General features: G+C 44.7%; 1 protein-coding gene across 1 annotated transcript; it reads left to right on the forward strand.

Annotated features, from left to right (window-relative positions):
* Positions 1 to 7,354: 7,354 nt before the first annotated feature.
* On the forward strand, positions 7,355 to 49,766 carry LOC147724650 (uncharacterized). The gene is made up of 2 exons (XM_086918076.1): positions 7,355 to 8,690; positions 49,624 to 49,766. Exons 1-2 carry the CDS (start codon positions 7,355 to 7,357, stop codon positions 49,764 to 49,766), a joined length of 1,479 nt encoding a protein of 492 aa, XP_086774202.1.
* Positions 49,767 to 72,089: the final 22,323 nt, after the last annotated feature.

Consider the following 72,089-nt stretch of genomic DNA (forward strand, 5'->3'; position numbering starts at 1 on the left):
TATAGAATTACCGCTGGGTTTGGTACAACTGGGCAACATGGAACAACTATTTGATTAACTTTTCTCAGGTCTTGAACAATCCTGAAAGTTCCGTTTGGCTTTTTGATTCCCATAATCGGTGAATTACATGGACTGCTTTCAATTTCTTTTAAAACACCTTGTTTTATAAATTTTTCAATTACAGGTATGACACCTTGAATAACTTCTGCTTTCATTTTATACTGAGGAATGTTTGGATAATCTGTTCCTTGTTTTGCTGTTATTTTTACTGGGTCTACATGTTTCATCAAACCCATTTCATCTCCAGATAAAGCCCACATTTTAGCATTGACTATTTCTTTTAATTCTTCAGGTAAATCATTTTTGTCAAAAGCTGGAAATTATTTACTTTCTTCTGATTGAACCATTAACATTGTTAATTTATAAAGACCATCTTCTTCTTGAGTTTGGAGCTCAATACCATCCTGTGAGCAATATATTTTACAGTTCATCTTGAAAAGAATGTCCCTTCCTAACAAGCTTACAAGACTGCTATTACAGACTGCAAATCTATGTCTGTCTTTAAATTTACCAATTTCAACTTTAACTGGTTCGGTTAAATCTGTTTTAATCTGTTGATTAGCTAAGCCAACTACTTGGATTGTATCCCCAGAGAGAGGTAGGTTTTCTATTTCCACTGATCTAACAGTAGAACGGGTAGCACCTGTGTCCACAAGAAAAGTGATTTCTACATCATTCACTTTACCATTTACAAACGGACCAGACTGATCTACCTCAAGAGTGGCTCCAAGCACACACTCTTCCTCCTCTCTTAGGCACCGTCATAAGTAATCCTCTGAATCACTCCCTTCATTTTCTTTCAACCAATATTGTTGAGAAACATTCGACACATTCACTCTTGGCTATCTGTTTACCTGTTCACCTCCGCAGAATCCTGTTTCTGTATTGTATCTCTACACATTTACACAATTTGGAAGTGGCGGTTGTGGAATCTGACTTTGCTGATTCACTACCTGTCGCTGTAGCTGTTGCTGCTGATTTATCTCATTTAACTGTCGCTGTAGCTGTTGCTGCTGATTTATCTCATTCTGCATCTGTGGATTTAATGATGCATTTTTTAAATTTCTTGGCCGATTCTTACATTCACGCTTCCAGTGTCCAATTTCACCGCAATTAAAACATGGGAGTTTCTGCTTTAATTCTTCATTGTTACCCATCAATTTTGGCTTATTATAATTACCTTTAAATTTCCCTTGTTTCTGGTGAACATTTTTGTTTTCCAAAGTTGCAATTTGTTGTTCAGCCACTTTTACCTGTGCCCATATAGCTTTTTCTTTTAGCTTCTTTTGCTTAGCATCTGCCTCACCACTGCAGTATTTTGCTTTTCTCAAAATGTCATCAACTGAGAGTGATTGCCAACCAACTATTCCTGATCTAATCATCTCACCAATTTCAGGTCTTAAGCCATAAACAAATCTGTATATGAAATGGCTCATATCCTTTTCACTCAATTTCTCGTAACCACTGTATTGTTTAAATACCAGCAGTAATCTTTCATAGAATGAATGTACTGATTCTTTTGGCTCCTGATTTGTTCTGTCTATTTTAACCCAATCTACTTCTTTTGGGGGAATCTTGTTTTTCAGCCACACAATCACCTTATCATACAGATTTATAACATCAGGTGAAGGTGCACCTGTTACTTTATCTCGAGCAGATTCTTCTTTGGGCCAATCTATAGAAACGTTACATTCTGTCCAAAGATCCGATGTAACAACAATGTCAAAGAATCCATCAAGATCAATCCACAGAACTTTTGAAACCTTAACAAATCTGTCTACCTGGCGATACCATTCTACAGGTTTTTCTCTTAAACGAGGAAAATCATTTGTAAACAGTAAAATATCCTGTCTTGTCCATGGAACATGTACATACCCTCCACCAGCTATTTCTCTCATAGGAAACTCATTTGCTATTTCCCCTCTTTCTATTGTGTCTTCCTCTCTTTTCTTTTTCCATTTCATTCTCCATTTACTTAATTCACCTAATCTTTTTAGAAACACTATTAATTCTTTTATAGGAATTATTCTTCCTGTGGTGTTCATATTTACAATATCTTTTTCAGAGAAATCCACTCTGTAATGTTTCTGCAAATTTTTCTGTCTACTCAAATCTATTTCTAATTCAGCAGCCATTTCCTCTAATTGATTATACTTAGTTTTCGTTTTCCATTGTATACTTTTACAAATAAACAATAATTAATCATCTTGATATAGCTTTAATCTGACAGGTCCAATTGTGCCAATAATCAGTTCCTCCAAATCCGCCTTCAATTTTGCGACATCAAGTAATTTAAATTCTGGGGTCTGTGGAGTCTGCATGAAATCTATTTTATTTATACTCTTTTCTGGAGTTCCAGAATCAGATCCTGCAACAGATGGAGTTTGATCATTTGACAAACTTTGATTAAAAGTTATATCAGGCATCATTTTCTTTCGGTGAATTTCTGTTAAATCTGAATAACATTTTTCAGCCACTTTCTGAATTCCTGCATTCAAGGAAACAGTCAGAGCTGAATGTCTAATTTCCCTTTGATCAAAGACTGGAAGAACAGGTCCAATTGGTACTGGTACTGTTACTGCTTCCATGCTTTTAGTTAACTGTTGTATTAATTCATCTTTTGATCGGAAATATTCTGAGGCATTTGGTATATCCCCACATCTTTCTGTTCCCATTACATTTCTTTGGATTCCATTTCTCTCAACAGGAGTTTCAACATAATTTCTATTTCTTCCAGATGTAATAGAATTAGTTCTTGTTTCTACTCTCTCAGGAAATTTAGCATTATTCTGATTTAATCTAGGTGGAGTCTCATCATTAATTTCCCTAGGAGGAGCACTTGGAGAAGTTCCTGGAGGAATTCTTGGGGAAGACCATGAAAAAACTGGTTGATAAGGTGGTGGTTTTGATTTTGTGATATAAATCTCTTCTAAAACCGAATCTTCTAATTCACTATCTTCACCAATATTATTTTTCTTTTCAGTATTCTTTTGACCAGTTACCTCACTAAATCCCACTGGGTACAAACCATCACACATATCTGCACGTCTCCAACGACGCATTCTGTCTTCATGAGTTTCTCTGTTAATGTCTAATCTAGTGCCTCTTGTTACACTTTTGTTTTCTCGTTCTAATTCAAACATCTCATCTTCCCATTCAGCTAAAGCCTCAAATTGTGTAGGTCTAGGTTTTGGTACAAGAGTCATCATTTTTTCTCTCAAGTTTTTCAACACCTTAATGTTAAATGACCCATCTTCCGGCCATGCCAATACACCATCATTTTTGGTATATTCCATCCAATTCTCCATCCAAAGACAAGTATGATAACCATATTCACCTAACATATATGTTGCAGGTGTTTTGTACTTATGAAGTAATCTTCCACCTCGCATTTCAATTTTGTTGTCATTTTTAAATATATTTTTCAATTTCGGAAACCATGAAAGCTTCTTTTCCTCTTATTTGTAATAATAATCCACGTTTTTAAATAATTCCGCTCACTTTGAAAAAGATCGTAAATATTTCCTTGTTGTTCCGCTACACTAGCCAATCCGTGAGCGAAACTCACCAACAAGCCAATCAGGTTAAGTTATGTCACTATTCTGCGCAGCCAATAGAATTACTGAATTTCAGGATGAACCAATCAGCTCCAAGCCTACCTAGTCACATGAGCCAATCAGTGCGCAAATACTGTGACGTATGTTAGCCAATCACAGCGCGACCCCAGTGACGTATTCTGCCACTGCAGCTTCACTGTCCTCGCTCTGCTCTAACACTGACACCTCCTTTACAAAATATTTTCACAGCGCCATATTTTACAAAACTTTCAATAGAAATCAGTTAGTAACTCCACAAAAAGAAAACCATTTGTCTGTTTCACTAAAATAAAGCGATAGCTTTCGCAATCGTTCAAGTGTTCTTTTGCATGAAATAGACAACGCTATTTTCACAACATTTTTAAATTCATTGATAAAGCAAGTAACCTTGCCCTACCCTTCTAATACACACAATCATACGAAAATAATCCCTAAGTATTCATACATGAAATTTCGGTAGGTCTTTAAACCACCAATAAAATCCTCGCTCGCCAGTAAGAATAGACGACGCTTCCTTACCCTTCACTCAAGCTTGGATAAATTCTATTACTCTTTTCACAGTGAGTTTTAAAACAGGACAGGTGTCCCTATACTCAAAAGCTACAATTTCATAGACAATCCTCACTATATATTCTACCTAACACACCTAAAATCCCTAAACTTGTGCTGTACATCCACAACACTTGTGATATGAGACAATACCACTATTTTGAAACAGAACAAATGCACTGTGTAACTTCACTTGTCACACTACTCTGCACTGGCCAATATAACTAGGAATTTTCTCACTTGTCACACTACTCTGCACTGGCCAATATAACTAGGAATTTTCACACTGCTGGAAAAAACCTTTCGACTACATGTAACAACTGAACAAACTTAACGTGTTTTAGACATGTATCTTATGTAATTACCATGTAACATGTCAGTTACCATAGTAACCGTAACTCTGCTACCAAGTAATTGATCCAGCGCTCCTAATGAAAAACTGTCTCACCAACGCTACTTATCTCCACAATACTCACTATTAATCATGAATTACTTACTACTAAGTAATACCCTTAAAGTGCTGCACTTTGCATATGGAGCACCACTATTCTTGGGCTGATATTTGTCGACTGGCACTCTTTTGAAAGGGAGGCAGCTCAAAGCCAGAGAGAGACATTGGTTCAATCAACAATCTTTGACACGTTGGCGCAGGGTTTGCACATTAACTGCTACAATAATATATATAACTACACGTCCAAAATAGTAATGTCTAGCAAGGTAAGAGTGGAAGTAAGACCTGTCTTTTGTCAGACTCTGTGGAACACTGAACTTTGCAAAAGTTATTTAGTCTAAGAAAATGTTATTTACGACCTAGGGCTCAGCCCTTCCTATCTAGTGCACTACCTATGGGATTTTTTGATCTGAGAGAATTTTAAAATAGTTATTGCTCCATGGCACCCTTAGTTAAAATAATAGGATTTGCATTCAAAACCACAGAGTGAGTGCTGAAATGCATTGAAGGATTACCACGTCTGCGCAGTTAGAGAAAACTGGAAGTAACACATCCACATGCAGAACTTCGAGCGCTTAGAAGATAATTTCAAGTGCTTAAAAATGTCAGAAAAACCCAGGTAAAGTACCACTTACAATCTGCACAAAGGTAATGTGTAGCAATGTATATCATGTATGCATACAGGCTGCCAACACCTGATATGAGTGCAGTATGTTTTGCCTTGGGTTTGTCTGCATTGGCTAGAATATAAAGTGGCAGAAGCTGTGCAGTATTGACATTTGATCCAGCACTCCTAATGAAAAACTGTCTCACCAACGCTACTTATCTCCACAATACACACCATTATTCATGAATTACTTACTAAGGCCCATAAACTAACGAGACAATTTTTGAGCGACTGAATCATGTGACCTAATTAATCAGATCTATTCACAAACTTTTTACAAATTTATATACAACTGCAGTTTATCATTTCTTACCATGGATTTAAACATATGTCATTTAATTAAGTCACTTAAGGCGACAGATTAACTAATGGTAACTAAACCATGAATAAACAAGACCAGCTTGTCATTTCAAATCTAATTTTTATTAACTTCATTATTCAAAGAAAGAGCATTTAATGAAGAATCTTTGTTTATTAGCAAAATGAAAGCAACATTTTATTAAGGATAAGATTCATTAGACTGACACTTCAAAGGCAAATCAATCAGCATGAATTAAAGCAAAATAAAGTTTCCATTCCCTAAATGTTAACACCCTGTCTAAACTTGCTTCACCTAGAAAGAATAATCTCTAAAGACTGTTGTCCTTACGTGTGCCAAAGAGTCCAATAGCACGTCACGCCCTTCAGGAATCGGGAAACAAGAAGAAGATCCCCTCTTGCCCATGGTGCCAAGTTTTATACCTTTCTAACTAGCTAATCTTCTCAAAATTGTACATGTTTCTTTGTCATCCAGAGTTCTCATTGGCTGTCTTATGTCAGACCATATTGTGTCATCACTATTTTCAAACCAAGAACAGGCTCTTCTTTAGCCCTATTGTTCTTTGCCTTCGTGTCATTTCGCTCCCTCGAAAATGTAACATTTCACTCGAGCTACAGTTCATGACGTCCTTGCCTTGGCAATCTTGCCGCTTCCTGTCTTTGAATCCTTCTCTCCAGGAGCACGTTTAGCACAACTTATTAAACTGTATTTTTCTGACAAAATTGTCGACATGGTAAAAGTTTCCAATTCTGTGCAAGGCTCCTTTCTGAACAGGATTCGAAACGCCATCTTTTTGCAGGCCTAAGGCCTCTCTCGGAAACTATTATTTAAACAAACACAAAACATTAATTAATTTAAGAATTGAGACCCATTCTGTCACCCACCCCTTTGCTAATTATTAACCCATTAATTTATGTTACTTAGCTGAGCACACAGAGCAGCATTTATATCTACCTTCTTCTTTTAGGCCACAAGGAATCTTCACAAGCTTTTGCCACAGAAAAGACATAACATAACATAAGCATACAAATAAGCACATGCCATTAATTTTATGGCAAGACCGGAGGCTCCTATTATGCTTTCTTATCTTGCTTTATTACACACAGCAGCCAAGATAAGTAAAAAACTACAGTTCCCAGAGGGCCAGGGGACAAACTGGGCCATGGGACTGAAAAAACGTGAGAATACATTAGCCAATCACAATGAACCTATCAGATAAAGACCCTAACTGACTGCGCAGCTTCCTCTTTTCTTGCTGCTCGCAGTCAGATAAGTGCCTTTATCTTTGCTCTCAGTACTTTTTATGCTTTGTATGCATTTACTGTGACCGCTTGTATTATATTTCATTTGTGCCTGTTTAGCGCGACCTCGCGCTACTTCTTTCGCGCTGTTCGCGCGTTTCTTCTCAAAGCTCCGGCGCTTCGTGCTCGCTCCCCCCTTCCCCCCCCCGTTTTCAGACGCTGTTGGTAGCGTCTCAGCGCGCGCGTCTTCGCGCGCCTTCTGACCTCTTTCTGGGCTTTCTTTCCCTCCGGTCACCGTTCTGTGGGTGCCTGCTGCTCCGCTTTGTTCTCCAGCCTCCGTGCTTTTGGAGCTCCGTGTGAAGACGTCGCTTCACGCTCTGCCCAGCCCACAGCTTGTACACGCCCCCGCCCTGTCCATTAACCCTCTCCTACCTCCTGGGTGTTATTTTTGGCTCTCTTGACAGCTGCATCATGGAACGTGATAGTTCCTCAGAGGAAATCCCTTCCCAGGAATCACATTCTTTTAAAAGGGATTTAAATAAATTTATTAATAATTCAGTGGAATCTGCTGTAGAAGTCTCTATGAAGAGAATGTCAAAAAACATGGAAAATTCGATGTTAAGCATCATGTCCAAAATGTTGGCCCAGTCTGCGGGGGAAAGCAGAAAGAAAAAAGTGGAATTCTCTGCTCAATCTCGTGCCCCTAAAAAAGCGTCTTTGATTAGCGAGTCTTCCTCGCATTTGACTGAGGACTCTGTTCCTCCCAGGCCTCCTTCTAAGGAGGGGTTTGTTGGCTCCGAGGGTAAACGCAAACAAAAAGAGAAACATGCAGAGTCTCCTAAGAGAAAATTGGTAATTTCCACTATATTGGACACTGATGACGATGATGATGATGCTAATTTCGATGACGCTGACCAATATTTTGACCTGTTTGATACTACTGACCCTTCCCCCCCCCCCCCTGCAAAATCCCCCAAATTGGATTCTTTTTCTTTTGAGCCTGTTTTTGATTCTGAGGGTTTACCCATGTTTGATCCCTCCACTATTCGTCATCCTAATTCCACCGAATGGTTCCCTTCTCACCATGTGGGAGAGTATATCTCTGCCAGGCTGCGTCTCCCTTTGGAAGCACCGGTAAGAGCCAGACTTAAATCCGAATGTCCCAAACCTTCTCTTCCAGACAAAATTACGATGGTCCCTTCCATCGACCAACCTCTCCTCACCTTCTTCTCCAAGTTCGGCAAGGACCCCCGCAGAGGGGTGGATAAAGCTTGGACCACTTGCCAGGACAAACTTTTGGATGTTGTGGGCCCTCTCGCCCGTATCTTTGATCTAGCGGAAGCTGCCCGCTTAGAAGGTTCTGAACTTTCTGCAGATGATGTTTCCATGTGGGCCCAACGCGCCTTCTGCCTTCTAGGAAATGCCAATTCCGCTATCACTCATGAGCGCCGTAAAGGTCTCTTAATCAAATTGGATCCTAAACTTTCCAATCTGGCTCCCATGGATCCTGGCCCCAAGGCGAATGGTCTCCTCTTTGGAGATTCTCTGGTTCGTGACCTTAGTAGATTTGTTTCTACGTTTGCTTCTTTGGACAAAGCCCAGCAAACAGTAAAGAAGGTCTTCGCCCCTCGAATTTTTGGACGGGCCGGCAGAGGCAGGGGTCGCTCTTCCGGCCGTCCCTACAACCAAGGCTCCAGAGGTTCGTCCAACAACAACCAGGACTACAAGCCTCAATTCTATCCCCAACGTGGCCGCGGATTCAAAGGCAGAGGCCAACGAAATTATCGTCAAAACTCCAACCAACAAGGTAAGCCTTTCTTCTTCCCCTCCTGTGGGGGGTCGCTTAAAACTGTTTCTTCAAAAATGGTGCACACTCAGTTCAGATCCGTGGGTCTTAAGCACGGTACAAGGCTACCTGATAGAGTTCCTTTCTCCTCCCGTCCAAACTTCTCTTCCCCCCCCTCTCGTTTTTTCAACTCTGATGGCATCTCAAATTTCAAACGAGATCGAGACTCTTCTCCTCAAAAGAGCAATTCAAGTTTTTCCCTTCGACTCCTCAGGCTTTCTAAGCTCCATTTTTCTTGTTCAGAAGAAAAACAAGAAGCTCCGCACGGTCATCAATCTGAAATGGTTCAATCAGTTTGTGGTTTACCGCCATTTCAAAATGGAGACCATTTTACATTTGAGGGACACTCTTCGTCCCAACGATTGGATGGTCCGTCTGGACCTTCAAGACGCATACCTCACGGTCCCCATCCATCACTCTCACTGGAAATTTCTTCAATTCCAGTGGTCAGGTATCAACTATTGTTTCACCTCTCTTCCCTTTGGACTATCATCCGCGCCATGGTGTTTCACAAAGCTTTTGAAACCAGTGGTCGCCTATCTTCGATCTCTTGGCATAAGGCTAATTATTTACCTGGACGATATCCTTCTCATGAATTCGGACAAACAATCTCTCCTTTCCGACCTTCTCTTAACTCAGTCCCTTCTCCTAGATCTGGGTTTTCTCATCAACAAAGACAAGTCGTCTTTGACTCCTTCTCAGAACATGGAGTTCTTGGGATTCCTGGTGGACTCTGCTGCAGCGTCCCTTCGCCTTCCCCTTTCCAAGGTTTCCAAGATCAAAGCGGAGATCTTATCTGTTCTTCAGTCCTCTCTTTTGTCCCTCCGATCTCTGGCACGGATTGTCGGCCTTCTCTCTTCTTCCATTCAGGCCATCTTTCCAGGACCTCTCCATTATCGTGCTCTTCAGCGCCTAAAAATCCGTCATCTTCGTCAAGGCCTTGCATATTCAGATCTCGTGGCTCTAGACCCCGAGTCCCGCACCGAGCTTCAATGGTGGATAGACCATTTAGATGCGTGGAACGGGCGCACTATCTTCGCCACGGCCCCAGATCTAGTCTTAGAATCAGATGCAAGCCTGTCGGGCTGGGGCGCCCGGTGTGGACCAATCTCGACTGGAGGTTCATGGTCCGCAGAGGAGTCAAAGTTGCACATCAACTGTTTAGAGATGCTTGCAGGTTCCTTTGCGATCAAAAGCCTTTCCAAAAACAGGATTCACTGTTCTATTCTCCTCCGCATGGACAATGTTTCTGCGGTCCGCTACATCAACCATCTTGGCGGAACACGGTCCAAACCCCTGGCGGACTTGGCAAAGAGTCTATGGGAATTTTGCCTCGCCCATCATCTCTCTCTGACCGCCGAGTATCTCCCTGGAGATCTCAACAGAGTGGCGGATTGGCACTCGAGATTTCTTCGAGATTCCAGCGATTGGAAGCTTTGTCCATCCGTTTTCCTCTCTCTTTCCCATCTTTGGGGCCCTTTCTCTATCGATCTTTTTGCTTCCCGTCTCAATTCCCAATTGCCCCGGTTTTACAGTTGGCGCCCGGATCCCCTGGCCTTGGCGACAGACGCTTTCCTGCAGGATTGGTCTCGTCATCTTCATTATGCCTTCCCTCCTTTTCTGATGATCAACAGGGTTCTTTCTCAGGTTCGCCGCCAGTCCTCGTCCCTGGTTCTAGTTGCCCCCTTCTGGCAAGCCCAGGTTTGGTTTCCAACTCTTCTCGAGATGGCAGTGGACTTCCCGGTCCTTCTTCCCTCTTTCGGAGACCTACTTCTCAATCCTCAGGGCGATCAACACAATCTCATTCTCGATTCCTCCCTGCAACTCTCGGCCTGGAAAGTTTCCGGCCTTCCCCTTCTGACGTCCTCATTTCACAAGAGGCTTCGTTCTTTATCAACCAAGCTTGGGCTCCGGGAACCTCCAAAGCATACAGATCCGCCTGGTCTCTTTGGACAAGCTGGTGTTTGGAAAGGGACCTCGATCCCATTTCAGCCTCTCTGTATTTCATAATTAATTTCCTTGGTTCACAGGCCAGTGCCGGTAAGGCTTACCGCACCATCAATCTCTATCGCTCTGCCATCTCCCTATACCATTCCCAAATTGATGGTAAACCAGTTGGTGCTCACCCTATGATTTGTCGTCTACTCAAGGGTGTCCGTTGTGCGAAACCTCCGTTGGCTAAGTATACCTCTTTATGGGATGTTACAGTGATATTTAAATTGTTTAATGATTGGCCAGACAATGCTGTTCTTTCACTAAAGATGCTATCTGCTAAACTCACTATGTTACTGTGTCTAGTTTCTATTAAAAGAGTTTCTGATGTCAAGGCTCTAGATGTTTCTGCTCGCCAATATTCTCCTTCAGGTGTACTGTTTCAGATACGCAGACGTACTAAGACTAATTTGGATTCAGTGTTTTATCCTTATTTTCCAGCTCATCCTAAACTGTGTGTGGGACAATGTTTAAAAGTGTACGAACACCGAACTGCTGATCTCAGAACGCCCTCTCATTCTCAACTCCTTATTTCTTTTATTAAACCCCATCTTCCTGTCTCTTCTCCCACTCTGGCCCGCTGGGTCCGTTGGGTCATGTCTCTTGCCGGAATTGACGTCTCCGTTTTCGGGGCTCATTCGGCCAGGGGAGCCATGGCTTCTACAGCCTTTTGGTCTGGCTCTCGCCTGGAAGACATTCTGAGATCAGCAGACTGGTCAAATGACAGCATATTTCGCATGTTCTATTGCAAACCTGTTCATACTGTGGCTTCTGATATTGTTAATATGCTTTAAACAAGCATAATAGGAGCCTCCGGTCTTGCCATAAAATGTAGATTTTTCTAGTATTCATGACGGAAAATCTTAATTTTATTAAAGACACGGAGGCGAGTATTATCCCGCCGCAACATTTCTTAACTTTTGTTCTCCCTCCCTTCAGCGAATCCAGCCTTGCCACCGGCTTCATCTTAGAAGATCTACTCTGCACCTTCTTCGATCTTCTCCTGCAAGTGCTCCGATTCCAATGCTCCCGGATCCTCCTCCTGGACGCCTGTTTGGTCTTCTCCCTTGGATTCCCCTGATGCAAGACTTATGTTCCTGGACTTTGGCTATATCCTTAATTTTATTCATTTTCCCTTTGTTTAATGACTATTCTTGATCTGCTCGCCAGCGAAAAGAGGAAGCTGCGCAGTCAGTTAGGGTCTTTATCTGATAGGTTCATTGTGATTGGCTAATGTATTCTCACGTTTTTTCAGTCCCATGGCCCAGTTTGTCCTCTGGCCCTCTGGGAACTGTAGTTTTTTACTTATCTTGGCTGCTGTGTGTAATAAAGCAAGATAAGAAAGCATAATACTCGCCTCCGTGTCTTTAATAAAATTAAGATTTTCCGTCATGAATACTAGAAAAATCTACATTAAACAGCCGCATTTAATACTGACAAAGACAATAGACAAGGTTAGTTCATTATTTTTCACACACTTGCAATTGCAACATAGAGCATATAAATTAGTCCCACATGTTTTCTTGAATGTATGCATTTTTAAAACCAAGTTGGTCAATGTTTTCAACACATGCTTATTAATACAGTTACTTTGGTTATAAAAGTTTAACTTTGTGAGTTTGAACAAAATTTTATTCATCACCTCGCTCCATCACACTCTTTTAACACACTTACTGGCACTGGCCAGGAGGTCATTGATAAATGATACGGCGAGCATGGACAACAATAGCCGTTTGTAGTACTACTTCCGGTTAATCCTCTGAACTCCAAATACGGGTGTATATTTATATATATATGTCCTGTAAGAGGATCCCTACATGTTCTGTAAAGTTTTTAGACTTACTCCTGCTGATCGAGGAAAAGACAAAATCTTTCACAAAGAAGTAGCAGTGTTCACCTAAGTGTGAGTGAAGACGTCAATAAATGAAACGAAGCCATAGCCATGGGTGCTTGTTTGAGGAAGTTGGTATACAGCTGAATAACTCTAGGAAAAGACTGTTTACTGTCCTCCAAACCCATTTCCTATCTGATTGTTGACCTGGGAGAGCTTGTTGATGTGTTAGTAATCAGAGGCCGTATTACCAGCGGTGGCCCATGCAGGCAAGAGTGTGGGTGGGGTGGGGAGGTCTCTACAGACGACAATGAGGGAAAAATAATTATTTATTTAATTTACCCTCCTCGTCGTCTGTTGAGATTTGCCCACCCAGTCCCACCATTCTTACCCGCACGGGCCACTCCTGCGTATTACACATGGTGAAGTATAGCATGCTTTTGTGCCAGATTTTTGTGCCCCTGGTCACTTTAGTATTACAGAAGGTGGCAACTTCACTTGTACGGTCTGTTCTGTCCTATGGATGGCATCAGTGATAAATGTTCATTGGTGCCATCCCAAGGGTGTGCGCCCTCATTTGCATGCAAGTGAGGAATCCTTTCCCTTTGTGGCTGTGCCATATTACTGATGCACACATAGAGGCAAGATATTGTCCTCGGGTTCATAGTCAGTGTGCCTCCAAGAGCGCCGTTTTGGAAGTGAGGCACACGGAGAGAGGTGCAGTCGTTCACTGCACCTAATTGGTAATCGCAAATTAGGTAATGCAAAGCCAAGGGTGCCCAGGGGCCAATGGCCCCCTCGAAGCACCCCCCAAAAAAGAATGCAGACAAGTAAATCACACACTGTGCTACATGGCACTCTGACAAATACATTTGTGAGCATTTTTCGAAATTGGCACACGTTTACCATCGACTTGGAGTCAATGGTAATAGCATTTTCCTGAGTGCAAAGTTTGCATTTAGAGAATGCTTGGTGGATGTGCTAAGGGAATCACAAATTGTGGTTCTCTATTTGTAGTCGCAATTTTAGGTAATCACTATTTTTGAGATTACCTAAAATTGCGACTACAAAGTCTTTCATACATCTTGGATGGCTATTTCGCATTCGAAAACAGCTGAAACTACCGTTTTGCACCGTTTGTGAATAACAAATTGTTTGTCACAAGTGGCCCTAAGTTTCCAACAGCAAAAAATAGAATGAGCAACTCACCCTCCATTAGCAGCTTTGTTCTGCAACCGAGAAATTAAAAAAACCTAGACCTCTGCCAGTGGAACGAATCTCTCGTGCTATGGTGTCCGGGACACAGATGTTTTCACTGTATCCTGGGATGCCTTAGTCACCTGAACACACGGACTCATGGCAGGCAAATATGAAGAACTGGACATCCTGGACCAGGAAGACATCCAATATGATTTCAAATTGTTTCTGGCAGCAGCACTATTTGTCCCGAGTACGTTAAAAAGGTCATTTGGTAGCACCCCATGTGCAGGGTGCCTGCTGGTATTCTACTCAGACATTGGGCTCCAGCGTATTGTGCATGCCTGTGCAGTGCTGGGGGCTGTGTCAGGTTTCTTCTCTGTGACATGTAGTTTCCGCCCCCAGGTGTACTAAAAGTAAGAACACAAGGCAGTGGCATAATTTAAGGGCCCCACTGCATGGTGCATGGAGGGCCACCATTCGGGATTTAATCAGGACCTCTCAGGGCAGAGTACTGTTCTGAGGAGGACCCTGCAGCTTGCGAGTACAAAGTCTTTCATACATCTTGGATGGCTATTTCGCATTCGAAAACAGCTGAAACTACCGATTTGCACCGTTTGTGAATGCCAAATTGTATGACACTTGTGCATGATTACACAATGTGTAATCATACTTTCATCCATCATTCAGTCTTTCACCATTCATTCTGTCCTTCCATCTGTGTGCCCATCCATGTCCATATTCAACCATTTACAAACCTATCCATCAGGTATCCTTCCATCCATCATTTCACTCATCCATCCCTCAATCCACCCTTTTACTCATCCATTATCCATCCATCCACCCTTTCGCCCTATCCATCGGTAAACTCATCCATCCACTCTTCCACCCATCCATCCATTCACTCATCCATCCAGCCATTTACCTATCCAGCCATCCTTTCTCTTACTCATTTATCCATCCAGTCACTCATCCTTCCACCAATTCACCCGTTCAGACATCCATTGACGCATCCCCCTTTCTCTTTCAATATCCCCTTCACTTAGACATCCATCCTTCCAACCACCCACCCATCCATCTACTCATCCACTAAGGAATACATCCATTGAACCTATGATTTATCCATCCTTTCACTCATCCATCCACCCTTTCTCTCATCCATCTACCCTTTCACTCCTTCATTCATCTATCCATCCTTTTGTCCATCTACCCGCCCTTTTATTCACTCATACAGCCTTACATCCACCCTTTCACTCATCCGTCCGTCCATTCACCCTTTCACCTATCAATTCATTAATCCACCCTTTCACTTATCAATTCATCAATCCATCCATCCTTCACTCATCCATCCACCCATTCAATTTCCCATCATCCACCCTTTCACTCATCCAGACATCCATCCATCATTTCACTCATCTATCCAGCCATCCATGCCCACACCCCATCCCTTCACTTACTTACCACATGAATTAGGAGAAGCATCAAGATCTCCACCTTCGCAGTAGTTCCTAAAGCAAGGTGTGGGGTGGGTCAGGGTTCACTATGCCCCTGCACATAGGCAATATGAAAAAGTGGAAGGCATGAGTCATGATGATGCACAGTGCCTGGACATGGAGCGACTATGACTTGGTGTTGTTTCCAGAGCTTTAAGTGAGATGAAAAAGCTAAGGGGGTCTCTCCAAAACGGTGTTAGATGTAAAAATGAGTGGCTTAAAACAAATAAGCTAAAAATCTGTGCTTAGCCTAGTGTGCCACCCGACTGGTATTTTTGTTGCTTCTGTCATTGCATCCAGATATATAATACAACAAGTAACTTTACACCTACAACAAGCCAGAACTATTGGCTTTGTCAATGGTTGTTAGTTGCATAAAATAAAAAAGCAGCCACCATGGCTGCTATACTATAACTATAATCCTTTCCTTTGAACTTCTTTCAGTGCCTTCCTTTGGTTAACTGGATTCTCACCTAGCAGCAGCATGGCTGTTTTTGCACTTCCATGTGACAGAATGCCCTGCCCTGGGAGGCTGGAGGAGGTCACCAGATGCTGTGCCAGCCCAGACCGACCCACTGTCATTCTGTATGTGGCAATCATCCCCACCAGAATGACAATGGGCAGGGTGGGGCTGCTCTGGTGCTCGGAGGAGTGCGAGGCGGCCCCATCAGGGAGCGGAGGCCTTTTGCAGTGGAACAGCTCTGTTCCCTGAAAGGCCCAAAATTACGGACAAATGGCGTCCGTAAAAGGGATCCTCACGGACAACGGACGTGAGGTCCAATTTACGGACTGTCCATGAAATTTACGGACGGTTGGTCACCCTAGCCTGGGTAATAAGTCCGAGATAGAAAATTGGCCACACCAAGCCTCCTTCATTCTGCAGATAGACAGGGTCGAGCAGTCAAGACGGTGTGTCAGGCGAGTCGGTGTACAGTACAACTCAAATATCATAGCGAGCATTCACCCGTAGTTGTGAGTACACAGCACTTTAGAAATATGTCAAAATATGAAATACATTTAAAGTACAAAATCGAAATCAAAATAACAGTAAGTACAACAAATACAATGGAAATAGTAATGCACAATGCAGTGTAGCTGGTAATAGTAGGAGACACTGAGCCTTAAATTTCACAGAGTGAGCGGGACTAATCAGTTTATGGTGAGCAGTTCTGGTCACCTAGCACAGGGATATCTTACAACCCATAGAACCTAAAGACTTCAGGTCAGCGGCTACACACTCAGGGGACGTCAATGGAAATGGGGGCAGTCCTCCGTCTAAACTGCAAAATAGCTTGCGAGCCCAGAGGCACCAAGGGCCTCACCCACGCTACACAATCCTCTAACTGTTTGGCTGACTACCAAGCCAGCTGGTGCTGGACCACCACAACAACTGCAGGTTCATTAACCCGTTCCATGCGTCTGATGGCCCCCGGCAGTCTGACGTCACATTGGACGTGTGTAGAGGACGGCCGGGGGCCGTCCGAACCCCGCCCACTCATTAATTCTCCAGCACTGCGGCAGAATTTGCGCCACGGTCAAGGTGTTAAAGGGATTATTCTACTGTTAAAGACAAATGTGACAAAGGATGAAATGAAACCTCAAAAATATAAGACTCTGCAACAACCTGACTCTTCCATTTTGGACCAGGCCCTTCTACAAGTAGATAATTACCTTTCCCCACGGATGTTTGCAGATCAGCTTCACCACCTCCAGTCCTCTGCTGCTAATTTTAGTCATTTTATCCCTTCCACCTGATTAGAGACCAGTCTCTTTGTTGCTGGATTGTTTTACTGCTAGCTAAATAGACAGAACCTGAGGAAGTGGATTGTTAAATAAATAATACATAAGTAAATAAAATATTGGAATTGCTAGGCTCCAACAATTACTTCCACAAACACGATCACAGGAAGAAAAACAAGTAAATGTGCATTAATGGATACATTTTTGGGCCAATCTAATGATTGGATCTCTTTCCCATAGAAACTTTGAAATGCCGGCTGCAACATGGTGGGCAGCCCCCTCTGGTCACGTAACTGCAGTTTTCGCTAAAGAAAACTGAGGAAACAATTGCTAACACTTTATTGACAGAATCATTTCACATACTTTGCTTTTCAGAAGGAAAATCCATGGAGAATACACAAATAATTTTAGTAAAATAAAGAAATGTCATTGGACAAGGGATAGTTTTGTCAACTGCCATTCTGGATCGGCAGCTCGAAAGCCTGGTCTGTGAATCTGAGTGTCCTCCTTGGTTGGGGGCCAGTCACTGCTTAATTTGAGCCGGTGGTTTCCGGTGCCCAGCACCCACATTTAATTATCAACATTGGCACTTAATTGTTGAGACCAGCACTTTAACAGTCTGCCACATAGTGATGCTGTTTGTCCAATTTAGAAATGAGCCAACAACAGTTGTTTATTCATTCAAAATATATAAAAAATGTCTGCAGTCTGCCACCCAAGCCATTCTTATGGGGTTGAGGACCTGGAATAGTCAGCATTGTCGCACTTGTAGGAGTGTGATGGTTAGTATTTGTGTTGGTACTCTCACTGGCAGCTCTGGCAGGGGCAGTGGCCGGTGCAAGCTGCAGTGACCTCTTGACGAGAGTCATAGCACTTATTGTATTACAAATTAAGCACTGGTGGAGAGATTACAAATGCTGTTGCAGCCATCACTATTTATATTGAAGTATTGTGGGGAAGTTATTGCTTAGATGATCTGTCTGATAGTAGCGCCCAAATTGCTGTGTGGGGGATGGTGTTGACCTCAAGAACTATGAGAGATGGTGGGCCTAGAGACAAGATTCAGATAGCATTTCGAAAATACAGTCAAAAAGAAGAATGGACTGAGTCAAAAGGAACTTTGAGATCACTAACTTAGCAAAAACAAAGGTTTTTTAAAATAATAAAGTACAATGCAAAAGGCTAAATACAGTTCACTTAAATAAATCCATCATAGGACATAGGATATTAATTGACATAAAGGCTATCAGTAATAGAAATAATGCAATAATGAGCAATTCAGAAAATAGACCCAAATGTACAGCACGTCGACCGAGAATCGAAAAGCTTTGATAAGAGCCTGGCTCACCCACAAATTTAGGGGTGTTTAATAATGAATTTTACCCTAGGAAGTGATGTCGAACTGCACAGTCCGCATTGGTTGAGCACATGTATTTATTCATTGACAAATCACTGTATCTATACTACTATTCTAAAAGGAAGAACTTTGAGGCTTTGAGGCGGGTAAACTCGGGAACCACAGCGCCAATCCACACACCTGATACATCGTTGTAATCCTCAGGGTGTGCAGATGGACATAGGCTATATAAATTAAAAATAAATATGTTATTAAAAAATATAAGTTAAAAAAAAAGTAGTCCCTTCAAAGTAGCGCCAGCCGCGACGTGCTTGCTGACATCAGGAGCGGCGTACACGCAAGAAGCGGCGTACAGGAGCGGCGGAGAACAGCGTGGGGAGGAGCGGCGGAGATCAGCGCGGGGAGGAGCAGTGACGAGGAGCGGCGGAGATCAGGGGAGCAGCGGGCATGACCGGCGGACAGGCGGTGAGGATCGGCGGGCAGACAGTGAGGGGCTGCAGAGATTGAATATTCACTGTACTGTACGTCTCTAATAATTTAGTGAGAGCTGGTACCGGGGCCTATCGGAGGAGCTGCACTTGCTCTCCTATTAAAGGGCCCGCACCGGGGTTTTTAAGGCTGCAAACACTGCGAGCTCTTACGCTTTCTTCTCCATGGCAACCCCTGTACCACTGCCATCTTTTCAGCCCCCCGCTGCAGCCGTCCGGACATCGCCACCAGTGCTGGGAAGGTACAAGCATGCCATCTCTGCATTGTTTTGGTATGCTGTTTTATGTTAAGGTAGAGGCTGTTTGTGTAGCACCTTGGCAGCCATGGATTGCTTCTAACCGCTGAAACTCATGTCGAATCGTCAGGTGTGCGCCAGAGTGGAGCAGCTGCTGTGTTCTTCTCGGATGAGAGCGTAAGGTGCTGATAACATGGAATTGTGAAACGCGCAGAGCACTGCTATCAGGCCCATGAGCACAGTGAATATAAAGTGTATCCGCTGTTCAGAAAAGGCATTTCCTTTGAAATTGAATCAATTAGTTGTCGGGGGAAGTGACGGGACAGTACAGGAACTTCTGAGGGGCAAGCAGGTACTCTGTGACGCTAACTACCTGCACTTTTCCATTAAGGAGACAAAGGAGGCTCAATAAAAAGAGCATTTATAAAAATAAAAAAAGCAAAGAATGTATAAAGAAAGAAGAGAAAGCACACGTAGACAATCTGTTCTGTTATGTTAATCACTGGCAGGTGGATGGGTAACGTTCAACACAATGAAAATAGAGGGGATTAAAAATATAAAAAGGTAGTGGACACAGCCTGTGCATCACGCAGAGCACCCGGGTCCCCCCTCTGCGGAGAACAGACAACAGGTCCTAATAATGTGTCTCGTGAGCAGGTACCAAATAGGCATTACAGCAGGAAAAAGTGACATGAGCAGTGACGTGGGTAGGTTACACAACGTCAGGGCGGGCGGGGGCCCTGAGCCATGATGGCTCCTGGACTACGTCGGGACGGGCTGCTAGTTTTATTATGAATTTCATATAAACCCACAAGGATAGCACTATCCCCTAGTGTGAATATAATAAACTGTTTATGATCTAATGTCATCAGAAGGGGTGGAACAAAGATGTTCCAATAAACAATGGAAAGACTCATAGTGGCACTGCCTTCATTGAGAGAGCAGGAAGCGACTTGAGAGTAACAAATAGGCTTCCTCCAGAACAGCAAATCATAATAAACAAACACTGCCCATTTTACGATGCATTGTGTCACAATGAGAAAATAAACACATGATGAAAATTATAAAATTACATCCGTATTTTTAAAGATGGAGTTGAGGTCTGAGGTCTAGATAAGTCTAAGGCAGAAAAACACATTAAAACACATCAAAATGATTTTGTTTAAATTGCAATAACTTCATGTTACTACCCACATCTTATTCAAATGTAGAATACCTTCCACACTCCCATTTTGGGAAAAATAAACAAAAATACTGACCCATAGGCCCACGTGGAGAGGGGGCCAAAAGGAATCCCTTATGACATAACATTTAATTTAAAACATTTGTATTTAGCCACATGGTTCGCAAATCCAGTACAGGATACACAAATCCTGAAACTTAAAAAAAATAATAATCACAGTGGCGCATCTCAGCTTCCAGGGTTTGGGCGCAGAGCGAGGACAAAGACAAGGCCATGCAGCTAATCCCACTGAATGCAACCAAAATTCCAACTGGCACAGAGGATTAGGGTACTTTGGACTCCACCAGCAGACCAATAGGGGAAACAATCAGGTAGAGTCCCCAGATTAGTCATGGGGTTAATTTAGAAGCTTATTAGTTCTATTCAGACAACCAGGTTCATTAAATTAGGGATTCTGGCACAAAACATCAGGCTGCTTCATCTTATGACCTAAGGATACAGGACTACCTCAGCGAAGAACTATTTATAGGACAGCTGGATGTAACTAAGCAAGAACAGCAGGAAGGGATGGGACAGGACACATGTCACATCATGTATGTCTTTATTGAGGGTACTTCCAGGCACAGATTCAAGCTGGTTTTCAAGTAAGAGATGAGCAAAACCCCCAGCAAGAACAAGGACAATCGCCACTCTCAGCACGGATCCCTGACTGACACAGAAGAACTGCCGTATGGCAAAGTAATACACCTGTGGTAAGCTTTTGAATAAAGAGAACAATTGTTGAGGGTCTTATCAAAGTAGTTACACTATACAAATCCCCCGCTTCTCAACAGACTGCTGACAGTACTGACCATGGACGAGTAGTAAAACCTAGTCTGAAGAAAGCAACAAAAACATTTGAAATCATGCTCTTAAGAAAAACATACCAGAACAAAATATCAATGACATTTCCCACACAGAATGAGTAACTGGGCATGACACTAAATCCCTCTGATCACATAAGAAAGAGAACACAACTTGCATTCAATGCAATTCAATGCAAGAAAATCACAAAATGGAAAATCCAAAGAGGCATCCTTGTGGTAAGGCACCAAACACTCAACAAGAAGCCAGTGGCGGCAGGTTCAGGTAAGCGCGTAAGGTGGGCAAGGTGCGGCAGGGGGAAAGCCGACAGACGACAGAAAAGTTATTATTTATTTATGTAATTATACCTATTCTGTCTACTCCTCCCACCACCCTGCCCCGCCCCTGCATCCCTCCCTACCGCTCACCACATTTGCCTGTGTTGACCACTTCTGCAAGAGGCTGTACAAATAAGCACACTTACCTTTGCAAGGTTTCCCACCGTCAATCAAGGTTTAGTATTCATATGCACCTTTCACATGCACACAGTGTTTGCCGACGGTGTTACTTAGGACAGCACACTTTCAAGTATACACAACACTGCAACACATACAATTAGCCTCTTCCGTGCTCATGACGAGCTCAGCTCGTCATGAGGCATGGTTGCGTTGTGCTCAGGATGAGCTGAGATCGTCATGACCCGCGCTGCGCTCACAGGCGTGGATAATTCCTTCGCTGTGCTGAGCGTTCTACTGAAACGGGCGTGGTTGTGATGAGCTCAGCTCGTCATGAGCACAGTGCCACCATGCTGCGTGACGAGCTGAGCTCATCATGGGCACCGGGGCGCTGCGCGCGTCCCCCCTCCCCCCAGCACAGCGGGGGAATTAGCCCCGCAGGGAAGGGGTTAACACTTCAAGCACATGCAACACTGCCACTCATAGGGGAAGTATTAATCCCAGACAAACACAAAACTGCTACACCTGTGTGATGTAATACTCTTAGGCATAGACATCAATGCAACTCATGTGCAAAACACACAGTGCTAAATGTACACAATACTGCACAATATGCAAGTACGCACATCGAGGCATTCACAACTTTGCAACACAACATATTATATATGCATTAAAAAAAATGCAAGTTGCGAGGTATGCAACTCCTTGCAAGTGCACAAAATGGATGGTTAATCAGCCTGTTAAGAGTCTCCGTCAACATATGCACACTTGACATATATTTAAAAGTCGAAGACAACAAACTATCATCTGAATGAGAAAATGCTGTCCATAGGTCAAGCAGCCTATGGATGAAAACAGAATTGATGGAAAAATCTTGAAACTCCAAATTGACAGAAGCATGTTTATCTCTTAAGTAACATATTGTTTACACTTTTAAATATATGTAAGGTTTTGGAGTATAAAAAAATGCAGAAGTGTAGGCAAATCATGCGAGCCATACATTTGGAAATGGAAGTAGCTACCACAGTGGCCAGAGATTATATAATCTATTTGAAGCAAAACTACATCACGTTCTTTCAAACAGCAGAAAAAGATAACCCCCAATTTACAGACCAAGGGCCATATTATCAAGAAAAGGCGATACATTATCGCCGCTTTTATCGGCAGGAAACTGCTGCTAAAGCGGCGATAATGGGCTAGATAATATGCCCTTGTGAATTCCCATAGAAGCTCCAAACCAAAAAGAGAAGCGTAGAGGTACTGACAGAATCACCCTCCAAAGCAAGACTTGTATAACCAAAGAGATTCTATCAAAAAAGTGAATAAGTGATGGTTTTTTAATTTCTAACTATTTTGGAAGTGGTACTAGGCTCTCTCTTAAGCATGGAAAGATGGGAGCACAGGGTGCTTGTTAAAATACCCCTCACACACTAAAAAACCGTTAGTGTCATGCTTCATCATAGGGGTCTTCCCGCCCCTATAACGGGACGGGGCGTGCTTCGACCAGACGAAATACGCGGGAGCACTTAAGATGTGACAGAGGCTATGTGTGGGTGCATGGGTGTCAGTGAAAGTGTAGGATCCTAACACTAGTGAGTGTGGAAAAAAGTGAAAAAAGATGAAAAAAGGTTTAAAAATTCCCTGGCATAGTAGAAAAAAACAAATTTATTAACTTCTCTAGCTGGGAACATTAAGAAGGGGTTGTGTGGTAGAGCATTAGCTGCTACCTAGTCGACATGTTTCGTAAGCAGTCCCCTACTGCTTACTCATCAGGACCATATAGCGATCCCTACTTGTTACTACTCAGTTCTATGAGGTTGTGCCTACTGTCCTACAAGCAACCAGCAAAAATAAGCTGGCTGTTTGGGCTTCGGGGCATGAGTTGGCCCAGGTGAAGCAGAAAAACAATACCATAGGTATGAAAAATTGACCTGATGTGGTCTCTGTAAAAGAAAAGGGAAGAGAAAAACCAACATAAATGCGTGAATAAGCATTATGATCTGAATGATAATACAGACAGACAATTATGTACCACATTAGTGAAGAAACCGCCTTGTATATCTGAAAGCGATTGTATTCCTACATGAGGATCAACACGTAGGTGTTTTGCGTCTCTCGACATCAGCTGTCTGTCACTAGAGACGTATAGTGGCTTCACACTATGGGTTCCACTGTCATCTCATCACACACACCGACAATCATGACTCCATGCATTTCCAACGAACTAGCAATTAAAAGGGGAAAGGGGGACCCTCCTTCGCAATATTTTCATGATAGAGAATTGGTGGGAAATGGTAAGCGTTTCGGTAAAAACAAAGCCTTTGTCAGAGAAATCAATACATACTTATCTCAATAATTGTCATAGCCCCATGAGTTTGCAGGCGAGGGGTATTCTGCGCAGTTTACTGTAAGGAACAAAACCTTGTGTTAATCGTTTAAACATCAGCAAGATTTTTGTTTCCTTGATATGCCCCTGTGACCCGTTTTTTGAGACTCGAGGTCAGAGTCTATTACTCACATGTCTGCCAGAGAAAGAAATCATTGTTCCTACCCCCGTGCTCCTCCGAGGATTGCCGGGCTCGAGTGTACGTTTGTTATTAAAAAGCCCTGCATATCCGCAATGTCATCTGTGTGGGTGCCGCCTACCGCGTAACGCTAGAGCGCTAACTTCCCAACATGGCCGCCCGTTTTTGGCGCGATCAGAGTGCAAAAGCGGAAGTCTTTCCGCGATGTCTATTGTCATAGTTTTAGTATTGCTCAGGATTGGTAAACTTATATACTCATTGGATTTAGTTGGAAACGCGATTGCATCTACAAATTAATCGATTGTTTGTAGGGTCACAAAATAATATTTGTACTGGTGCAAATTAATTTTTTGTTAATGAATGCTGATTGTTATCTGCAAAAGGAATCTTCATGGTGGCGGCCCCCACCATCTAATATCACAAGCTGAAAAGGATAGAAGCAAAGGGGGATGATATTCGTGCGTGAGATTGAACGGGCAAAGGTGCCATTACAACTGGCTCCAGGGTATGTCGTCATTCAGCCCGTTTTTGTGTGACTGAATGCGGAACACCCATCTCTGTTCCTTTTCCAACAGAAATCTTTCGTTGCTGACCAGTTCTATTACAGTCCATATGATTTCCTCCGGTTTGTGATTCTTTTCAAGGAAATGGTTCGTGAGCTTGGTACTTGATTTCCTGCATTTATAGTGCTCTTGTGTTCACCTATCCTGACCTTCACTGCCCTGCTTGTCATGCCCACATATTCAAGTTGACAGGGACAGGTGATCAGATATATAACATTCGCGCTGTTGCAGTTACTAAAAGCTCTCTGTTCCCAGACGGTGCCGTTGTTAAAAGTTATTTTTTTGCTTTTCTTAGTTAGACCACAGACCCTGCACCCTCCACATGGATAGTGACCTTGAACAAAATTAGGGTCTCTTTGTGTATTGTTTTTGTTAAGTTTTGGTCTTGTGTGAACCAAGACATCCCTCAAGCTCTGTGCTCTTTTGTGCGCAAACATTGGTTTCGGTATTTGCAAACCGCCGCTATTCAGAATCTTCCAATTCCTGTTAATGATTTTGGTCACTAAGTTCGAGTTGGTGTTGTACATAGTCACACAAATCGGTCGTTTCTCTTCCTCCTTAGGGATTTTTTCTTCCAAGAGGCTCTCACGACAGTTATTTCTGGCTTGTGTGTAAGCCTGGTTGATGACACGGTCAGGGTACATTCGTGCTTTTAGTTTCTTTTTGAGATCGTCTGATTGGGCTTTGAAGTTTTCAATCTCTGTACAGTTCCTGCGTAAACGCAGGAACTGACCGTATGGGAGGTTGTCCCGCAAATGTTTAGGGTGAAAACTGTTATACATTAGGAGACAGTTCTTAGAGGTGCTTTTGAAATGGGTCGTGGTCATCAATCTCCCGTCTTTAGGGAAAATATTCAGATCGAGGAAAACCAGGTTGCTTCTGGAGGTTGTGCTGGTGAACCTTAGGAAATCATCCTGTAGATTGAGCCAGGTTAGAAATTGTTCGGAACCTCTTTCATCTCCATCCCAGATGATAAGGATATCATCGATGTATCATTTCCATAACTTTATGTTGGCTCTGAAAGGGTTGTTGGAGTTCAGTATTTTAGTCACCTCGAGATGGTGTACGTACAGTCCAGCTATACTAGGGGCAAATGTACTTCCCATGCTGGTCCCATGTTTTTGTAGGTATAGGGTGCCGTTGTACTCGAAAAAGTTTTCCTTCAAGGCAAGTGAGCAACAATTCATCACCACATTGCGTGGTGTTTGGTATTCCCAGAACTCTTCAAAGAGGACGTCCTCGATGATGTCTAAAGTAGCTTGAGGTGGCAGGCTGGTGTACAAGCTTTCCACATCACAGCTAATTAGTAGCTGGGTGTTAGGATCAAAACTCACCTCTTCCAGCAAGTTTAAAACTTCTTTAGTGTCTTTTAAATACGTAGATGTCCTTTGGACCATTGGTCTGAGAAAAGCGTCTGCAAATCTAGAGACCGGCTCTAGGATTGACCCGATGCCTGAAACTATGGGTCTTCCAGGGGGGGTTCTGGAGGCTTTTGTGGATCTTTGGTAGAGTGTAAAGATAAGGGATTTTCGGATCTTTTTGACAGAGAAAATCCCCCTCTTTTTTGGTGATCCAATCATGTGCTAGTGCTTCCTCCACCATGGTACCAATCTTAGTTTGTATAGTTGTTGTAGGGTCACTGTGGAGAACTTCATAGTTTCTTTTATGCTGTAGCAACCTCCTGCACTCATTGTCATAGTTCTCTATATTCTGTATGATAGTGGCACCACCCTTGTCGGCAGGCTTGATTATCAATCTTTTGTTGTTGCTAAGATCTCGTAATGCTTGCCTTTCTTCGTTGGTAGTATTGTGAAAGACACGTTTTTCTAGAGGGTTGATATTCTCCAACTCCATCATTACTGCCTTTTCGAAGGTTAGTAATTCGACTGGGAGGGTGTTGTCCATGGGAGTGAAATTAGATTTTGGTCTCAGGTTAGTATCCCCGTGGTCTGTTTCGTCCTCTTTATCCTTGAAGAAAACCTACAGCTTGAGGCGTCGCATGAATTCCTGTACCTCTTGGCAAAGATGGAATTTGTCCATACTGGCTGTGGGCACATATCCCAAACCTTTTTCCAAGACTTTTTTCTGTGAGGTTGTTAATTCGATGTCCGAAAGATTCACAACCAAACTCATTTCTGGGTCCTCGTGGCGCCTGTCATACTCCTTGTTTATACTCGAGGGGTTTCTTCTTCCTCGGTGTTCCAATGGACCGGGGACCCTCTCCGGTTCCTCCCCTTCGTCCGTCCTTGGCGCGCCCCTAAAAAAGGAGTGGAGGGGTCAAAATATCCATAGTCCTGTTGTTGATATCCCCAGGTGGGGAAAGGTCCCTGTGGATGTTGGAAGGGGGTTGGTCCATATGGTTGTTGTGGTGGGTACATCATGGGAGGATTAAAATTGTTCCATCCTCTCGACCCTCTGAAATTGGGTCTACGGAAGTTCCTCCTGTTTCCTCGAAATCTTGGACTTCTATTCCTGCTGGAGTTTGAGCTATTGGAACCAGAGTGAGATGTCTCATCATCTGTCACATTGTCATTGGTTGATTTATAATCATCCTTAATGTAGGGGTAAATTCTTACGAGATCTTAGCAACAACAAAAGATTGATAATCAAGCCTGCCGACAAGGGTGGTGCCACTGTCATACAGAATATAGAGAACTATGACAATGAGTGCAGGAGGTTACTACAGGATAAAAGAAACTATGAAGTTCTCCACAGTGACCCTACAACAACTATACAAACTAAGATTGGTACCATGGTGGAGGAAGCACTAGCACATGATTGGATCACCAAAAAAGAGGGGGATTTTCTCTGTCAAAAAGATCCGAAAATCCCTTATCTATACACTCTACCAAAGATCCACAAAAGCCTCCAGAACCCCCCTGGAAGACCCATAGTTTCAGGCATCGGGTCAATCCTAGAGCCGGTCTCTAGATTCGCAGACGCTTTTCTCAGACCAATGGTCCAAAGGACATCTACGTATTTAAAAGATACTAAAGAAGTTTTAAACTTGCTGGAAGAGGTGAGTTTTGATCCTAACACCCAGCTACTAATTAGCTGTGATGTGGAAAGCTTGTACACCAGCCTGCCACATCAAGCTACTTTAGACATCATCGAGGACGTCCTCTTTGAAGAGTTCTGGGAATACCAAACACCACGCAATGTGGTGATGAATTGTTGCTCACTTGCCTTGAAGGAAAACTTTTTCGAGTACGACGGCACCCTATACCTACAAAAACATGGGACCAGCATGGGAAGTACATTTGCCCCTAGTATAGCTGGACTGTACGTACACCATCTCGAGGTGACTAAAATACTGAACTCCAACAACCCTTTCAGAGCCAACATAAAGTTATGGAAACGATACATCGATGATATCCTTATCATCTGGGATGGAGATGAAAGAGGTTCCGAACAATTTCTAACCTGGCTCAATCTACAGGATGATTTCCTAAGGTTCACCAGCACAACCTCCCGAAGCAACCTGGTTTTCCTCAATCTGAATATTTTCCCTAAAGACGGGAGATTGATGACCACGACCCATTTCAAAAGCACCTCTAAGAACTGTCTCCTAATGTATAACAGTTTTCACCCTAAACATTTGCGGGACAACCTCCCATACGGTCAGTTCCTGCGTTTACGCAGGAACTGTACAGAGATTGAAAACTTCAAAGCCCAATCAGACGATCGCAAAAAGAAACTAAAAGCACGAATGTACCCTGACCGTGTCATCAACCAGGCTTACACACGAGCCAGAAATAACTGTCGTGAGAGCCTCTTGGAAGAAAAAATCCCTAAGGAGGAAGAGAAACGACCAATTTGTTTGACTACGTACAACACCAACTCGAACTTAGTGACCAAAATCATTAACAGGAATTGGAAGATTCTGAGCAGCGGCGGTTTGCAAATACCGAAACCAATGTTTGCGCACAAAAGAGCACAGAGCTTGAGGGATGTCTTGGTTCACACAAGACCAAAACTTAACAAAAACAATGCACAAAGAGACCCTAATTTTGTTCAAGGTCACTATCCATGTGGAGGGTGCAGGGTCTGTGGTCTAACTAAGAAAAGCAAAAAAATAACTTTTAACAATGGCACCGTCTGGGAACAGAGAGCTTTTAGTAACTGCAACAGCGCAAATGTTATATATCTGATCACCTGTCCCTGTCAACTTGAATATGTGGGCATGACAAGCAGGGCAGTGAAGGTCAGGAGAGGTGAACACAAGAGCACTATAAAATGCAGGAAATCAAGTACCAAGCTCACGAACCATTTCCTTGAAAAGAATTACAAACCGGAGGAAATCATATGGACTGTAATAGAACTGGTCAGCAACGAAAGATTTCTGTTGGAAAAGGAACAGAGATGGGTGTTCCGCATTCAGTCACACAAAAACGGGCTGAATGACAACATACCCTGGAGCCAGTTGTAATGGCACCTTTGCCCGTTCAATCCCACTCACGAATATCATCCCCCTTTGCTTCTATCCTTTTCAGCTTGTGATATTAGATGGTGGGGGCCGCCACCATGAAGATTCCTTTTGCAGATAACAATCAGCATTCATTAACAAAAAATTCATTTGCACCAGTACAAATATTATTTTGTGACCCTACAAACAATCGATTAATTTGTAGATGCAATCGCGTTTCCAACTAAATCCAATGAGTATATAAGTTTACCAATCCTGAGCAATACTAAAACTATGACAATAGACATCGCGGAAAGACTTCCGCTTTTGCACTCTGATCGCGCCAAAAACGGGCGGCCATGTTGGGAAGTTAGCGCTCTAGCGTTACGCGGTAGGCGGCACCCACACAGATGACATTGCGGATATGCAGGGCTTTTTAATAACTAACGGACACTCGAGCCCGGCAATCCTCGGAGGAGCACGGGGGTAGGAACAATGATTTCTTTCTCTGGCAGACATGTGAGTAATAGACTCTGACCTCGAGTCTCAAAAAACGGGTCACAGGGGCATATCAAGCAAACAAAAATCTCGCTGATGTTTAAACGATTAACACGAGGTTTTGTTCCTTACAGTAAACTGCGCAGAATACCCCTCGCCTGCAAACTCATGGGGCTATGACAATTATTGAGAGAAGTATGTATTGATTTCTCTGACAAAGGCTTTGTTTTTACCGAAACGCTTACCATTTCCCACCAATTCTCTATCATGAAAATATTGCGAAGGAGGGTCCCCCTTTCCCCTTTTAATTGCTAGTTCGTTGGAAATGCATGGAGTCATGATTGTCGGTGTGTGTGATGAGATGACAGTGGAACCCATAGTGTGAAGCCACTATACGTCTCTAGTGACAGACAGCTGATGTCGAGAGACGCAAAACACCTACGTGTTGATCCTCATGTAGGAATACAATCGCTTTCAGATATACAAGGCGGTTTCTTCACTAATGTGGTACATAATTGTCTGTCTGTATTATCATTCAGATCATAATGCTTATTCACGCATTTATGTTGGTTTTTCTCTTCCCTTTTCTTTTACAGAGACCACATCAGGTCAATTTTCCATACCTATGGTATTGTTTTTCTGCTTCACCTGGGCCAACTCATGCCCTGAAGCCCAAACAGCCAGCTTATTTTTGCTGGTTGCTTGTAGGACAGTAGGCACAACCTCATAGAACTGAGTAGTAACAAGTAGGGATCGCTATATGGTCCTGATGAGTAAGCAGTAGGGGACTGCTTACGAAACATGTCGACTAGGTAGCAGCTAATGCTCTACCACACAACCCCTTCTTAATGTTCCCAGCTAGAGAAGTTAATAAATTTGTTTTTTTCTACTAAGCCAGGGAATTTTTAAACCTTTTTTCATCTTTTTTCACTTTTTTCCACACTCACTAGTGTTAGGTCCCTACACTTTCACTGATACCCATGCACCCACACATAGCCTCTGTCACATCTTAAGTGCTCCCGCGTATTTCGTCTGGTCGTAGCACGCCCCGTCCCGTTATAGGGGCGGGAAGACCCCTATGATGAAGCATGACACTAACGTTTTTTTAGTGTGTGAGGGGTATTTTAACAAGCACACTGTGCTCCCATCTTTCCATGCTTAAGAGAGAGCCTAGTACCACTTCCAAAATAGTTAAAAATTAAAAAACCATCATTAATTCACTTTTTTGATAGAATCTCTTTGGTTATACAATTCCCATAGAAGCCCAGGTTCTGGTGTTAACCTGGGCTTCTCTGGGAATTGACAAGGGTATATTATCAAGCCAATTATCGCCGCTTTAGAGGAAGTTTCCTGCCGATAAAAGCGGTGATAATGTATCACCCTTTCCTGATATTATGGCCTCAGGTGTTCTAAAGTTGAATTATCGCAATCAAGACTGGAAATATATATGCATATCTTTTCCCCTGTACAAAGTTTTATAGTGTTCACAGACCTCCTACATTTTTGGGTTTTTGCCCATTAAGTTGTTTCCTACATCTAGTAAATGCATTTATGAGCCAATAAAATTTTACTGACTCTCAAAATTGGTTTAAAAATGGGATACAAATCGCTATTTGAAAAGGGCGTGTTGTAAGCATACCTTCCAAATAGTGATGATTTGCTGGCATATGCATCAATGGTTTGTGACTAGAAATGTGGTCACAAACCATTTGTAAAGTCTTCCTAGCTGGGGTAGTAACTTATTTGTGAAAAGAAATTGGAGTAGCAGATGTAGGGCGAGTATACAGTTGTCCAGCGCACCATTGGCAACTCTCCCTTAACCTTTTTAAAATAAAACATTTGAAAAAAAAAAAAGTAGCCCTGTTTCCCATAGAGAATTGAAAAGCAATCACAGGAATGGTTGTCTGCTGAGACCTAATAGTTGTTTTTCAGAGTGAAACCAGCAGGTGCAATAAATAATGCCACAGTGCTCCCATTTCTGGACTCCGGTCGCTGAATTACAGATGAACTAGCATCCAAAGCGACTCATGTATCTTTACAAAGGCCCTTTCAAGAATAAGTATCATGACCCACAGCTTTTTATAACAGTGCTTATTAAAGTGCCTGAGGGTTGAATACATCACCACTACTTGACATTAATGAAATGGAAATTAATGCATGCAACAACTAGATCGTCCAAGCGGGATGTAAACAGATGAGAATTGGATGCCTTCCAGTTCCAGCTGCCTTCATCTGCATTACACCCACTTCAACCTTGTGTTACAAACTGTATTAAAATAATGGCATTCGTTTAGTTGGTGCAGCAATGCCAAACCCCCATAGACCGACATAATACATTACATCAGTTTAACATATTTAGAATGGACTACTTTATATTATGCTTTTGACTCATTAAACACTTACCAGACATCTCGACAATGCCTTCTAACACCAAGCTCCCCTCCCAAAAGATCGCCTAAGTCCTTACAGTGGTAATATCCTCCCTTAATTTTTGGTTCAGGATGCAAACTCTATGCAACAAGCCTCGTCATCTCACATATGAGCCTCTAGGTTCATATTGCCACTGCTACTGCAAACATTAACCACTGAACACTTGTGTCTACATTTGGAAACTTCTCATAATCACTGTATCTGCACAGAGAATGTATGGTGCTTGGAGGAGGAACATCTGCACTGAACTCTTTCATCTGTATTGAGAGCCCTTAAGCGTTTCGCAGGTGCATTCCCTCTCTCTTTTAGCTGGCAGTGTCCTTAGTAACCATTTTTTGGGTTCCTGGAATTTGTGGGAGTGATAGAGGACTGGACCCCAAACAATGTAAATGTGTATGCCACTCAAGAGTTGACAATGGCTTTTTCCGAAACCAACCAACCTGGAAAAGCTGAGCCAAGCTGAGCAGAGAGATAGCGGATGAGCTGAAAGATATAATAAGCAAATGTGAGGTGAGAATGAAGCAAATGTGGATGCACCTGAACTTTTCATTCAAAGTTGCGGTGCATACCAGGTTTTTGTAGATGATTGACAATGGCAGGTATTATTGAACAAAAAAATCAGTCGGAGAGCAAGGGTATGTAGGGCGCGTCCTGTCCCCAGGGGTAATCTGTAGAAACAATGTGGACTAGCCCACTATGTGTATGCGATTCTCTTAGTCACTCTTATTAGTGACCTAGAAACTGGACCCATTGGGAGTTGTTAAAAGACCCCTCACACACCAACCTGGGTGGTGTCATGGTTCATCATCGGGGTCCCAACCAGGCGGCCGAGTGCCACCTGGTTGTGCTTCGACACCTGACTACAGCGGAGCGGGTGTGGTGCAACAATGTGATGTGAGTGAAGGTGAAATGATAAAAAATACCTCTGGGAATCCTTGCCTAACGTTTTATTATTGGCGGCCCAGGGTATTGGTTAAAACTATGTGTGATGCAACTACTAAAGGAACAATATTCCTGTGAGTTGACTTAAGTGTGGCGGTCTACATCTTTCAATCCCATCTAGGTGTTTTGCGGGACTTTCTTCAGGACCAGTAGGTGAACAGTGAGTGGCAAAAAAAGGTTGGAGCCACTGAAACAGTGTTTTTCCTACAAACTCGCTAAGGTGTGTGGTAAAATGAAAGAAAGTCAAGTGTCGGCGTACTTACGGACACTTTAGGTTAGCAAAAAAATTCAATGCTATACTGATGTAGGGCAGTTTACGGGGCTCGGGGAGGAGGCACTGCGTGTGGCCAATTTGGTGTCGCTGTGTCCTCCGTGGGAAACCTAATTCCAGTACTGTGGCGTCCCGGCTGGTGATGCCGCGGGTCCGGAATTAGGTTTCCCACGGAGGACACAGCGACACCAAATTGGCCACATGCAGTGCCTCCTCCCCGAGCCCTGTATACTGCCCTACATCAGCATTTAATTTTTTCACTACCCTGAAGTGTCCGTAAGTACGCCAACACTTGCCTTTCTTTCATTTTACCACACACCTTAGCGAGTGTGTAGGAAAAATACTGTTTCACGTGGCTCCAACCAAGAGTAACAAGAGTAACAAGTTATCTGATTCACAGTAGATGAGATTCCATAGACTAGCTTGTGAAGCAAGAGACTGAGCTACCGCAATGCTTTTGAAGATGTGGCATATAGAGTATGGCAACAGCGTAATTGACTGAGCCATCTCTGGCACCCGTTACAACATGTATATACAGTGAGGCATGGAAAGTGCTTTTGAAGAATGGAGCAAAAGCTAAACATGGAAGCTGTTGTCCTTAATTCTATGGAAATAGGTTCTGGGGATAAGAACTAATGGGAGAAGGCAAAGTGGAGGAGGATGTTAGGGTTGGGCCAGGACTAGGCCAAGAAGGAAGAGAGGATGAGGTCCAAAAATAGCTGGAATTCTTGGAAGGCTCACTGCTTTATTTTCCATAATGTGTTTTGGGGTTGTAGAGGTTGTCAGAGATGTAGTAAATAAGGGACTGTTTAGAGTTGCAAGTGGAAGATAGAGTTTGAATTAGGGGTGGTGTATTTGTGGATTGGGAAGAGTAATACAGACCAGAGGTTACAACAGATGCTGCATCCAATTAAAGCACTGGAAGAATATAAGAACAAAAGAAGGTCATCAGATGGCATTTACATTGTTCTTAAGGATAGGGGCAGTTGTGATGACTGGGCAGATGCTGTCAGTCTCAGAAAATGTTTTACTAGCTGCGTCCAACAGCCACTATTCTTCAGCATCAATTCATTCTCGACTCTATTGGAGGAGCTATTGAAATTGCTAATATGAATTAAAGAGAAGTGGTGTAGCTGAGGAGATGGACGTCTTCTAAGTGCCAATCACTTCTAGGTATCAATCACAGGTTTATAGGAGCTTGAAGCAATTTTTGGGCAGATGTATTAGCAACTGCTTGTCTTTGGTTCAGTAGAGGTTTTGTTCAAAATAAGCTAGGGACATTGAAAGTTAAGATTTTCAGCTACTCAGTTGTGAAGCAATGGTATTTATCAGGTAAGCATGCTACATAGAAAGGTATGGGCAACAACTTTTTTTTACATCTTCATTTTAATTTGTTTCTCAAGTAACTGCTGCCCAACCATTATATGGATAACAATAACAACAGAGTGCATATAATCTGACATCCATTTAATTTTTGCCTATAGTACACGCAGTGGAAGTCCATGTTAGAGCCCTTTTATTACTTTGCACTGATATCCCAACGCTTGTGTGACGAAATTCATCCATACTCCAGTTCAAAGATGGCCCCTTTTACCCACCTTTGATGGATGCTGACACTTCAGGTTTGTCTTCTATGTTTGCTTACCTCTACTGCTGTCATTTCTATTTTATTCCATCCAGGACATATACCAATTCCCACAACATGTCAGCCAATATCTCCAAAGAGGGAGTGAGAGCTGGCAGCTCTGTCTAGCCCACCATTTACTCTCCATATGTCTGCAACATAATCCCCAGAGCAGACACCAGCTGTAGGACATGAATATAACAGGAAGATCCAACTTAAGAATTTGGGTCCTAAGTCCATGAAGGCATAGACCTACCAGCATGCATCCCCAGTCTATAGTATGGAATGCCTTTTTGATATCTAGGACCACCAGAACTCCTTCCATTTCTGATTTTTGCACAGTATGCAAAACATGCGTGAGATGCTATTTCTTTGGCGATCAACCCACATTGGTGGACATGCAACAACAATCCTACTACCCTATGTAATCTATGTAGTTAGTGTGTTGGATATCACTTTGGTATCAACATTGATCATATATAATGGCCTGAAGGATTGATATCTGTTGGGTTTTGATGTCATGATAATGATCATGGTCTGTGGCAAGTGCTCAGAGAGTAGTTTTGTATATGCCTGATAGAAATCCAGGGGTAGTCCATCCAACCCTGGTGCTGTTCTCCAAGGCATCTCCATATATGACCTCCAATATTACTTCTTTTGGTATGCCCCCTATCAGTGGTAAGCAAGAGTGGAACACAAAGGACAGACTAGAAAGGAGAATTCACCCAAAAAAAAGCCACACAGCAGAGCAACCCACAAGAGAATAGAGAAAGAGCCTGACCTTTATCTACGTATAATATTCTCTCCCACTTATGGTAGTTAATCATTTTCCCAATTTCCCACAGCCCATTTGTTCAGGGTTAGTCTCTCTTATCTGTTCTGGGGTGCCCTGAAGTGTGGTTTCCATGTGTGTCGATTTTCCATTTCAGTCTATCCTTAGTGTTCCACTATTGCTTACCACTGTTTGGCGACTCTCTGACTCTAGTAATGCACCACCTTCTCCTTTCCACAGATCCACTTGGTCTACTTGAGCTACCACCCCTTTTTTCACTATAGATCACCCCCTCAGATCTGCTTGTTCTATTGCCACTCTCCAGCAATTCACATCCCTTATCTGGGTGCATGAAGGAGTAGATCTTCCCTTCATTCCCTACACACAGTTTTTCAGGAATCAATAGCATGTATTTAATTTTCATTTTTATAGGTTTTTCTTTTGGCTTGCACTTTCCTAGTATAAACTGTGAAAATCCTGATAGCATGTCATTCACACCAAAAGGTCTCCTATTTGCTTGATCATTTGAGATCAGGGCTGTCGGTGGTGCTCCTGGATGTGGCTTGAGGGCACGCCCCGTGGACCCTTTCTATCTCAAAAACTGCTTTAGTTCACTAGGGCCCATGATCTGTAGGAGTAACTGTTCCAGAATCTTTTCTGGGGTGTCATCTTAATCTTGCTCTGGTAACCCTACGTAATAAAGGTTGCTTCTTCGGAATCTACCCTCTGCACATTTCAATTTTTCAAAAAGGGCCTTTGTTTTCTCTATTAGAACACAGACTGTGGGCCCGATTCACAGAATGAACTTAAGACTCAATCCTAAACTTACTACTATTTTGGTATTCACAGAATGCACTTACTACTTTTGGCATTCACAGAATGAACTTACTACTTTTGGTATTCACAGAAGTTAGGATTTTGTCTTAAGTCTGTCTTAAGTCTGTCTTAAGTTTGTCTTAAGACAAACTTAAGACAAAATCCTAACTTCTGTGAATACCAAAAGTAGTGAGTTCATTCTGTGAATGCTAAAAGTAGTAAGTGCATTCTGTGAATACCAAAATAGTAGTAAGTTTAGGTTTGAGTCTTAAGTTCATTCTGTGAATCGGGCCCAGTATTCTGAAGTCCTTCCAGTTCTCTCGTCAAGTTGTGAAAATTTTTCTCAGTTTCTAGAGCTCACTAACTGGCCTTTCGGAGGCCAGCCTTTCATAGATTCACCTCTATGGCGATGGTGTCCATTTTTGTTTTTTGTGTTCAATAGCTGCTATTATCTGCACTGGGTGAATTCCGATGCCTCAGACATGGTCTGAGAAAGTTCCTCAGTCTCTTGCCTCCCCTCCTGCATCCAGTGTATTGGTCCAACATCATCTGTTGAGAGGCTCCCAAGAATGAGGATGCCTGTCGCGTTCAACTGGTGTTGACTTCCAGTTTTTTTTTGGCAGCAGAGCAAACTTATGGTAGGTTGCTGCTTATATGGCCCCTTATGTTAGACAGCGTTTTGAGTACCTGCAGATGATGGTGTTAAAATCTAGTTCGCAGTGTCAACATTATCGGCGCCATCTTGCCCCTTTTTTGGGCCCATTCGTGCGCGTAAGCTGCAGCCATTTTAAATGCCATGACCTCTCTGCCCATCGCCGATAGCCAGCGCGTCTCTCTCTCTCTCCTGACCTCGCAGGCATCCCCCGCGCGTTGACAGCCCCCGCTCTCACATGCTTGGGCCATAAACCCCTCTTCAGCGCAACCCTGCCTCGGAACCCCATCCTGTTCCCAGCTCAACACCTCCCTCCATTCCTTTCATGATCCCGGGTCCTTTGATAAAACCCCCTTTCCTCTATGCCCGATTGTCCTGCTCGTTCCCAGGCTGCCCCCTGGCCCTACGGATGCTGTTTATTGCCCCCCCCCCATACAGTAGGAAGCTTCCCCCATCAAAAGATCCACGAGTTGATCAAAGCCCCCACCCCATGAGATCCGATCGACCACATACATTCCGTGAATCGGCGGAATGTCCAGCTGTGCGACAATCGTCACCTGTTGTGACCAGGGTGGGGACTCCTACTGTAAATGTTTGTGGGAACGGGCTTGAAGCGGGATTCCGAGAATGCCTTTCCGGACTTCAAAGTACTTGCAAGAATGTGTCACCTGCAATAAACTGTAATAAAGATCATAAACCTGTGTATAAGAGGCCAGGCCTTAGAGATGCGATTAGAGCACCTCGAGAAGATACCCTGTTGTCTGATTTGATGTGTTCTGCTCCGTCGGAATAAAACTTCTGTTTCCTGCCTTCCAGTCTCCAGCGCCTGCCTCTTTGTTTGGTAACTTGAATGGTATTAGAGGCGGTTAGCGCCGGGCAACTCTGAAAAAGGTCATCGGCCCGCACCTTTTTCCACAATTGGCGTCCCAAACGTGGGGCCCATCGGCGACTCGTGGATCCAGTGGGAGAGGTCCTGACGACAGAGTGAACGACTGCAACGATCGGGAGAGCTCCTGTCCGATAGACCCTCGTCTGACAGCCGATCATCTGAACTTCACTGGTTCCGAACAGACCTCTCTCGAGTGATCTACGGTCCTGATTGGGAACCATCAGGAGTGCCGCGACGGTTACGAAGAATAGAGGACGATCGGGCGCTGGATTCGGAAGACAAGAAACTGTCCATGCGGTCCGGGTAAGGTCGTGTAACACGACAAAGTGCGAAATGATTGTTTGATTTGGAAAATACTAGTATTACTCTTTGAATTGTTGGTTCTTTTTGGAGATTCGCTGTCTGCAAACGGAGAAGAACAGGTTCTCTCTTTGCAGGTAGCGAAGGATAGGTAACGCAGACTTTTGTCCCCGCTGTAATCCGTTGTGCCTATCTTCCTCCCCCACTGATTGATTGTTTGGCCCGAACTGTTGTTCACGGATTGTTTTCTGGAGATTCTCTGTCTGCAAACGGGGAAAAACAGGTTCTCTCTTTGCAGGTAGTGAAAGGGTAGGTAACACAGACTTTTGTCCCCGTTGTAACCCGTCGTGCCTACTTATTCTCCCCATTGATTGTTTGATTGACCGAACATTGACTGTTCGATATTGGTTCTTTTGAGGTATTCACTGCCTGCAAATAACGAAGAATAGAAATATTCTGTCTAGTCTTTGCACGCAGTGATAAGATAGGTAGTGCAGACTTTTGTCCCAGTTGTAATCCGTCATGCCTATCTTCTCCCCACTGATTGGTAGCCTGTTTAGCCCGGACCGCTTATTAGAGATGAACCATCCGGCTCCACTGGAAGGCACCCCTAATAAGGACATGTTTATGAAGCATGGATTGATCGCCATAGCCTATAGCAAGCTGTGGCATAAATATACGAAGAAGGATCAGAAAAGTCAGTGGCCACTGATAGGATCCTTCGATGAGGATAAAATAAGCGCACTAGAAACAGCCCTTGGGAAACACAAGACAACGCCCACTATGCTTGATAGTCTCGGCATGTGGCGCAAAGAAACTGAACAACGTAAAAAGAGAAATGAAAGTAGGTTGGGAAAAGAGCTGTGAAAGGCAGCCCACCTAGCTGCTAAGAAATTAGAAGAAGAGATAAAGGAGAGAGAAGAAGCCAAACAGAAACAAGAGGTAGGGACATCAAGTCAGTGTCCGGTTAGAACACCCTCTACGCTCTACCCTGAATTATCCTCGAAACAGCGAGTCAACGATGATCTTTTGTTAGGTCCTCCGATCATCTACATGCCCCCTCCATATGCCCCTTCCCAACCTTTAGCACAGCACTCACTACCCCCGAGCACAGACGAGAATAGTACCAGAGCTTCGGTCCCCATGGCCTCCGCGCCGGCCGAACTCCTTGTACTAGATGCAGCACAAGCGACAGTGTTAGATGACCCAGAGGCCCGAAAGACAGATTCCACGAGAACGAGCAGGTTGAGCAAAGATGAGCGAGCAGGGATCGACAAGATAGTGAGGACACTGGTAGAAAGAAAGAGTGAGGAGCACATCACGGATATGTTCCACTCATATGCAGGGAGCCACAGACGGCACTTTGCCGTACGATTGTGTTATTATGCCCTGAATGCGTATGAGGACCGATATCGAGACAAAGGTCCCGAAAGCCTAACGACCCTGTATAGAAAGGTTGATATCGGGGATGAGGGCGAGTGTGACGTGACGGACCTTCTTATGCGTACGCTTGAGGTTTTCCGCCACCTCACTGAACAAGAATCGGAAGCTAAACCTACGACTCCCGTAGCGACAGAATCACGAACTGAGCAAGCTAGCACCATGATGCCAATAAGAGAGGCTGCCCCCTACTGGGTTCCCCCACGAGGTCTAGGAACACACAATGATGTCAACCACCAAGATGCAAGAGGGAGGGTAGTGTACAACTGGGTCTACCAGCCATGGGATCGGCAAGTTATTCTAACATTCCGGAAGTCTCTGCCTGATTTACGTAAAAACCCCACTGCCTTCTACACTGAATTCGGTACAGCCCTAGGTTCAATGATTATGACCCTGGCTGACATCGACTTGTTTTTCGGGTTATGTCTGCCAGCTGATGTGTGGAAGCAAATCCGGAAAGTCGACCACCTTGAGCTGTTTGGACATACCTGGTCACAACTCGATGGCATAGATAGGCAACGAGAACCTGGACAGAAGCCTTTGAAATCCATTTTAGAACTCCCAGACAAAATTGTACAGAAATTGAAAACCCTGATCCCAGAAAAGAAAGTGGACTGGTCGATAGTAACAGCTTGTTGTCAGAAACCCAAGGAAGACGTATCGGAATACTTCTCCCGGTTTGAAACAGTGTTCTCCGATTACAGCGGCCAGGACATGACCACTGCAACCGGACACCATCTGTTTGTCCAAAATTATGTAAAGGGTTTGTCGCAGGAGGTTTCTCAGAAACTACAGGCCAGCGAGAGTAGTTGGGCAGCCTCCAAACCCGCGGCTATCCTCCAGATGGCCCAATATTACGAGCACCAGAAAAATGAAAACGATAGAGCGACAGAGAAAAAGAAGAAAGACTTAAAAGAAAGGGTGATGATTGCGCAGTTGCAAGGGGTGACTATAGGACAAGAGCAATACAAAGGGAACTTCCAGACAAATGTCCCTAGGAACGCACCCCCTAAAGACCGTACCCCAACACCCCATGTTGGACGTAGAGACATTAGCGAGGACCAGTGTGCATTCTGCAAGGGATTCGGCCACTGGAAATCCCAGTGTCCGGTCCTGTTGGAGATGAACAGAAATAGGGACCCCAAAGACGTAGCGGGTGGACCGAGAAACAGAGGACAGCAACGGGGGTCCACGAATGACACGAATAACGATAGATCAAACAGACCAAATACATTTGACCGTCCCCGACGAAACCAGTACCAGCAGTCTGACTGCGACGATGCCCGCGACTTCGCATAGGACTGCCTAGGGCAAGGGAGGGATCCAGTTGAGCTCTATGTTGACCAGCAAGGTCCTTATGTCACCGCTAAGGTCCTAGGTACGAAGTCTCCATTTCTGGTAGACACTGGCGCGACACGTAGTGCGTTATCTAAATGACTGATTCCAAGGGCACCCTTGTCTGGCTCGCTTGTAACATCGATAGGTTTCGATGGAACGCCCTCCACTAACCCTTTGTCCACACCGATCTCCTTCGACTTAGAGAACAACACCACTGACACGACGTTTTTGCTTTCCTCTAATACTCCTGATGCCATTATGGGACTTGACTTACTGAAACATTTCCGGGCTACTATTAGATGTTCACAAGACGGAGTTCGAGTTTTTCTGTACGACAACCCAACTCTGCTCAGACATTGCCCTTCCCGATGCATGTTTTCCATCACTGACACTGACTCGTCCCTACTTGACGCTCTGCCTCCGTATCTGTGGGCCAAGACAGATTCGGACGTAGGACGCATGATGATCGACCCAGTGCACATCACTGTTCGACAGGACGCAATACTCCAGAAACTTCCACAATTTCGGATATCCCCCGAGGGCGAGTAGGCATTGGTAAAAATTATTCAGTCACTGATAGACGCAGGAGTGGTAGAGGAAGTGGTAAGCAATGTTTGCAACAGCCCTATCTTACCCATCATAAAGAAACAAGGAGAGGGAGATGAGAAAGCGTATCGCTTCATCATCGACCTTCGAGAGATCAACAAAGTAGTTGTACCCCAGTACCCCGTGGTCTCAGACATCACCACTATCCTGACTTTGATTCCTTCTACTGCCACCACTTTCACTGTCATTGTCCTCAAGAATGCTTTCTTTTCTATCCCCATCCATCCAGACAGCCGATACCACTTTGGCTTCACCCTAAAAGGCCGCTCATATAGATTCTGTCGAGCACCGTAAGGCTACACAGAAAGCCCCAGCATCTACAGTCAGGCCCTCAAGAGACAACTGGACGAAGTCCAGTTACCCGATGGAGTGGTGTTGATACCATACATCGATGACATCCTTTTGGCGGCCGATACCACTCCACTTGCAGTCACAGCCACCATCCAACTCCTGCACTTCCTTGCGGAAAATGGCCACAAGGTCTCCAAAAAGAAGCTGCAATTCTGCCAACCCCAGGTCACTTACTTAGGCCACCTTTTGTCCAAAGACGGAAGGAAACTTACTCCCAACCGGATCCAAACCATCCTAGAGACCCCTGTCCCTAAAACTCAGAAACAAGTCAGCTCCCTACTAGGCCTCACCTCCTTCTGTCGACAGTGGTTGCCAAACTTCAGCCTCATTGTGAAACCGCTGCTTTCTCTGCTGGCTAAAGATGTTCCCTTCCCACTCCCTTGGACCCCTGAATGCCAATCCTCCTTCATAGAACTACGAGATGCCCTCTGCTCGGCCCCTGTCCTAGGAACCCCCGATTACACGAAGCCCTTCTCCCTCTACACTCACGAAAGGGAGGGATGTGCTTTGTCTGTCTTGACCAGTCCATTGGCCCAAAGCAACGACCATGCGCTTACTTCTCTGCCACTCTTGACCCCGTAGCCAGAGCCTTGCCTGCCTGCCTTCGAGCTGTAGCTGCCGCTGCTATCTCTATCCGACAAAGTGAGGGGATCGTGCTTTCAAATTCCCTCGCGGTGTTAGTACCCCATACAGTTGACACCCTCCTGAACCAAACTAAGACACAACACCTGACGAGTGCACGACTGACTGGATACGAACTGACTCTGCTTGCACCCCACATCACCCTGAAAAGATGCACCACACTGAACCCGGCAACCTTGTTGCCCCTACCAGAAAACGATCCCAATGTGTCCCCTGTACATGACTGTGTGACCCTCACGGACGAACAGACTAGGAGTAGGGTTGACCTCAGAGACACGGCTTTTTCTGACCCTGATGGAGAGCTGTGGGTGGACGGCTCTTGCATCAAACTCCCTGATGGCACCACCTCAGCCGCTTATGCGGTCACCACAGCCCGAACTGTAGTAGAGACAGCCCGCATCACACAAAGATCTGCCCAGGCAGCAGAACTAATTGCCCTGACACGAGCATGCATCCTAGCAGCAGGAACCACAGCAAACATTTACACCGACAGCCAGCATGCCTTCGGGGTGGTTCACCATTTTGGACTCCTTTGGAAGGAGAGGGGATTCTTGACCTCACACGGTACCCCCATCTTACACGGAGATCTAGTCTCCGCCTTGATCAAAGCCGTCCTCCTCCCCAAACGACTTACAGTCATCAAATGCCAGGCACACAAGAAAGTGACAGACATTATTGGACAGGGAAATGCACTAGCTGACATCACTGCTCGGACCACAGCAGAGAATAGGACGACGACACGCATGTACGTGACCAGGTCACAAGCAGAGAAATGGACAGACGCCAGGGACACTATTAGGGACATTCAAATGGCTAGCTCGCAACACAAATTGACTGAATGGGCACGGGTGGGACTGAAAGACGATGAAGGCTGCTGGCGAACAAAAGACACGAACAAATGGTTGCTACCTGACACATACCTGATTCCCATATTGACTATGGCACACTCCCCTGCACACATAGGATCAGCCCCATGATCGAACTTGTCTCCAGAGTTTGGCACAACGACAAAATCACAGACTCCGCCAAACGTCTGGTCCAACAATGCTTGATATGCTTGCAACATAACCCTGGGAAAGGAACTGTAGCACCCCGGGGAGGGTTTGGGGTTCCCAATCACCCATTTGAAGTCCTGCAGATGGACTACATCCAACCAGAAAGATGCCAAGGCCTGAAATACGTACTTGTTCTGGTGTGTGCATTTAGCAAATGGGTGGAAGCCTATCCAACCCGCGACAACACTGCTATGGCCACTGCAAAGGTAGTATTAAAGGAATTTTTCCCTCGCTACGGCCTTTGCCGAATTTTATGGAGCGACAATGGCCCCCACTTTGTAGCCGAAGTTATCCAGCTCATCTTGAAGGGGCTGGGAGTTAAACAGAAGTTCCACGCAGTCTTCCACCCCCAATCTGCTGGACTTGTTGAGCGACACAATGCCACACTAAAACTAAAACTAGCTAAAATAGTGGCTACCACAGGACTGAAATGGCCAGACGCTCTCCCACTGGCATTGCTATCGATGCGTTCCACCCCCACCAAACACCACTTGACACCTTACGAGGTCGTTTTCGGCCGGCCCATGAGCGTCTGGTCTGCACCAAAACCAACTTCCATTCATGACGTCCCGGACGTCCTAATGTCTGGTTACTTGTATAAATTGACTGAAACCCTGTCTGTCATTCACCAACAGGTGCTGCATGCCATCCCTGACGCTTCCAGGGGTCCCGGACACAACCTGCGACCCGGGGACTACGTGCTCATAAGAAATTTCCAGCGTGCCAAGAGTCTGGAACCCCGGTGGACGGGCCCCTGGCAAGTCCTCCTCACCACCCGAGCAGCTCTTCGAGTGGAGGGAAAACGCAACTGGGTGCATGCGCACCACTGTAAACGGATCTCCTCGACTCTGACGACGACCGAAGGCGTGACCACCCAGGAAGAGCTCCTGAACAAAGACCGACCATCACTGAACTGCTATCCGGACACAGAGACACTCGAACTGGCAAAAATTCCTGACCCCACTGTGCCATCCAGAGAAGGGTATAACCTGCGACGAAAGGAGGGAGTTTCGGCTAAGCAGACCATTAACTAAGTCATAATTCTCAGATCGGTGGCCTAAATACTACAAAGGCTGTCAGGAGAGAAAGCCAGACGAAGTTTTTGGTTCTGACCGCTACCGAGCTCCCTTGAAGGTGATGGAAGCACCCGATAAGAAGATGATGGAAGCAACTGGACATCCGAAGATTCACTACAAAAACCCAAAGACTGACAAAATCCACAGTTCAAAGACAATTGCACTTTTTATCGCCCTTCTCTTTTGCCTCCTCCTCATGACCACCCTCTGGATTGTGGAAGAAAACGCACCCGCTCATGAGACATTCCTGACCACTGCACAGCCTACCACCATGAAGGAACATTATCTGATTTCTCTTTCGCCCCAACTCAGAGAGAGACGAAAGGAGTTTTGGAACAACTCCTTCGTGCAACTGCTGCACCAGCACAATCTTGCTACCAATGCCCCCAACTGCTGGATCTGTGGGTTGCTACCCCACGCCACTGGACATTCAATACCCTTCATCCCTTCCCCTTTCACAGTTCACGGCTCCTGCCTTGCCTGGCTGATCCTCTTGCAAGAGAGCTATAGGGATAATGCCACCTTCAGCAAAACTATGACACATTTCTTTCATGAGGTCTGGCGAAACAAAACGAAGACACATTTCTGCCCGCAGACCTCCAATGACTCTATCCACATGGACATCCCTGTCAAAGAACGAATTGGAATGCAGGTGTTTAACAATTCAACCAGACCCACCTTCTCCTACCTCCGGAAATGAACAGCTGCCACCCTGACTGTGGCCCTATCTGTCATCAACGTCACAGGCCTTATGTGCATAGAAGGGCTTGGGACACAGCTGGTGGGCCGCAGTGCCTGCCGCATCACCAGAACTTTGGACTCCACCGATCCACCTTCCTTTGTGTCCTCTCCAAACATGTACTTTGTTTGTGGCACAAAAGCCTACACCCGGCTCCCCAAAGGCTGGGGGGGGTACCTGTTTCATCTCCTTCATCCTCCCTCCGACCTATGTGGCTCCAGCGAATCACCATAGACAAAAACGAGCCAAGGACATTGAACAAGCCGACTCCACAGGAGCACAGTTCCTCGATGCAATGAAGGGACTTGTTCCACTCTGGGGCCCGATGGGGAACAGCCGTGCCATCTGACATTTGACTCAGGCAGTCGAGACAACAATGAACATCACAGCTGGCATCCTTGCAAACAATACAGCCGAGCTTCAAGCGGTCCGCCTGGTGGCTCTTCAGAACCGCCTTGTTCTAGATGTGGTTCTAGCGGATCGTGGTGAAGCATGCCGCATTATTGGGTCCAGCTGCTGTACATATATACCGGACAATTCACCCTCAGTGTACAAAGCCATCGAACATCTCCACAGACTCTCCTCAGAAGTTCACCAGGAGCAAGAAGAATGGTCGCTTGGTGGATGGTTTTGGAGTACGGTTAAGGACTGGGGCTGGAGACTGTTTACTAATATCCTGATTCCTGTGGTTGTAATATGTGGGTTCTGCTTAGGAATTCAATGCCTACCGCCTCTGTGTTCATTATGTGCGGATTGTATCTGCCCTAAGACTGTGGACTTTGGAAAGGAACGCATGAGAGCACTGTATGATGTCGAGGTTAGGAATCTGATGCAGATAGACATTGATTAGACAAGCTGGCTAGATATGTTGAAAAGGGAGGATGGTTAAAATCTAGGGGCATATCAACAAGAGACATAACGCCGCTTTTCTGGCACATAACGCTGAAAAAGCAGCGATTATTTTAACTCATTATTATCAAAGCGCAGCTAACATGCATTAGCGCATGTTAGCAGCTGTTACATTAACGTCTCAGCCCGCATCGCTAATGAGATGTGAAGTAGGTGTTTCTTCCCAGAAACAACAGGGAAAAACTCGCTAACCAGATATCGCAGTATTTGCAAGCCGGCCCCTGAGAAGCGAAGCAATAATAAAAGCAACGCTAACCGTGATTATTGCTGGGATCTAACGTCTGCTTTATTTCCGACTTAGCTATCTGTATAATTGTTAAGTCCACATCTCCCTATTATCTCCATTTTCATTAGCGCAGTTCCCTTATCGTACGATTTTGCACGCTAATGCTCATTCTCACGTCTATCTCCGGATTTCACATCGCCTGTTAGCAAAGTGTTGCAAATATGCCGCTAACACAGCAATGTGATCCGGCGATAGACGGCGATAAGGACAAACGCGCTAGACGCATTTAGTGATATTTATCGTGTGTTGTTGTTGATATGCCCCCTAGTTCGCAGTGTCAACATTATCGGCGCCATCTTGCCCCTTTTTTGGGCCCATTCGTGCGCGTAAGCTGCAGCCATTTTAAATGCCATGACCTCTCTGCCCATCGCCGATAGCCAGCGCGTCTCTCTCTCTCTCTCCTGACCTCGCAGGCATCCCCCGCGCGCTGACAGCCCCCGCTCTCACATGCTTGGGCCATAAACCCCTCTTCAGCGCAACCCTGCCTCGGAACCCCATCCTGTTCCCAGCTCAACACCTCCCTCCATTCCTTTCATGGTCCCGGGTCCTTTGATAAAACCCCCTTTCCTCTGTGCCCGATTGTCCTGCTCGTTCCCAGACCGCCACCTGGCCCTAAGGATGCTGTTTATTGCCCCCCCCCCCATACAGTTGGAAGCTTCCCCCATCAAAAGATCCACGAGTTGATCAAAGACCCCACCCCATGAGATCCGATCGACCACATACATTCCGTGAATCGACGGAATGTCCAGCTGCGCGACAATCGTCACCTGTTGTGACCAGGGTGGGGACTCCTACTGTAAATGTTTGTGGGAACGGGCTTGAAGCGGGGATTCCGAGAATGCCTTTCCGGACTTCAAAGTACTTGCAAGAATGTGTCACCTGCAATAAACTGTAATAAAGATCATAAACCTGTGTATAAGAGGCCTGGCCTTAGAGATGCGATTAGAGCACCTCGAGAAGATACCCTGTTGTCTGATTTGATGTGTTCTGCTCCGTCGGAATAAAACTTCTGTTTTCTGCCTTCCAGTCTCCTGCGCCTGCCTCTTTGTTTGGTAACTTGAATGGTGTTAGAGGCGGTTAGCGCCGGGCAACTCTGAAAAAGGTCATCGGCCCGTACCTTTTTCCACAATGGTCTTCCCTGTCTAAGACTTACGCTGAGCTCAAACCCTATCAGAGGGTACATGGGAGGGTGGGGGAGGCAGATGTCCCAATCACTCCACTCTGCAGTGGGGGCCCTGACCTTCACCCAGGCCCCATCATGTCCACTCTATCTCAATTTCGACAATAAGGCTTTTCTAGTCCTTTCAGGGGCCCTTTGATCACTGCATGTAATTGGCCTCTTCAGACTCGGTTCTCTGTGTGCTTACTATTTGGTCGTATTTTATCTACGCTGGAAGGATTGTATCCAAGCATAAGAGTGGCAGTGGCGACCACTGACTGCTTAAAGTGGTAGGGCGGCCGCAGGTGGAGGGGGCAGTTGGTTGGGGATGGGGGGAGGGAAATAAAATATAAGAATTAAAAAAATGACTTACCTGCTGCCCCGCTCTGCACTGATCCTGCTGACGCCTGCATCACCGTTCCTCTTGGCGGCTGAAGGCTGGAAGGGGATGGGCCATTAGGGCATAGGCTCTGCATCCAATCCAGGACTGCTCTCACAAGAGAGCAGCGCCAGGATTGGTCTGTGCGCGGTCTCATTTGCCGCTCAGACAGTGCATTGAAGTTTGTGCTGTTTCTCTAGCCCAGCCGTTTAACACAGCCAGGTTGAAAAAACATAAGTGCACATGTGTGTTTGGCGGCCTCAGAGGGCCGGCCAAACACACAAGCGCATTTATGAGTGCACTCCACTCCTCCCTGACATGCCCGGCCCCACCCTGCCCTACACTTTCTATTGCAGGGCTCAGACAGCATACATAAAATAATAATAACATTGCGTTATTATCATTTTATTTATCGTCTGCTGGCACAGGCTTTGGGGCGGCGCTCCTCCACCATTACAGAGGAGCCATCCCTGAGTAGTGGACCAGGGTAGATAAGGGCAAATCTATCCCAGCACCCAGTCTCCTCCAAAATCCCCAGGCTCTCCCTCGAGAACACATCAAATTTCACCATTTCACCGGATTCCTCTCCACCCCTGTGCACCTCCGACTCCATATGACTTGCCTGATGGGGGTGCGGGAGGCCGTCTCCTTCCCTCTGGCCTTTTGGCAGTACTTCTCTTGGGCCATGTAAGGCCCAATGCAGCTGGTTACATTATGATAGGCAGGCAGTGTGGGTCCAGCTCATCACACAGCTTAACGTCCTCTTCATTTAACTCCCCAGGGAACACCAGGGACTGTCAACAGGCCCCTCCAAAAGGAGGCCCAAATACTGGCTCTGCTTTTGTCTCAGGGATGCCCGGGCCCAGCCTGTCCTGGGCCTTAATCCTCTGCCGGCTCACTTAGTGTAGATGCATGCTCGGCCAATACCAGGAGGTCTCCACATTTTAAGTAACTAGGCCCATATGTTGTAATTTTACCTTTGTCGCTCCCAGCATTATGTCTCCGCTCATAGAGGGTGTGGTGCAGGGTGGAGTGTGCAACCTTTGTGCCCATCTTGGTCTCTCCAGTGCCTGCATTTTTCCTCAGGCCTGTCTCCTCCTCATCAGATGTTCTCCAAACTGCAGTTAGGCCACCTGGCCCCTATTATGTGGAAGCTCTACTGTACGTTTCCAGATCTTCTCCCAGCAGGCTCCTATTGTCGACTTTCTCCATTCCTTTTCTTTTAGAGTCCGGTGCATGGTGTGAACCCTCCCATCTTTTAATTTTGTCAGTATCCTATCCCAGAATCATTGATATGGACCCTAGTGACAGGCCTCACTATAGGCAGGATCCTTATCACAGTATATTGTTTTGGCCACAAATGGTCTCTCCGCTAATCTGCCATCAGCCTTTCTCTGCTTTTTCCATTTTAGCTTGCAATTTGAAGCACAGGGAATACAGGACGTCTCAGGATATCAAAGGGCTCTGGGAACTTCAGATTAACATGTGTTATCAGCAGTCTTGCTTGGCCATGCCTCCCAGGGCCAGCAACTTCATTGCTCTTTTGAAGTGGTGATTTAATTTGGCCTGAGAAGGGGAGTCTAAGGTGGCCACAACTGTTGTCAATTATACATTCTGTTGCCTTCCTAAAATTCCCCCTGTGCTTGCTGAGTTCACATCTGGGTGAGAAGGATTTTTTAGAAGTGACAGGCTTCTAACTAACTGAACTGCTCTGGAGAGACCTGCTGATAATCAAGAAAGAGTGACCTATGATGGAAATTAAGTGGACTAGGTTCCTGGCAAAATGGTTGTGGCGAGTAGGTAGGAAAGCAGCAGAAGTTAACAGGACAGGAACAGAAATAAACTGACTTCTGTAAAAATAGATGGATATGTTTTGTATGTCTAAGGGACATTTGCTACAGCTGGATGAAGTCCACTTATCTTGTTGATTGGCGTTTTAGATTCTGAATGGATTTTCCCGATTCATGCCCTTATATAGGTGCAATTCACGTTGCCCTTATATAGGCATAGAAATGAAGCCCTTATTTAGGCATAGCCCATGCAACCCAAATACAGGCATGGCTACTTCCATCCGTTCACCAAACGTTACAATGATTTCCTGGAAAAACAGCTTAAGCGGTTAGGTACTTCCCCTTGCTTGAATATTGATTTCTCCAAGAACTCAGTTTTACAATGAACAACTATTCCTTAGGGGTTCATTCATGACGTTCATATGCCCGACTTTACGTCAAACATTGCATTCCTAAACACGTTCAAGGTGTAAATATACCTTCACTTGCTATAGCAAAGCACGGTGGTACGGAGCAGTTTGACGACCTACTTGCCCAACGCAGCTCGCTACAGCAAGTGCTGAAGTAAGCCGACTCTCCAGTTGACGCACTGATCAGGAAGCTGCCCTCTCCTGCCGAGACTCCAGCTCCAGTGTTTCTGACTCCCCTTGCGGGGTGTTGGGAAATTGAGTCTGGAGACAGAGATACCAGACCTCCTTCATTCTAAGATATGGAGCTGATAAGAACCTAGAGAAATCTTTAGTAGATTCTTTTTTTTTTTTTTTTAATAATTTTTTTATTTGAAGAAATCTTTAGTAGATTCATGGCAAAAACTAAACCTATGCTAAAGACCATACTTACTTCTTCCCTCGTACTAGACCTAGGTTAGGTACATTGGGGTAGGCGTATTTTAGAAGCATCATTTGAGTATTTTTGCATGTCTTATAATGTATGTATTTTTATATGGTTTAGAAACTATACAATGCTATTACAGTATTATTATATAATACTATTCTCGCTGTACGCAATATAGTTTGCATTCTGTCTAACGATTGTAGCAGATCACCTCTTTTGCATGAGAAAAAAGACTGTTCAATGAATCTTTTATTGAAAACGCCTGTCTCTCCATTTTTCTGTAACTCTGCAGAAACTAAGCATGCACGATTGACTGAGTGAAATACTTATCTATTGTTTCAACAACTCTGAAGATATTTTCCAGTCCTAGGGAAACAAAGCTGTCATTTTTATGCGGTTGTCAGAAACTATTCCCTTCTTGTGAATTCGAGAACGTTTCTAGTGACCTCTGAGCTAGCTATTCAGAAAAGGGGGTGGTGATGGACAGAGTATCTGAGTGAAGCAGAACACTCCTACCCAGTCAATAGATCAGGGCTTGATCCATCACCATTTTTAGCTCACTGCACCATCCCAGCTCAGAACCTGGCTACATGCAAATTAGTCTGTCCCTGGCCCAGTGCATCATGGCAACAGGGCAGACCAAACTACCAAGCCAATTCTTTTACTGGAAAGGAAACAAGCTTCCGGGGACCGGTTTCTGGCATTACAGCCGTCTTCGGCCCGGCTTGCTTGAATCCTGATGGTGCAGTGAGCAAGGGACTCATGTCTGAGCATACCCTTCCGCGCTTATGGTGGACAAAACGATTCAGAAAAGGGGGTGGTGATGGACAGAGTATCTGAGTGAAGCAGAACACTCCTACCCAGTCAATAGATCAGGGCTTGATCCATCACCGTTTTTTAGCTCACTGCACCATCCCAGCTCAGAACCTGGCTACATGCAAATTAGTCTGTCCCTGGCCCAGTGCATCATGGGAACAGGGCAGACCAAACTACCAAGCCAATTCTTTTACTGGAAAGGAAACAAGCTTCCGGGGACCGGTTTCTGGCATTACAGCCGTCTTTGGCCCGGCTTGCTTGAATCCTGATGGTGCAGTGAGCAAGGGACTCATGTCTGAGCATACCCTTCCACGCTTATGGTGGACAAAACGATTCAGAAAAGGGGGTGGTGATGGACAGGGTATCTGAGTGAAGCAGAACACTCCTACCCAGTCAATAGATCAGGGCTTGATCCATCACCGTTTTTTAGCTCACTGCACCATCCCAGCTCAGAACCTGGCTACATGCAAATTAGTCTGTCCCTGGCCCAGTGCATCATGGGAACAGGGCAGACCAAACTACCAAGCCAATTCTTTTACTGGAAAGGAAACAAGCTTCCGGGGACCGGTTTCTGGCATTACAGCCGTCTTCGGCCCGGGTTGCTTGAATCCTGATGGTGCAGTGAACAAGAGACTCATGTCTGAGCATACCCTTCCACGCTTATGGTGGACAAAACGATTCAGAAAAGGGGGATGGTGATGGACAGAGTATCTGAGTGAAGCAGAACACTCCTACCCAGTCAATAGATCAGGGCTTGATCCATCACCGTTTTTTAGCTCACTGCACCATCCCAGCTCAGAACCTGGCTACATGCAAATTAGTCTGTCCCTGGCCCAGTGCACCATGGGAACAGGGCAGACCAAACTACCAAGACAATTCTTTTACTGGAAAGGAAACAAGCTTCCGGGGACCGGTTTCTGGCATTACAGCCGTCTTCGGCCCGGCTTGCTTGAATCCTGATGGTGCAGTGAGCAAGGGACTCATGTCTGAGCATACCCTTCCACGCTTATGGTGGACAAAACGATTCAGAAAAGGGGGTGGTGATGGACAGAGTATCTGATTGAAGCAGAACACTCCTACCCAGTCAATAGATCAGGGCTTGATCCATCACCGTTTTTTAGCTCACTGCACCATCCCAGCCCAGAACCTGGCTACATGCAAATTAGTCTGTCCCTGGCCCAGTGCATCATGGGAACAGGGCAGACCAAACTACCAAGCCAATTCTTTTACTGGAAAGGAAACAAGCTTCCGGGGACCGGTTTCTGGCATTACAGCCGTCTTCGGCCCGGCTTGCTTGAATCCTGATGGTGCAGTGAGCAAGGGACTCATGTCTGAGCATACCCTTCCACGCTTATGGTGGACAAAACGATTCAGAAAAGGGGGTGGTGATGGACAGAGTATCTGAGTGAAGCAGAACACTCCTACCCAGTCAATTGATCAGGGCTTGATCCATCACCGTTTTTTAGCTCATTGCACCATCCCAGCTCAGAACCTGGCTACATGCAAATTAGTCTGTCCCTGGCCCAGTGCATCATGGGAACAGGGCAGACCAAACTACCAAGCCAATTCTTTTACTGGAAAGTAAACAAGCTTCCGGGGACCGGTTTCTGGCATTACAACCGTCTTCGGCCCGGGTTGCTTGAATCCTGATGGTGCAGTGAGCAAGGGACTCATGTCTGAGCATACCCTTCCACGCTTATGGTGGACAAAACGATTCAGAAAAGGGGGTGGGGATGGACAGAGTATCTGAGTGAAGCAGAACACTCCTACCCAGTCAATAGATCAGGGCTTGATCCATCACCGTTTTTTAGCTCACTGCACCATCCCAGCTCAGAACCTGGCTACATGCAAATTAGTCTGTCCCTGGCCCAGTGCATCATGGGAACAGGGCAGACCAAACTACCAAGCCAATTCTTTTACTGGAAAGGAAACAAGCTTCCGGGGACCGGTTTCTGGCATTACAGCCGTCTTCGGCCCGGCTTGCTTGAATCCTGATGGTGCAGTGAGCAAGGGACTCATGTCTGAGCATACCCTTCCACGCTTATGGTGGACAAAACGATTCAGAAAAGGGGGTGGTGATGGACAGAGTATCTGAGTGAAGCAGAACACTCCTACCCAGTCAATAGATCAGGGCTTGATCCATCACCGTTTTTTAGCTCACTGCACCATCCCAGCTCAGAACCTGGCTACATGCAAATTAGTCTGTCCCTGGCCCAGTGCATCATGGGAACAGGGCAGACCAAACTACCAAGCCAATTCTTTTACTGGAAAGGAAACAAGCTTCTCTGAGCTAGCTGGCACTCACAATTAAGTTTAGTATATTCAATGGAGACCTACTGACCTTAGTCCTACGTGATATCTATAGGATATATTATTCCAATGCACAGAGCCTATTGGGAATATAGGAACTACAGTACAATCTTTTTGAGCAAAGGAACATATTTAATGACAGAATAGATGTTGTGGGCAGTTTGTGAGATTGAAGACAAGGCACTGAGAGGGTGAGGAAGGCTGAAAATAAGGTTTTGAAGATAATTTGAGACAATTCAAATTAGGGAATTTAAATATGAAAGGAAAAGGTCAAAAAGATGATAGCACTGAACTGAGGGACTGGCATAAGAAACATATTAAAATTAGACTTCAATACAATATCAATAGGATTATTGATATTGACAAATGGGAGTAGGAGGTGATTGAAAAGGTCGACCAACAGTACAGAAATTGTCAGCAAAGCTAATTCATGTGTACAAAGTTAAAAGATGGCAATGGAATGGTCATGTGCAATTAATTAAATGTTTAATAATGTTTTAAAAGGTCATGTAAGGCCCTGTTCTGTATTAATATAGTAACATTTTCACAACTACCAAATCTTTCTGCATATCTCTTGGTGTAACCCCCACAGGGAGGTTGGAGGCAGGAGCAGCTGTCTGGGTCTCAGTCTGAGGCTTTTGAATGATCTTGCGTGACATACAGTTGTGGTTGTGTAAGCGCATTGCCCAGCACTCCAAGAAAGAAGGGCTCATGTGCTATCTTCCAAAAAGAAATGCAAAAGGAGGTCGTCTCAGTTTTTGCTCTCCTATTTTTATACCCACCCAACCACCAAGTCACTATGGCATCTTGATGGTTGTCATAGAAAAAAAAGGCCCGATTCACAAAGGCAATTTGGTACAAAAGTCTAACTTTACGACTTTTGTTATTCACAGACGTCATTTACAAGTTGTATCTGTACGTCCGCAGTCGGACTGCAATCTCCAGTTTGGGTCGTACTCTCCGTACTTGGACTGAATGAAGTGTAATTATTATTATTATTATTATTATTATTATTAATAATAATAATTAACATTTCTAAAGCGCATGGCTACCTGGAGGCCTCCCAGCGCTAGCGGCAATAAAGGCTGAGAGGAAGAGCTAGCAATTAGTCTTCAGAAAAAGCCATGTTTTCAGTCCCTTCCGAAAAGGGAGGTGGGCTGTTTCATGTCGGAGGTTGGGGGGGAGGGAGTTCCACAGTCCGGCTACGCTGTATGAAAAGGACAGGCCTCTGCTCCGCTGCCTATTAATTTTAGGAATGCAGGCTAGATTTAAATTATCTGAGCAAAGAGACTTCCTGGGAGTATATGCCGTGATCAGTGGCTGATTAATTCGAGGGCCTGTGCCCCTGAGGGCCTAAGGAGCCATGCATAAGGCCTTAAAGGAGATCCTTTCCTTTATTGGTAGCCAGTGGAGGGCTTTCATACTGGGGCTAGCAGACTGCATGCTGCCGCGGCCTGTTAAAAGTTGTGCGGCGCAGTTTTGGGCCACCTGGAGTTTCCTTAAGGTGGACTTCGGGGCGACTAAATACAATGAATTACAGTAGTCCAGCCGTGAAAGAATCAAGGCCTAGACTACTATTTCTTGGATGCGGGGGCAGTAGAGGAAGAACCTTCCGTAGCTTTCTAAGAGTGCCATGACAGGCCCCTGCCACTGCCATTGCCTGTTGGTCAAGTTTAAGTGAGTCATCTAACCATACCCCGAGGCTCTTGATCTTGGACTTCGGAACTGGGAGGGTGCCCATGCAAGGAGGCCATGACAGTGTGGGGGTTAGCTTGGCAGAGTTGCCCACATACATGCTCTCTGTTTTTTCTCTGTTCAATTTAAAATAGAGTGTTCCATCCAGGAGGCTACTTTTCCTAGGCAGAGCTCTAAGTCTGCCTGGTCAGTGCGTGGATGATTCTGAGAATTTCACTAGCTGAGTGTCATCCGCGTAGGTGACCACCCTGAACCCATACGGCTGGATGACCTCAGCTAGTGGCCTCATATATACGTTAAACAATGTTGGGCTCTGGGAAGATCCTTGGGGCACTCCGTAGTTTAAAGGAAGAGGACTGGAGATTTGGTCCCCTGCAAAGACTTGGAAAGTTCTACCATTGAGGAATGATTGGATACATGAAATGGCACTTCCAGCAACCCCAGCTCTCTTTAGCCGATCAATAAGAATATCAAAGTTGACCGTGTCCAAAGCCGCACTGAGGTCCAGAAGGATGATGGCCCCCACTCCTCCCTATTCCACTATCCTCCTAGCTTCCTCAGTCACAGCCATGAGTGCAGATTCCTTGCCGTGCTGAGGGCGCAAACCTGTCTGAGATTGATGAAGTAGCTCATGGGTTTCGAGGAAGACAGATAAAGTGAGATTATATGTTTTTCTAGGATCTTACTAAGTAATGGGAGGAGCGACATAGGACGGTAGTTGCTCAGAACTTCATGGTCTAGAGAGGGCTTTTTGAGTAGTGCTTTTACCATGGCATGCTTCCAAATCGATGGTACATGACCGTTGGTAATTGACTTGTCAAGCACCTCCTGGATAACTGGAAGGATCACGTTTTTAGCCTTGGATAGGATGTGCGGAGGGGTGGGGTCTAAAGGAGATCCAGATTTAATTTTGCTAACATTTTTAGCACAAGTCTCCATATCCAGGAGAGGGAATTCCTCCAGAGTGGGAATAGCTACTACCCCTTCCCCTTGCCCCTGTTGCCCAGTGCCCAGTGACCTCCATCAGAAGCCTGTCTGGATCACAAGCTAATGGACATACAGGGAGGGCATTGTACATAGCTTGTATTTTTCCCTGAAAGTAGTTAGCCAGTTTGTTGCCCTGTTCCTTGGATGTGTTTCTAGAAGTGTCATGGGGAATGGGCTCAGGGAGGGCTTTGGTGATTCAGAAGATTTCTTTGGGGGCGCTAGATGTTGCCTTAATCTTGTCCTCATAGTAAGATGACTGTGCCCTTTTAATTTCCATTTGATATTGCTTTATAGCTTCCTTATAAGTTTTTGGGTGATTTCACTAAAATCCTTCCTCCAGATCCTCTCTAATTGTTTGCATTTCTATTTGAGTAATCTCAGCTGGGGGGAGTACCATGGGGAAATATTTTCTCTTAGTTTTTTTTACTGGAATAACTTTATCCAGTGAGGATTCCAACCAACGGCTGAATGATTTGGCTGCCGAAGGCATGTCAGTCTCAAGGATAAGCTTTGAGTTTGTAAGTTGAGTTGACCATGCCCCAATGGGAAGTTTAGACCATGGGCGACCTTTTTGCCGACTTATGCACCTTAGGTTCACCATGAGATGGTGATTTAAGTGAGAAGGTGATCATTGAATGATCAGTCCAAGGTAATGGTATAGGAGTTTCTACTATCAGTTCCAGGATATTAGTGAACACAGGGTCCAAGTTATGACCTTTTATGTGTGTGGGTGCAGTAACTTTTTGTATAAGTTCTATTGCAGCAAGATCTTGTATTAACTCAAACGCAAATCTTTTACTAGGGTCCTCGAAATGAAGGTTAAGGTCCCCTATCAGAGTTAATTTGCTGACTGATTTTGAAAGCGCCGCAGCCACTTCTGGGAGAGAGCTGAGGAAAAGGCCTCCTGGTTCTGGCGGACGGTAGATAAGAAGTCCTGAGAAGGACAAAGTAGCTGACAGTGAAAGCGAGAAGAAAAAACTCTCAGAATTGAGCACTAGGTTAGATTTGATTCTATAATTATAAATGTCTTTGTAGATTATAGCAATGCCCCCTCCGTTTTCCCTCTGTCGTCATTATGCTGGATATTGTAACCTGGGGGTAGAGTGCAGACCACATCCGGGCTGAGTCTTTGTGCATCCAGGTTTCAGTGAGCAAAAGCACATCCGGCTTCCTGTCCTCAATGAGCATTCTAAGCTCTCCTGTGTGTGCCGGGTCCTCTCTATGGAGCTCCAAGCGTCTATGCAGTTTAAATGGGCAGTTGGAGCATGATGAACCCCCGTGATCTAAGGACATTGAGTGGAGGCTGACTGTTTTGTCAAGATCCCTGAGCTATAATCAATGGGCCGGAATGCAATTGTCACAAAAAGGAACATTAGGAACATGTGATAAATGGTAGAGGAGGTGATGAAAATCAGTTTCGACAGGGAAAAGGGTGCGGCCGGACACTAAATTTTATTCCTGAAAAGTTTACTCCTTTGCATCGCGGTACATGCAGTCCATAATTTGCGCTCCCCTCAGGGTTGACTGAAGTGTCTCCCCCATACCCTTCCCACTTATGGCAACAAATTCAAAAGGAACACATTATAGACAGAATGCTGAACAATGAAAACATTCACCCCAGGTCACAAAGATATGGGTTTAATCCAGGAGGCTTGTTTCTGGTCCAGGGTGGACCTGGCTTAGCAGTTCAGGCTGGACTGTTCCCATAAAGAGCAGAGTCAAAACTGATTTGCATATGGCTGGGTCTAAACTGGGGTTGCATGGTGAGCAAAAGAACAATGGAGTTATCCCAGATCACTTGTGTGGGGGCGAATCTTTACATCTGTTCTGCATTCCTTTCATCAATTGTGTGTCTTTTTCTTTCTCACCCTAAGTGTGTTGGGAATGCTCAGACGTGGGTCCTGGGTTCACTGTACCACTTGATTCAAGCCAGCCTGTCTGGTTAGGAGTGAAACCCCAAAACCGGTCCAGGATGCTTGTTTCTGGTCTAGGGAGGACCTTACTTTGCACTTTGAGCTGGACTCTTCCCATGAGGAGCAGGATCAAGGCTGATTTTCATATGGCTGGGTCTAAAATGGGTTGGTATGGCGAGCAAAAGAACGATTGATTTAACCAAGATCTCCTGACTGAGGGCAAATGTTTTGATTTGTTCTTCATTCCATCCATCAATTGTGTGTCATTTGTTTTCTCACCCTAAGTGTGCTGGGCATGTACAGACATGGGCCCCAGGCTCACTGTGGCACTGGATTCAAGCTAGCCTGGCTGATATGGGGTGAAACCCTGAAACCAGTCCCAGGATGCTTGTTTCTGGTCTAGAGAGGCCCTTGTATGAATGTTCGGGCTGGGCTGTTCCCATGAGAAGCAGGGTCAAGATTTATTTGCATATGACTGGGTCAAATGTGGGGTGGCACGGTGATCAAAAGAACAATGGATGTAACCCATATCTCTTGACTGGGGGTGAATGTTTTGGTTAGTTGTGCACTCCATCCATCAATTGTGTGTCTTTTGCTTTTTCGCCCAAGTGCAGGAAATACCCAGACATGGGTCCCAGGCTCACTGGGCAACTGGATTCAAGCTAGCCTGGCTGGGGATGGGTGAAACCCCGTAACCGGTCCCAGAATACTTGTTACTGGTCCAGTAAGGACTTGGCTTGGCGGTTCGGGCTGGACTGTTCCCATGAGGAGCAGGGTCAAGACTGATTTGCATATGGCTGGGTCTAACCTGAGTGAGCAAAAGAACGATGGATTTAACCTAGATCTCTTGCCTGGGGATGAATGTTTTGATTTGTTCCACATTCCGTCCATCAATAGTGTATCTCTTGCTCCTATTTTGAAAACCACTCTCATCTCATGGCCAAAGCCACAATATCCATCAAAACTTCAGAACGTCTATCATATATTCCGTATGCTTCCATATCTTTGGCCATTCGTCTGCACTCAGGTCACCACCTCTATAAAGTCCAAGGTCTCTTCTACCCACTGTAACAAAGTTAATCTCTCACTGCCACTATATATCTTCCCCATTTGATCACAAACATTTTCCATTTAAGTCATTAAGAAACATTGTGCTAGCTGTTTGCAACTGGAAAAATGCATTTTGGTATGTATCAGTCTCAAATTGCAATTCGGCAACATGTTATCAAATCGCACATTGGAATTGCGAATGCATACTGATTTGTTTTTAGGAAGGGGCGTGTTCAGATCATCCCTTCCTAATACATAGTATGTGAAATTGTTTTGCAACCGAAATGCGATTGCGAAACATTTGCATTTTACCACCTCCTTCTAATTAGTGGTGACCCACTTGCAAATGGTAAGGACAATGGGTCTAAATCCCTGTGATGACTGCAATTCCTAAAGGGGCGCAAATTGCAACCAACCTCATTAATATTCATGAGGTAGGTCTATTTGCTTTGAGTTTCATACAATAAGAATACAGATTTCCGAATTGCACTTCAGAGAGAATCGCAATTAGGAAATTGTTATTCCTAATGTTAGTACATCTAGCCATTATAACATATACAGATTATCTCTCACTGCCTTATTCAAACCCATTCTGTGGTGGGGTCAAGGCCGGACTGGCAGTACTGGGCATCAGGCATTTCCCAGGCAGGCTGGAGGGTTGGGAGGCTGGTTTTGTTACTGGGGGCTGGTTTTGCAGCAATGTAGCAGCGTCGATCCCCAGTAAGAAAATCAGCAGGAATCGCTTCACACTCTCACTACAAAGTTCCTTGTATACCCAGTAGATTTCACACAACAAATAAAGTGGCAAGATTGATATTTCTGTTGATTCATCTTCCTGCTGGAGCGGGATCGGAGGTTTGTCTATTGGTAGATTTGACTCAACTAATGTAGTGCAGAGAGTTAATATGCCTGCTGCTAAGAATGTGTACCATACAGATCTCAGAACTGTCTTTATTGTGTATAGCTCAGTGGGTTACTGCTTTTGTCAAAGTGATGTTTTAGTTACTTGCAGTTCATAAGTTACAAATTGCAATAAATCTAGAACAGTGAGCTATGAACTGCCATCAAAGAGCTGCATGCAAGCTGAATGGTACAGGTTTGGAAGTTATGTTTTTCCCTATTCTTTCATTATCCTAATATTCCAAAAATTGATTTGTCTGGGTAGAAATACATTCTTATTAGTAAATCCAACCACTGTGCTTCTCCAGACCAAGCACTTAAAAAGTGCCTACCAGTACGAATGACATGTCTCTGTATGTGTGTGTGATATAAGTGCCTTGACTCCCTACCTTAGTATGAGAGGAGCTATAAAACCAATGAAATACATGTGAGAGAGGAATGGAGCGATGAGGGCCACTGTTGGAGGGAGATAGTCGGGGTATCATTGAAGGGCCCAACGAAATTTTCATATCATGGTTCACTGTAAGGCCATCATTCGCTGTGCTTCAAAAGCTAAAACAATTGAATATATAATGAAAATTTGTTGTAGAAAGCAGCATGAACACATGGGAAAAAGCCACTGCCAAACTATTGAATGTTATACACCATTGCATTGCTTGGTGCCCAGTCTGTTACCAACCCAACAAATACCAGGAGCCTAAAAGTGGTAACTAAGGGCGCCAGTAACAAAATGAGAGCAACAATGCACCAGCGAACAGATGAAAGAATTCAGTGAGGATGTGCCTCCTCCAAGCACCATCCATATTCTGTGCACCTGAATGAATGCACTCCTGCTCAACGCGAGCAAGAATTACCAAAAATTATTGAAGATACATATGCCGAATTAGGTAGAGATTATTTGGGAGCCATAGCTATGAAACCACAAGTATTGGGTATGTGGGGCAAATTTTCAAAAATGACCGCTTCGATGATCCATGCTATCTTTTGGGACGGGAGCATGGTATTAGAAGGCATTGTTGAGATTGTCTGGTAAGGGCTTTATAATATAATTTATAATATAAATTAGATCATTCGAATTTTGGGAGCACCTTTGAACACAATGTGGCTCTGGGAGAATAATGGTTGGTTTGAGCCTCCTGCTCCAACATTCCAATGTTTGTCTTTCTGTTTCTCCCTCCTTAACACCTTCGCTGCGGCGGATATTCCGCCGCAGCGCTAACGGTCGCGGGGGGCGTGCGGCTCACATGCGCGGGTGACAGAACCGTTCCGTCACCGTTCGCGGGTGAGCTGTGCTTGTGACGGAACGGTTCCGTCACGGCCCCGCCCGCTTAATGAAACGAGCCGCGCCGGCGCAGCGGCCGGGCCGTGACGGAACCGTTCCGTCATGAGCACAGCCCACCAGAGGGGCGTGACGGAACGGTTCCGTCAGTAGCGTCGAAGGAGTTAATTTACAACATTCTGCCCTCAGTGTGTGGAACGTTCGAAAAGCCTTAAATGTTTTTGCTTCAGGCTATACCAGTTGATAAAGGCCCTCTCTATCGTCCCTTGGTTTCAGGCGTTTTACAGCCCTCAGAAGGGGGCTATCAGTCTGCAGTAGCCCATTCTAGAAATGTTAAACTTATTTAACATATAATGTCAGTCTATGGAAGCTGGCATTGCTGCACCAAGTAAACACATGCCATTGTTTGTAATGCTGTCTGTAACACAAGGTGGAGGTGGGGGTAATGCTGATGAAAGCAACTGGAACTGGAAGGCGTTCAATGCTCGTCTGTTTTCAACCTGCGAGGAGGATCTAGTTGTTGCAATTATTTTCCAACTCATTAGCGTCAAGCTGTGGTGTTGTGTACAGCCCCCAGGCACTATAATAAGCACTGTAATAAAAGGCTGTGGGTTATGATTCTTATTCTTGAAAGGGCCTTTGTAATGATCCAAGAATGGCTTTGGCTGCTAGTTCATCTGGAACTCAGGGACCAGAGACCAGAAATGTGAGAATAGTTTCATTGTGTGTTACCGCTGCTGGATTTACTGCGAAAAACAACTGCTGGGAGGAGGGCCCGGCCTGACCCAGCTCTATCTCAGGGGCTGTTAAGCCTAATGTACATGAGATTGATGGAATTATCTTGCAATAACATGTCAGCGGTGGAAGCAATCAATGCCAGAGCCTTTAATAATGGCCGCGCTGGGGGCTTATGCAAAATGATGCTTGCTGATAAGTACACCAGGGATGACACAGAATGGCGTGTTTTATCTTTCATGGGCTTAGTTTAACTCCTCTTTATCAGAGTATTACTTGCTATTTGCATATCAAGAGTCACGGGAAGAAAAGAAAGAACATTTTGCTGTTTTGTGATACTTTGAGACTGGGTCTCAAAAAGAAAGATTAGCAACCTGTTATGCACATTTTTACCAGCAAGCAAATAATGGAGCAGAGAGCTAGACCATGCAGAGACAAGGCTAGGGGGAGCAATTGGCTCAATATATTCCCCCCCCCCCCATTTCAGCGAGTGTACTAGTGTCTCTGCAAATGCAAATTTGCATTGGCATTGCTAAATTACCTCCTCAAACCGTTTCCGGTACCACTGCTTACTAAATGTGAACACTAAAAGTGGACCACCTCCACCCAGGTACCACGCTACCCAGATTAATTAGAAATATAAAACTTGAAACCTGCCCTCGCCCTCCTGCCCACATTGTCCCTCCCCTTATATGGGCAAAAAAACAGAACGAACGCCCACTAATTCCCCTTGATAGAATGGTGAAAAAATAAATACATGATCAAAAGTTTGAAGCTTTGCACAATAATTAGGGACTAAAATGTAGATCAGATTTTACTAACATTAAAAAATAATGATTAAGAAAGAAAGGCATTTGTTGCAGCCAGCATAAGGGCTGATCTGCAGAATGAGGGCAGCTGTTTCCTAGTGGATTACTTTCTCCTTGTGTGTTATTGACATTTGTATCATTTTGTGAGCTGTGTTTTTTTCTAGGAATCCAGTTGCTGATCTGGTGTTACTGCTCTGGGGTATCCTACTTTAGTGAGTAATAGTACGAGAAGCTGGTTATCCTCATCACACCGAGTATCCTAGTCTCCTACCAGTATTTATGTCCTCCTATCCTCACCCAATCACAACCTCAATTGCATTATGCTTTGGGATGATAGGAAGGGCCATGTGGGGAGAAGATGTATGGTATGGTTCAAGTTCTGTTGTTGTAATGACGCTCAGTCATGTGATGCCTGGGTGGGAGGTGTGACACCACATTTCGGAAGTACTAAGATGAGGCAAGGTATTCAGGAAAATGTGTACTCATATTTGTAGTAATCCACAGATGCCAAATATATTTTTGGAAATAGTAAGTTGGTGCCATGTCCATTTGTTTGTCAAGCACTGTGTAAACGTTCATGCAAAAGTATACATGTGCAATTCATGTATTTCGGAAATTATGTTGCCTAATTCAAAATGATAACCTAAAGCACCAAATCCCAACTCTTGGTGCATAATAAGTTAAAATACGTTCCAATGGAGCGCCACTCCCTTGAGCATCTTTTATTTTTTTCAGATTTATTCATCACCATTGGCCAAAGTTCTCCCCTTAATTATAAACAAATGAGTGTGCAGTGTTTGGAGGTGATCCAGAAACAACTGCTGGACACACCACCACTGTATCAGACCACAGACTATGATGGCAAATGTTTAGTTACATGCACCGCCCTGAGGTGTCGGAGGATTCCCTATGCACTTTACCATGGCATTCAGTATTCATACCCTTGGTCTGACTCTTTATATAAAATGAATATTTTTATAAAAAGCTGGGGGAATGATAACATGTATATCACTATATACACAATGACTAATATGGTACAACGAAGAAGAAATATAATATTGGTGTGAGAAATTAGGTAGACCAGTGGAACCAGTGGAAAGTCACACGTTGAGGCCAACCACAATGGAGCACCAGTTGGATACAGCAACCAGGTTGGTCCTGCGGAAGAGTTACCATTTCAAGTCCATTGCCAAGGGGTGCTGTTTGCATTGGTGGGTGCATGAGGTGGAGTCTGTTGGTGCGAGTATCAGGCCAAGCATTGGGGATGGTTGTTGCAGTACAGCGAAGAGCCGATTGTCGCTGGAGCTTCGCATTTGTTGATCATTGTGGAAGCTTATTGTCGATGTCATGTACAGGTCTCTCATTGCCGGTCATCACAGACGTTCGCTGTTGGCACTAAGAGCAGGTCCTGCTTCATGTTAGCAGTCATCATGGGTGGTCAATTCTTTGAGCAAAGAGGTCACTTTTTCGATTTCAAGGAGCCACCATTTCTGTACCTTCACCATTTCTTCAGGAGAAGTATACTCTGATGCCAAACAGGATTCCAGTACCTGGGGAGCCTCATGGGGATCAGGACTCACTCCAGCAGAGGACTCAGCAGGCCTGCAGAAGGTCAAGGGAGGTCCAGTAGGTATTGGCCAACTGGGCAGTTGCAGGCAGGCCCCTGGAAGCCTGTTGTGTCCCTTTAGGAGGTTGGCCAACTGGCCCTCCGGGTCACTATGTGTAGCCTGGGTTCAAGGCAAGCAGGGTCAGTCCTTCTGCACTCAGCAAGGCAGTCCCTCTTCCTTAGACAGCAGGGCAGTCCTTTTTCTGAATCTTTCACAGGTCCAGAATAATTCTGATGAGATGTTCTGAAGGTCCAATTTTTATAACACAGACAAAGACTTTTGAAATCCAGATCAGTCTCCACCTTCTCAAGTGATCCCATTTCTATTCAAAAATGCCCTCGCCCACTTATAGTGGTATGCTTCGTCTTTGGGCATTCCACAACAACAGAACACATCCAAGTATGTGGTGTAATGGTGAAGCAGTCACCAAGACTTAATATCTAAATACCTGGGAACCAGACACTAGTTAAAACGGCCTTGAAAGGATATTAGATAGATTTCTTTGGGAGTTCCATCTGTCAGGATTTCAATCACAACAGTGTTGATGGTCTAAGGGTACTTATCATCATACTTTCAACATGTTTCAGCTGATGTTTAAATGCCTCTTGGGTCTTCAGGGTAAACAATCCCACTTTAGTCAATTCTACAGTGTTATTTGTCACCATCATCAGATCATTAGAACTTGTAAGTCACACATAGAGAAGGTTGTTTGTACTTACGGTGTTCACAAACCTACAGATTTTTTCTGTTGTGGGATCAAAAAATAAGTAAAATACAGACGGTTATTGGAATTCCTTAGTACCGCATTGTATGAATCAAACTAAAATAAAAGTTAGTCCTCATAATATCTCGAAGTGCAATGCTTGTGAAGCAGAGCACATAAAAACATAACATGGGAAACGTGCAATGGTGAGGATGCTTCGTCAGTTGAGGCACCACAGTATGGTATTGTCACAATAAAGTCACTTTTACCTACCTACAAATATCGTAACAGCTACAGCGCAAATACGTGACGAATCATGTGCTGGGCCACTGTGTGATGTCGTCCCTAAATGCCCAACCACTAGACCTATATACAAGAGGTAAATGTGATCACTCCCTGACAGTGGGAATTTAAGAATAAGTAAGTTTTTATCTCTTTTTAGAAACAGAAGGCATTTATATTTTCCAATATACAGATATTATTGGCATTTCTAAGCCTCAGGAGATGAATGCTAATCAAGAGTCTAGTCCCCTAGTCTGCTGGACAAGGTCTAGTGGTCGGACATTAAGGGACGTTTCCACGCAGTGCCCCAGCATAGGAGGAGTGCCAAGTTTGTACTCCAGTTGACATAGGAGTAATGGACATTACACAACTAGCATCAGTGTACCAGTAAAGACTTCACACAGGAGCAGCAGGCAGCAACCCATAGGATTGAGCTATATACCTCCAGCCATTGTACTGGCTCTGATGAGTTCAGTCAAGGGTGACAGAGAATCAATAGATATTATGCAACCAGTCATGACATAGGATCTCAGAAATCCACTCATAAGCAGCAGGGAGCAAACCATAGAAAGGACATTTATAAAACTTTATACAACCAGCCATAGTATATGTTCTGCAGCCTCTACCTAAGTGGCAGTGGAGAAACCACGCCAAGATATATGTTCTGAGAATCCCACATACAAAGAGCAGAATATAAATTCAACGAAAACATCAAACACCATCTATACATATGTCTGAGGGGGAGGGGGAACAGCCCAATCCATCCTTGTGGGAGACGTTAGGTACAAATGAGAGCAGGTGTCGAACTATGGTTCTGAGAAAGGAATGTGTTTGGTTACAGAATAAGAAAGTGGATGGCAGTGGTGTACTAGAGAAATGTGAAGGGTGAACGGGGATGGTTATGGTGCTAGTCCCATTCCACAATCTACCAGCAAAGACATCACAGGAAGATACCCATAACATCTGTGACATTTACCTGTATGCTCCCACTTTGAAGCTCTGGGAGGTGCAGTTAAATAGGCAGGCATATAATGGAAGGAGGCTGGAATTATTACCAGTAATAAAGTAAACATTTTTTAAGGGCAGAGATAGTCTGCCGATCTGTGCAAAGGGAGGATGTTTTGATGGGTGATGGCTGGAAAGGGGTTACAAACAGCATTTCTCCCTTGCTGCAGCCCCAAAAGAAAGGCTCGCAAGAGGAAAGAGGCGGGTGGAAAGTGGGAGGATAGGGACACACTGCAGGTAAGTCCTGCTGTGGAAAGCATAGCACGCCACAAGATAAATCTGTATTTTATGAAGTGGTTTGGGTGGGAGAGAGCTCCAAAGAGAGTCTCTCCCTTGTAGCAACTCCAAAAACTATAAAATAAGGTTGTACCAAAAATAGAGAATACCTTTAAGTTTCTGCAAAGACCATAATTACGAGTAAAGTGGTTTTTGGTTTGGTGATACCGGTTGGCTGGTATCTCCAATTATGGCTTGTATCCTCATACCAAAAACATGGCTGTTCCAGGATGTCTACCAAAAATGGTGAATATCCAGTGGCGGCTCCTCCGCTAAGGCGGAGGACCGTCCCCCCACTGCTCTTAAAGCAGCGAAAAAGAGAAAAATAAAATGATAATAACAACGTTATTATCATTTTATTTTTCGTTGCTAAGGGGTTGGGTTAGGGTGGGGCTGGTTGCTCAGGGAGGAGGAGTGGTTTGTGCACACTTAAGTGGGCATGACTGCTCTTGGCCGGCCGCCTTGGCCTGGCCAAACAGTCATGCGCACTTTACATATTATTTCCCACCAGGCTGTAATGGACAGCCTATTGGTAAATATGTAAAGGCTACCTGTTCCCATCTAAGCATCATTCCACAGCGCTCAGACCGCTCACAAGGCTGCATTGAGGCATTGTGATTGGCTCAGGGGAGCCTGTGTACCCGGGTGCTTCCTGTAACTTCTTCCGGACTGGAGTCGGAAATAGAACATAAGCAGAGACAGAGGAGAGGCAGCAGAAAAGGTACGTGGGTTTAAAAAAAATAAAAATCAGCCCCCCCTTGACCACCCTGCCCCGCCACCCCCGTTTCCTACCAGCCGCCACTGTGAATAACTACATGGGCCCAGGAATACCATCTTCTTTACCATCCTTGTTTCCCCTTTCTGGGGTGAAACCTGCTAACATTTTATGCCTGCTATGAGCAGGCAGAAACTGGAGGCTACAGGGCTGTGGAAGGTGGGCATCTGGGGTGGAGGTCCAGGTGTTCAGGGTGCGCTTCTGTCCTTCTGGCGAGAGTATTGTTGGCTCCACATTTGCTTCTGAAGGGGCTGCGCATGAGTGGGCTGGGTTGTGCTGCTGCCCGCAGTCTAGAGACCCCATAGCAACAAAGTGAGTTACGGTGTTTCTGGACCTAGAATCGGATTTGGAATTTGGGATAATTCTGGGCCCAGAGACACTTGCAATTGAGGGTGTTCTAATTCCAACCTGGAGTTATCGCTTCAGGTGAAATGGTGTCACTCATAATCAGGGTCAATGTTTCATCACCTGCCTTACTGAGCAGCATTGCAACTATAAAAGTAAGGAGTTGTCAACGCAAATAAAACAAACAATGGCAAAGCCAATAGGTCTGGAATTGCTTGCCAACATTTTCTCTTAGTCAGTGCTTGTTTTGTCATGGGTTTAGTATACTTTTATCATTGGATGAGTTGATAGGTCTTTGCCAATAGAATAAAACATTGGCCAAAATTTGAAAAAACTCTGTGGCACTGAAAGGAACTACTTTGTGTGTGTTGGTGTGCTCTAGTGGAGGAGCAGAGTGCTGTCACTCACAGGCAGGATAGCCAATGGCTGAAGTAGGGTGACCCATTGCCATATGCTGTGTGCTTTTGTGGGCAGAATGAACATGTGAATAACAATAAAAGACCACTGAATGAAGAGGACTGGCTTAAAGCCTCTATATGTAAGCATATTATGCATATCATTTAAGTAAAACCAAACGTCTTAGCTAAAGCCAGCTCTAAAAATAAACATTTGTCAGACGTTTGTAATTAACTAGTCTGCATGTCAATGCAGCTTTGTTTCACTGCTTCTGAAGTAGATTGCTGGCATGCTCCCATTCTCCTCAACAATTTACTAAATACAAATACAATTGAAACACATTAGCACAGCGAACGTGCTAAGCATGCTGAAAACATTCGGCAGCAGTTTGCAATAAAAAGCTCTGACTCCGTACAACATTGTCAAATGTTTCTACAACACAGCAAACATGGCAGTGCATAATGACGCCGGCCCGGCTTTAGGGTGGTGAGACATGTGCGGCCACACTGGGCGCTGACCTGGGGAGGGGGTGCTGACCTGGGGGTGGGGAGGGGGTGCTAACCTCAGTGGGGTGCCGTGTTTAGCAATAACATATGACTTAAAAACACCTGCAGAGTTCCTTGTGCATCCAGTTTCCAGGCAGCATAAGAAGTGTCAAGATAACTATTGAGATTAAAGTTCCTGCTAGACAGAGAGTTCAGAGTTTGGTCCAGGGTCAGTTTGACTGCCATAAAGTAGCACAGAGGGTTATTATGCCTGCTGCAAAGATCTCTTACCGTGCAGATCACAGAGCTGTATTTTATGTGGATAGCTGAGTGGAATACTGCTTTTGCCAAAGAGATCCTTTTGTTACTGCAGTTCATAAGAGACAACCTTCATGTAGAACAGTGACTGTTAGGAACTGCCATCAAAGAGCTCCACACAAACTGCATTAACTAGGTTAGGACAGTTTGTATTTTGCCCCCAGTCTTTCATGATCTATTCCTAATCTTGCTGAAAAGTGTTTGTTTGGGTTGGTATACATTCTTATTAGTAAAGTCAGCCTTTACTAGTCCTTTAAAACAAATTAAATTTGTATGAGAGAGAGGCTATGTAGAGATGAGGTGCACTTTTGCCAGGTGGCCGTGAGGGAATTCGAGGAGGTGGTCATAGGGTGGGAGGGGTGTCAACATGGATTAAAGCCAGCCCTGAATAATGAACATGGAGGAAAGACCTGTTGCAAAAGAACTGATGTACTTCAGTTCATTGTACATCAGGTTTGTTGCATTGATTCTTCACCAGCATCACTGATTGGCCCCTTCGTGCCACACCATTGAGCTTGATTAGCAAATGTCAGTGTGTACGGTTACACCTCCAAACTCTCGCCATCTTTTGAAAACAGTGCAAGTGAGATATACAGGCTGCACCTGAGAATATTTGTACATTTTTTTACAAAACTTAATTTGAGTTTTTTGCCTAATGCATTTCCACACTGAGCTGAAGCCCCCGCCCCCTTTATCTCCTTAGCTCATTACCTTCCTAGCTTCTGCACTCCCTGCATGATGTAGGTGTCACTATTTGAACAACTGAAGCAACTACAATGTGATGGATGGAATACTTGAATTCACCCATCCACTGGCAATCGCCTGATAGCTGCACCCAGTCCATAGTTTTGCACCCACCATGCCTCAGTGGCAATTTTGACCCTGCCTCAGTGCATAATTTAAAATAAATAAGTTCAAAGGATCTCATCAGGAGGCCACTGCAGCTTGCATGACACATTCCCCCTCCCATGCTGCCAATGATAGTAGCATTATTATTATTATTATTATATTCTTATATAGCGCCAGATTCGACCCCCGAAGGGGTATCTCCACGCTTGCCTTGGGAACCCGTCCTGGCTTTTCCCTGTGAGATAGCCCCTACAGGGCATTCCCAAGGTGAAAGCCAGGCATCCCGCCGCAGGGGGCCGTTGTGGAGATTAAGCAAGCTTAATGCCCAGAGTTGCAGAGTGTGAACCCATGATTAGGTCAGGCACCGAAGCGAGAATTATCGAGTCCATGGACATTTGAGCTCAAGACCCTGCCGCGTCGGGAATTGAACCCTGGTCCCGGGTCTGACCTCTGCTTCAGGGTCTGCCTGCTCTAACCAGTGAGCAACACAACTGCGAACCATCACACTCCAACAAGTGGGACAATTCGGACTATTTCAGGCCAACATAGCTATAAGAATGGTTTGGGCGGCAGGTAATAGTCATTTTTAATGAATACTGAAATGATAGTTACCTGCTGTTGTGGTCATCTCTAAATCATCCAGACAGTGCTACCTGTAGCACCTGTCACTTTCGCCAGTGTTGACAATTAAGTGCCGGTGCTGAGCACCGTATACCCCCGGATCAAATTAAGCACTTCCCTGCCTACATCCACCACATTGTACAGGTAACTGGGACAGTATTAGTTATAGGGATAAAACAGTGATTTTTTGTAAACAGCATAGTAAGACTGTGGGTCAGTAAGTTCCAATAGTTTGGTAACAGGAGTTAAGGCCCATCTGAATTAAATATTCACTAGAACGTGACTGGTAAGTGGTATTCCACCCAAGGATTCACCTGCTGAAAGCAGTCAAAGTTTCTGGGTGAACTACCCCATGGGCGGGATAGTCTTGCTTGAACAAATTTTAGAGTGGGGTTTATTTATGTTAAATCCAAAGCTCACACAAAGAACAAGCATAGCAAATGCATTCAGCAGGAGAGAGCGGGAAGGGTGTAGCGTGTAGGTGGTGGTGCATTTTGGAGCACACTGTCGCAAATGCATTTTGAGAATATGGTACAGCACTGCACTGTCATTTACCAGGCAATACGTTTTCCATTGAAGTGGCCGCAAAATGTACAAACATATCCAGTTTTACTTATTGAGTAGTCTTTATTCGTTAATTTACAATCATAAAAGACACAAACATACATAAAAAGTGCCAATAAAAAGGTTTGGCACCATAAAAAACAACAATTCATACAAAATGTAATACCAAACATTATCGAATCCTAACCAGTACTATGAAGATAAAAATCACCTGTAACATTTCTCTGCAGTTACTCTTTAAAAAGGAGGACTATTTACATTAACACAATCAGATACTAAATCTGGCTCCTCAACAGCCACCAATTTTTTCCTCCTCAATACCCAGGACCAAAAAATGTTTGCAATAGCAATGACTATATCTGGTCGAGTAATCGTTAACATTATACGCATAACTGTCATACAAGATCTAGAGCCAAAGTTTGCGCACAGTGGCTTGAGCCACCTGTGGCGAGGGCTCTGATAAGTCGGGCACGCAAAAAGCAGATGAGATAATGACTCTTCTCTAGTATGGCAAAATGGACAATTAGTGTTCAA

This window comes from Lissotriton vulgaris, chromosome 4_1 (genome assembly GCF_964263255.1).
Source record: "Lissotriton vulgaris chromosome 4_1, aLisVul1.2, whole genome shotgun sequence".
NCBI lineage: Eukaryota > Metazoa > Chordata > Amphibia > Caudata > Salamandridae > Lissotriton > Lissotriton vulgaris.

Coding starts and splice junctions, on each gene's coding strand:
- LOC147724650 (XM_086918076.1), top strand. CDS start 7,355: ATGGAACGTGATAGTTCCTCAGAGGAAATCCCTTCCCAGGAATCACAT. Junction 8,691..49,623: donor TCAAAACTCCAACCAACAAG/GTAAGCCTTTCT, acceptor TTTCCATTTTAG/CTTGCAATTTGAAGCACAGG.